Source organism: Erpetoichthys calabaricus, chromosome 2 (assembly GCF_900747795.2).
Source record: "Erpetoichthys calabaricus chromosome 2, fErpCal1.3, whole genome shotgun sequence".
In the NCBI taxonomy this organism is placed as follows: Eukaryota; Metazoa; Chordata; class Cladistia; order Polypteriformes; family Polypteridae; genus Erpetoichthys; species Erpetoichthys calabaricus.
In genome coordinates, this window is record NC_041395.2 from 278692127 (window position 1) to 278764215 (window position 72089).

The 72089-nt window shown below is 38.4% G+C and overlaps 3 protein-coding genes across 4 annotated transcripts in view; 1 reads left to right on the forward strand and 2 right to left on the reverse strand.

Annotated features, from left to right (window-relative positions):
- Window positions 1–2085: 2085 nt before the first annotated feature.
- echs1 (enoyl CoA hydratase, short chain, 1, mitochondrial) lies at window positions 2086–36443 on the reverse strand. Its single transcript, XM_028795601.2, has 8 exons — window positions 36252–36443; window positions 31253–31450; window positions 25119–25246; window positions 17942–18041; window positions 14874–14978; window positions 4097–4216; window positions 2477–2544; window positions 2086–2388 (listed from the first exon to the last, which is right to left on the reverse strand). The coding sequence occupies exons 1-8, from the start codon at window positions 36343–36345 to the stop codon at window positions 2323–2325; spliced, it is 879 nt and encodes a 292-aa protein (XP_028651434.2). The 5' UTR covers window positions 36346–36443; the 3' UTR covers window positions 2086–2322.
- Window positions 36444–46613: 10170 nt separating this feature from the next.
- Window positions 46614–60547, forward strand: sprn (shadow of prion protein). Its single transcript, XM_028795602.2, has 2 exons — window positions 46614–47285; window positions 59688–60547. Exons 1-2 carry the CDS (start codon window positions 47236–47238, stop codon window positions 60127–60129), a joined length of 492 nt encoding a protein of 163 aa, XP_028651435.1. The 5' UTR covers window positions 46614–47235; the 3' UTR covers window positions 60130–60547.
- Window positions 60548–63627: 3080 nt separating this feature from the next.
- mtg1 (mitochondrial ribosome-associated GTPase 1) overlaps window positions 63628–72089 on the reverse strand; it is a 17418-nt gene continuing 8956 nt past the window's right edge. Inside the window, exons 9-12 of one of the 2 annotated variants that reach the window (XM_051923862.1) lie at window positions 67405–67486; window positions 66616–66728; window positions 64374–64508; window positions 63633–63941 (exon numbers count right to left, since the gene is read on the reverse strand). In XM_051923862.1, the coding sequence (XP_051779822.1) occupies window positions 64411–64508; window positions 66616–66728; window positions 67405–67486 (293 nt within the window). In that variant the 3' untranslated portion in view covers window positions 63633–63941; window positions 64374–64410. Of the gene's footprint in view, window positions 64509–66615; window positions 66729–67404; window positions 67487–72089 lie in introns of both variants that reach the window. The other variant, XM_051923861.1, reaches the window with a different exon arrangement.

Consider the following 72089-nt stretch of genomic DNA (forward strand, 5'->3'; position numbering starts at 1 on the left):
ATTGTATAAACACTCTATACTTAATAATTCTAAAGCTTGTATATCATTCAAATCAGCTAATTGCATGCATTGGTAATTCACACTGTCTGCACTATGTTTTCTGCCAGTATCGTGCTTTAGTTCTCATAGCTGCACAAGAAATGTTTGAAATGGAAGTGTGTTATAAAAATTGCACAAACATTTTTAAAAGTTTGGTTCTAGACTTTAAATGCACTCTCCTGATAATTATCAACGAGCTCCTCCAGGACTACAAGTTTTTTTTGAAGGACTCAAGTGCTGGCTCCCAAATGACAGTTGCAGGATTTTGTACGTGATATTGCTCTCACTAACACTTGGGCACACTGAGGCATTCGCCACTCAGTGATCTGCCTGTGCCAGTGAGCGCTGACTGCAGCACTTGACCAAGTTGACTTGCTGCTGCCTCATCAGACAGCCTCGGATTGGATGCTGACAGAGCATGTAAGTTTAAAAGGAGTTGTGGAGGAAAAGTGAGAGTTGTCATCCCACAATATCTTCTGTTTCATTCGAATCTGCCTTGTTTCACCATTTCTCATCTGGAATAAATGTTTTTTTTTTCTTACTTACTTTGTTGGATTCCCTGAAAAAAAACATAGGATGTAACATGTCTCATCTGGGCATCTAAAATTACTTCCACTCCAGCATCTCTTCCAAAACCAACTTTATTGCTATTGAAAACTGTAGAACTGAACTGGTTTTCCTAAGGAGTATCATTTTGTAAACATTGCTAGGACTATATCTGAATCAGACTCATCCATTTGTCTTTTATTATATTAAATATTTACAGACATACATAATCTGTCAATAGCATGGGAGGTGCAGTGGAGTGTAGTTGTCATATATGTTGCTAATTACCGTCTGCCTATAGTCTGGTTCATGCCATATGGCATTACGTGGAGTTGATCAAGCATTTATCATACAATCACAAAGATGACTTTGAGGATTTTATCTCTACTCACCACCATGGCACAATTTTCAAGATCAGCATGTTGTTCAACATTGATAGACTTATTCATAAAAATTCTGTTTTCCACCGACTGTTAATCAGCAAAATTACACTGAATTACTGAGGCGTCTACGGGAGAAGTGGTGCACCTTGGCACTATGACAATGCATCTGCACTCACTGCACTGCCACTTAAGAGTTTTTGAACAAAAACAATGTTGTTGTTCCTTTGCACCCCCCAGATTCGCTAGATGTTGCTACCTGTGATTTCTTTTTGTTCCAACTAAAGCCGAGATTAAAGGAAAGGTTTGCTACTGTGGAAAAAATCACGGTAACAAAAGAAGAGTACAGGAAATGTTTCCAGGAATGGGAGAAGCACTGGAACAAATGTATTGCATCTGATAAGAGTATTTTAAAGGTGACTAAAAATTTTTTTTTTTTTTTTTTTTTTAAAGATTCTGGGAATTTGTTTACTTTTCTAATACACAATCTTGTTTATTCAGTTGATTTGCCATTTATTTGTGTCTCTGGGGGACAATATGCACAAGCTAGGGGTGTTCCTGGATAAAAACTAAAAAGTAAATAAATCCCAGCAATATGTTGTGAGAATCTAGACTGGATGGACCAGGATTTTGTCATTGCTACATGAGTTCAGCAGCACTCCAATTGTCACTTTTTCTGATAGTTCAAAAACTTTTCTTGACAGAATCGGAGTCAGCAATAATACACAAATACCTTCTGCAGAGTGCTTTAGAAGACAGCAATGGCCAGTATTTAATCTCATGCTGTTAGGAAAATGAATGTCTGAAATGCAGGAGTTTCAGTTTGTCCTGCAGTCTTTGCTGCCATCTAGTAATTTTACTTAGCAGGTGTTGCTATTCAAAGAAACGTGTAAAACATCTGTAATCAGTTAATTTTCATTATCTTTGGCTTGCTGCAGTAGATGATAAACTGTTCTTGCATAAAACTGCAGTAAATTGAATCAGGAATCTAAGGTTAAAAAGTAACTTTTCAAGGTACTAGATATTTGTTAAAAAATGTGTTCTTACTCAAGCGGTACTTTTCTATTGTATCTTTCTGTCTGAGCTCAAGACACAACCTCTCAAAAAGCACTGAAATGAAAAAGTTACAATGACAGCTTTATTATTTACAATACAAATTATACAGTGTATATGGATTTGCAGCTCATTGCAGTTATCTTTAAATGGACCAGAATTTGCTTTCTTTAACATCATGTTTTACAAATTTTTCTAAGAATTTATTTGAAGTGGCTGTTAAAGATCCCTTCATTCTACAAAAAAGTGAAAGCTGGCAGTGTAACATTCTGAATGCAAACTATTTAGATAGTGTTTGATTAATTTAATTATCCTTGAAATTGGCTTTTCTCTTTTCTACAAATGCTGTCATCCCCTCTTTTCGATCATCCTAGAGAGGGAAAAAAGCAAAAGAAACAAAAATGTATTCCCCAAAAGACAAATACTGTGAATATATATATAAATAAAAACACACTTACTGTTGCAAATGTTGCATGGAATATTCTCTTTTCAAATCTACTTCCTTCTGTTAGTGTCAGCTCAAAAGCTGCAATATAAATGAATTTATTTTAAAGAATATGGTTAATGACTCACACACAGTGTTAGGTTTACAGACTATACAAATCTCATAAATTACACATAAACCTATGGTATCAATGAATTGCAAATATTAGATAAAATGAAATGTAACCTACAAAAAGTTTCATTTTGATTTCTTTTTGTTTTTCCTAACTAAACAATACTGCTGACTAATGTAAAGTATTTCTATTTACATCATTTGATCATAAGTGAATTCCATAAAGTATCAAAATTTTAGGAATCAACATTTTGGACTGTTTGTAATACAGTAATCATCTCACTAATTCTAATATCTTTATGTGATTGGTATTCATAAATTTCTACTGTGGCTGCTTCAGGTGTTACATATAGACCACTCATTACACAAAACAAATACTGTTTTATTCTGTAATATAGTTGCTAATCCAATTTTAAGAATACTTTGTACAGGTTCCTTTCATCATGAAGGAGGTTGGTCAATATGGCATAGGCTCTATGGAAACTTAATTTTTGTACAGTAGTTCAAACTGATACAATGTTTTCATAAAATGGGAAAGTATGGCTGACATAAACCTAGAATGAGCATTAATTGGCAGGCATTGTGGCTGAGTGGCTAAATCCTTGAAACTTAGTACATAAGCTTGAGGGTTCAAACTTTGCCTCATAATCAGTCTGTGACCTTGATTTTGTCACTTAACCAGCTTGTTTATTATCTGAATGCAAAACAAAGTTACTGTATCTGTTAAGAGGTTTTCTTTAATCATAAAGTAGCTAATCAAATATAGGCCAGTAGATACAAAATTAGAAACAAAATTATATATACATTATGGCATAGTGGCTAAGTCTTGAACTTCAATCCCTGAGGTCTATTTGTAAAAACAAAAAGGAAACATAACCAGTTGCATATCAAATGTTGTAAGTTGCCTTGAATTTACTATTTATAATGTTAATTTACTAAAAGTGCTTTTTTATACTTTTTTTTTTTACCGTTTTGTTATTTTGTTAATTATTCTAAATAACAAAATCATAGTAAAAAGAAGAAAGCACTTTCAGTAGCTATAATTAGTAAGTGGCATCTTTCTATTTCTTTTAACACAGAGAAATAATGTTTTCAAGACCTGACACAATTATCTTTCCAATCTGATGGATCAATACAGTCAGCACCGTCTGGCAAATTTTCAATGAATTCATATACAAATTTAGAATTCAGAAGCAGTTCACATTCTAATTAGCCAAATTAACAAACAGATATTTCAAGGGATGCCTTTGGTTAAAACTTTAGTTACAGCACTAAATAGGTTATCCACAAATGTAGCTCTGCAATAAAGATAATCTGTTCTAATATCCCCAAGAGCACAATGCAGAATGCTCACTTTGTTAACAGAAACATGCCTAATGCTATTATAAAATGCAGTAAAACATGCATTTTAAAGGATTTATATTGGTTTTGCAACACTGTAAAAATTCTGCTTTCACCAAAAACACATTTGTGCAGGTCAAACTGTTGTGTAAATACAAGACGTTGTTATAATTGCACTAACCAGCATTGACTGCTTCCTTTGCCATTGCACATACAAGTTTAGAGTTGTTTGCAATTTTCTCGCCACATCTGAGTGCTTCTTCTACCAACTGTTCCACAGGAAAGATTTTACTTACAAGGCCTGGGATAGACCAAAAAACAAAACAAAAAACACAAAAGTGGTGACTATAAAAACCCAGGAAATAACTATCATTACTGTCACTTATCTGTCAATATTCAAACACAAAAGAAGAGGACCACACACTTGAAAGGCTAGCATTTTGTTGCAGTCTTCTTTCATTTTATTATTCTAGTGATGTTTTTAAGCTGTAATGTCAATAAAAAATAGGATTAACCTTTGCTTAAGGCTACATCCACAGTACTACATTTTCATTTAAAAACACTGATAATTAGTATTTTGGACTTTTATCTACAGTACCTCGCCATTTTTAATGGTCAAAAAGTGAGACTTCTGTAAATACTTCCAAGAGCCATATACTATATCTCTGAAAAAATTTCAGGATGGATGGGTGAAAATGGAATTTTGAAAATGCAGACTCAGGTCCTTCTCCTGGTTGGATCCAGGTCATTACAATATATCAATATACAGTGCATCCGGAAAGTATTCACAGTGCATCACTTTTTCCACATTTTGTTATGCTACAGCCTTATTCCAAAATGGATTAAATTAATTTTTTCCTCAGAATTCTACATTCAACACCCCATAATGACAATGTGAAAAAAGTTTGAGGTTTTTGCACATTTATTAAAAATAAAAAAATTGAGAAAGCACATGTACATAAGTATTCACAGCCTTTGCCATAAAGCTCAAAATTGAGCTCAGGTGCATTCTGTTTCCCCTGATCATCCTTGAGATGTTTCTGCAGCTTAACAGGAGTCCACCTGTGGTAAATTCAGTTGATTGGACATGATTTGGAAAGGCACACACCTGTCTAGATAAGGTCCCACAGTTGACAGTTCATGTCAGAGCACAAACCAAGCATGAAGTCAAAAGGAATTTTCTGTAGACCTCCGAGACAGAATTGTCTCGATGCACATATCTGGGGAAGGTTACAGAAAAATTTCTGCTGCTTTGAAGGTCCCAATGAACACAGTGTCCTCCATCATCCGTAAGTGGAAGAAGGACTCTTCCTAGAGCTGGCCGGCCATCTAAACTGAGTGATCGGGGGAGAAGGGCCTTAGTCAGGGAGGTGACCAAGAACCCAATGGTCACTCTGTCAGAGCTCCAGAGGTCCTCTGTGGATAGAGGAGAACCTTCCAGAAGGACAACCATCTCTGCAGCAATCCACCAATCAGGCCTGTATGGTAGAGTGGCCAGACGGAAGCCAGTCCTTAGTAAAAGGCACATGGCAGCCTGCCTGGAGTTTGCCAAAAGGCACCTGAAGGACTCTCAGACCATGAGAAAGAAAATTCTCTGGTCTGATGAGACAAAGATTGAACTCTTTGGTGTGAATGCCAGGCGTCACGTTTGGAGGAAACCAGGCACCGCTCATCACCAGGCCAATACTATCCCTACAGTGAAGCATGGTGGTGGCAGCATCATGCTGTGGGGATGTTTTTCAGCGACAGGGACTGGGAGACTAGTCAGGATAAAGGGAAAGATGACTGCAGCAATGTACAGAGACATCCTGGATGAAAACCTGCTCCAGAGACGCTCTTGACCTCAGACTGAGGCGATGGTTCCTCTTTCAGCAGGACAACAACCTTAAGTACACAGCCAAGATATCAAAGGAGTGGCTTCAGGACAACTCTGTGAATGTCCTTCAGTGGCCCAGCCAGAACCCAGACTTGAATCCGATTGAACATCTCTGGAGAGATCTTAAAATGGCTGTGCACCAACGCTACCCATCCAACCTGATGGAGCTTGAGAGGTGCTGCAAAGAGGAATGGGCAAAACTGGCCAAGGATAGGTGTGCCAAGCTTGTGGCATCGTATTCAAAAAGACTTGAGACTGTAATTGCTGTCAAAGGTACATCGACAAAGTATTGAGCAAAGGCTGTGAATACTTATGTACATGGGATTTCTCAGTTTTTTTATTTTTAATAAATTTGCAAAAACCTCAAGTAAACGGTTTTCACGTTGTCATTATGGGGTGTTGTGTGTAGACTTCTAAGAAAAAAAATGAATTTAATCCATTTTGGAATAAGGCTGTAACATAACAAAATGTGGAAAAAGTGATGCGCTGTGAATACTTTCCGGATGCACTGTATCATATACTGGTCACCCTACTTGGAAGAAAACCATATTCCAACATAGCAGACATAAAGGAGTTGCTTTTCATGGCACTTATTGCATTGCTTACCTGTATGAATCTAAACTGCATTTTCTTCAGTACAAATGTTGCATACAGGCACAAAAGACAATTTATCTATTGCTACAGTTATAATAATTAATAATTTTTTGCATTTATATAGCGCTTTTCTCACTACTCAAAGCGCTTAGCAATTGCAGGTTAAGGGCCTTGCTTAAGGGCCCAACAGAGCAGAGTCCCTTTTGGCATTTACGGGATTCGAACCGGCAACCTTCTGATTGCCAGTGCAGATCCCTAGCCTCAGAGCCACCACTCCGCCTTTTGCGATTAATCCCATGGCTGGTGACGTAACTTTCCCTTCAAGGAGGACACTTCCTCTTCCTGTTTCTACCAATGCTCACATGACCAGTGTGGACAAACAGCAACGTCATAGGTTTTCAGTAGTTTTAGTGTAGGAGGAACAATGTTTTGTTTGTTTTTTTTTATTATATACAAGACCTTTTTTGTTTAAAAAGCACCATTTTTGTATGAAAACATACTGTAGTACTGTGGATGTAGCCTGAGCCTTGGCAGAAAAATAAAACAAGCACTTTATTATACTAGCAATTTTTTCACATTTTACACTATTTGACCTTTCCTTCTTGTTGGGCCACAACCACTCATTACTTAATGTACCCATTACTTAAGTAACAGATATCCATTACATAATGTATTAATGAAGAAGAAAAAAAAAAGCTTTTCACTTGTTAATGGCCTCATATATTCTACAAGTAGAAATAGGGATGTGAATAAAAAACATTTAAAATGTTTAAGCCAATCTGAGGTTGAAAACCGCTTTGTAAAATAAAAAAAAAAAAACATTTAGTACTTCAGCCCCTCTACCCTCCTACCTTTACCCTAATAGCATTGTGCTTTACAGAGAAAACTACACTTCAACATGCTTCCTTGTCAAACTGCAAGTCACTTGATTGTATAAATCACATTTGCACAACTGAATCAAATCAAGTGTAATAATAAAGTGACCTCTCACAGACTAGATAAAATGGTTCTGGAGCACATCCACAATGGTCTTAATCATTTTGTGTTCCTCAATGATGTGCACAATTGGAATTTAATAATGCAATAAGTGCATTATTAAAGTGTTCCCTTTGTTTGTACTGGAGCAATGATATAGTCGTGGCTTTCTGTCTGTAAGTATCCTGAAACCCATGACTGCTTTATGAGTCCTTCCTTACATGGTAGTGTGGTATAGCGGGTCCACAGCTCACGACAAAAAGGCCACTTTTTAAATAAATAATCGCTGCCTTCGCAGCTTAGAGAGGGGGCGTGGTACTGTGGCGGATCAGTTCCCGGGGAATTCATGATGCAGGCGATCCTCGCTTAACACTAGAATTACCAGAGTCTACGAAAAAACTCGTAGATCCGGCCCACCTTAAATCGCTTCTTAAATCCGTTCACACCTCTCCGCCAGCATCTTTTGTCCTCTAAATGTGCTGATAAAAGACAAGCTGCCAGCAGCCGGCTATTCCATTCCCCCTCCGACTTAGAACGTGAACGCACTTTTCCCAGCTCATGTCTTGATTGATTGTCTGGGAGTGAAGTGGAGTTTTAGAATGGAAATAATAGATCGTTATTTGGAACACACGCATTTCATGTGTGTACCGTTTCTACAGTAATCTGTGTAAACACATTGTTAAAGCAGAAACTTTTTCATATTTTAGTAATAAATGTTACAAAATATAGGCAGAAACTATAGAATGTGTAAAGCCCGAGTTCCAAAGATCAAATAAACACTTTCACAAAAGCTTCAAGGATAATGCAACAGTTTCCGTGGCGTAGCGCGCTAAGATTCGCCTTTCAGAGTGAGTAGCTTTGCTGTTCCTCACAGACATGAGTTCAATTCCCCGCTAGGGACAAAGTGTTACTTCTTTTTTTCTTTTTAATCTCAAACGGACATAAAATTTATAAATTGGTATGCACTGTCAGTTAATGAGATCGTTATATTTTCATATGGGATGCTCCTTTTAAAATATTTTTTTTTACAATTGAGACTGCAATTAACATGAACAACTGTCCTTATAACTTATTTTTTCAAGATCCATAACACACAGACAGACAGAGCACTGCGTAATAGAGAGACAAGTACAGACACAAACCAAGTGTAATCAAGAGTCCCGGTTCGATCCCCACTCACTCCTATATTTGCCGTTTTCAGTAGTAAGCTGGTCTTTTTGTTAATATTATACAGTACACACATGCAATTGGTTTGTGTCTGTACTTGTGCTGTTACTTAGAGAGTCAGATGGGGGAAGGGGTGATGTTAGAGCGCATGAGCTTATTCAGTGCTGCAGGAACAACGCACATGTACTGAAAGAAAAAAAAGATCAACATGTTGCCTTCCCTGTTTGTTTGTATATCTCTGCCTGTCTGTCTCTCTACTACGCAGTGCTCTGTCTGTCTGTGTGTTATGGATCTTGAAAAAATAAGTTATAAGGACAGTTATTCATGTTAATTGCAGTCTCAATTGTAAAAAAAATATTTTAAAAGGAGCATCCCACATGAAAATATAATGATCTCATTAATTGACAGTGCATACCAATTAATAAATTTTATGTCCGTTTGAGGTTAAAAAGAAGTAACACTTTGTCCCCAGTGGGGAATTGAACTCATGTCTGTGAAGCACAGCAAAGCTACTCACTCTGAAAGGCGAATCTTAGCGCGATACGCCACAGAAACTGTTGTATTATCCTTGAAGCTTTTGTGAAAGTGTTTATTTGATCTTTGGAACTCGGGCTTTATACATTCTATAGTTTCTGCCTACATGTTGTAACATTTATTACTAAAATATGAAAAACTTTCTATTTTAACAATGCGTTTACACAGATTACTGTAGAAACGGTACACACATGAAATGCATGTGTTCCAAATAACGATCTATTATTTTGTTCCAAATAACGATCTATTATTTCCATTCTAAAACTCCACTTCACTACAAGATAATCAATCAAGGCATGAGCTGGGAAAAGTGCGTTCACGTTCTAAGTCGGAGGGGGGATGGAATAGCCAGCTGCTGGCAGCTTGTCTTTTATCAGCACATTTAGAGGACAAAAGACACTGGCGGAGAAGTGTGAACGGATTTAAGACGCGATTTAAGGTGGGCCGGATCTACGTGTTTTTTCACAGACTCTGGTAATTCTAGTGTTAATGTGCACAGGTGAGGAGTCGTCTGCATCCGTAATTGTTCCCGGGAGCTGCCGATTACCACAGCTGATCCACAATCTCATAATAAATAGAAGCACGAGGCGGCTAGGAGGAAAAGAAGAAAAAAACAGATGGAAGTTGCAGGAGAGGAAGGCGGCTGGAAGCAGGTAGAGGAAAGCTGGTGCAGGAGAGAAGGAGAGAGAGCAAGCACAGGCTCGCGCTGTATGCAGGCAGCTGGGAGAGGCGAGCCCGAGTGGGGTGTTTGGCCGGCACCCGAGGGCCAATGGTAGTGGTTGCTCCTGCTCAGCGCTTCTTGGGAGCAGGAGTGACCAGGAGAAGGTTGGCTCGCTGCAGCGAAGGCAGCGGGAGTCGGAGATTTGGAGTAGAATCCCCAGCGTGAGCGTCCTGGCTGTTGGGGGAAGCCAAGTCTAGGTCTGGTAGGGGCTGAACTAAGCCAGGGATCGGGAGTCCACCAGACCAGTCGAGCAGAAGAAGGTCAGCTGCATGTAGGGTGACTCCCCTGGTGCATAGCCTGGATGGCAGAAGCAGGGGAGTCACCAGTAGAAAGGCACCGGGTTGATTTTAAAAAGACATCTTCTAGTCATTGTTGTAACCTTGTTTTTTTTTTTTTTTTTTTTTAAAGATTTTTTTTCTACTGGATTTTAACCTCCACGATTTCACCTCTGTTTTAATGGATTACTTATTTAATAACTTATTTTGATACATTGCACTTTATTTAATTGGGACACTTTGTTTGTTGATTTTTAATAAAAGCACTTTGCACTTTTTGCACTATCCCTTTGCTTCATTTTTGTGCTTCACTGCTTAGAGCTCATCCGTGACATTACCAACGGTGTCGGGTTCAAGGGCTCCCAGAAACTGAATAGAATGGAGTAGAACCCGCATCATCACAGGGAGTTTTCTGTATGGGAGGTGAGCATATAAACTAACAGCAGTCATGCTCTGCATTAAGTAAATAGATCTTATCTAAAACCGAATAAAGTTTAACCCATCTGCCATTTAAACTCCTTGTTACTTTATTATTCTATCTGCGCATTGAATTGAAATGGATCAAAAAAACAAACAAACAAAAAAGAGGGAGTATCAACAGCATGTGATAAACTATCCCACTGTGTGGATGCACTAAATAGACGGATCGATGGACACAAAGAGAGCGCAAGCGAGATGGCAAGAGAACACATGCTGCTGATCTGATATGCATCTCCCATTAAGTAATAAACCATCCCCACAAGCATAAAACACAGAACAAACCTTTGTGTTGTAATAGTAGACATGTAAGAGGCACCATGTGATCCACATGAACTTCCAGTGCTTAGTTGAATTCGCCAAAAATAAGACGAAACATTAAATCTTCCTATTTTAAGTTGCCATAATTTCCATTTAAACATTTACATGCTACCAATTCTTTATGTAAAATGATTACCAGATTTCTTGAATTTTCACACCCTTACTAGAAACCACAATTGTTCTAATATATAAATACTTAGGGAGTTTTCCAGGCTTGAGTAAAGAACCAGCAGCCCTATATGCAAATCAAAAAGAAATGTGTCTCCCAATGACACTACACTATTAGAATTTTTCTTTTTAATTTTTTTTTTTTGTGAGGGTGCAAGGCATCTCCATAGGGTGAGTTGAGCAACAGAGGTGAAGGATAGTTCTTTTGTACCAACATGACTGAACATTTTCACACACTTATTCCGTTTGCTTTGTTCTGAATTGGAAGATGGTTAGTTACTTTTTCTCAATGTCCAGTTAGATTGGTTAGATTCCCACTGCAAACTTTTATGCAAGTACATATATTAATAAATGCCCCATAAGTGTATCATGCATATTTTTCATTGGGCAGAATGATTTTTTCCCCAGGTAAAATATGATTGAGAGTCGAAAACAGTTGTGTTTGCGCACTGTTATATTTTCCATAGCTACTTGGTTTAAACCATTTACCAAATACAGACTTACAAGCAAAACAGCTATTATTGGACAGCAGTAAAACTACCTGAAAGTTATGGTGCTACACATGGTACAATAAAGACGCGACAAAAAGGCAAGCGTACTAAAGAAGGCTCTGCAGTTTCATTCAACTATTTTGTTGCGTACTTACTCTGAAGTAACCACCATATGAACATAATAACCACAGTTGAGTTGACCTCATATGGCTACTGTCATAACTCTTAAAAATGTTTGTTGATGTCAAAATGTATTATTTATGTATATGTATGTATATCATATACGTGCAGGGTGTCACGCTTGGGTCACAGAACTGCACAGAAACACAGGAGATTGTAGAGACAGGACCTTTATTCAAACACTTCAAACAAACATGTCTCTTTCAGAAGTAAAACGAGCTCAGTATGCAGTTAGTTCTCGATTAAAGAATAGACAAACATCTTAAGGGAGCACAACGGGAGCAGGACCCCCAACAGGAGCAGGGAATGTCTGGGGGAGGAGAGAGAGAAACAAAGCAATCAGCCAAAAAGGACAGGTGCTGTTCAGGCTTTTAAGTAAGCGTAGCGTCACGCGAAAAGCATATCACGCAACAGAGCAGCCGCAAGTAAGCCCAGCAAGTAAGGGAGCAATGTGAAGGTAGTCTATCAGCGTTTTTTAAGAGGGTTTTTTTGAGGAGCGTCCGTGTCTTCTAGGGGTGCGTTCAGCCCCCCTGCTCACAAGGGGCTGGCAGTGGTCATAAGCTGGCTACTCAACGAATGTACGGCACTGACTGATCACCTCCTGTGTGCTTGCAAATGGCACTGGGAAATGACTATAGCCGGTTGTGGTGGTTTAAGAGGAACAAAACAGAAAACACAAGAACACTCAGCTGGAGATGCATTACAGTCAATCAGCAGCAAGGAGAAAGGAACGCTGTAGCAGTCCAGTGCCGCTAAGATTCACACTATCCATGGTGATTTGTTTATTTTTATGGTGGAGATTCCAGGGACGCACCCAGCCTTGGCCCGACCCGCACGCACTCACAAACAGACAAAAACAAAGCAAACCGGTAATCAAACAGCAAATAAAGAATGTAATGAAAACAAATGAAATAAATGAAAACAACGATACCACCTCTGTTCCCCTTAAGGCAATTACACATTAAATACAACAAAGCACAAACAAAACACACAGTAAATCATGAAAAACGTTAATGAAAAATGGCAACAGATGAAATGTAATGATGAAAATAGATAGTCCACAGATCCGTATATTGAATGGGAATGTAAAGATAGTCCTACCGCTAGTTCCTGAAATGGTGAAGACGAGTGGGCGGGTTCAGGAGCACTCCTTTCTTTGCAGGATGGCCATGAATCCACTTACAGTCCTCATGTACACAGAAAGACGGCAGACAATCCAGACGCCAACCATGAAACGATCCAGGACAAAACGAACAAGTACAGGTAACCCAACAGAAGGCAGACAGACATGAACTTGAAACACAAATTACAAAAATCTTTTTTTTTTGATTTTGGTCACCGGCCCTCTTTTTAAAAGCCGCGTTGACACCCTTTGACCCCAACAGCCCCAGCATCCTCAGCAGAAAACCAATCAGAGCCACTGCAGGGACTGCTGGGAGTTGTAGTTTCAAATTCTATTGGCTACTTTCACCATCCCAAGCCACGTTTTCCTCTACAGTTGCATCCTGTTCTCTCTACAGTACAGTATTACCACAAAAAAAGCCATAAAAATTGCAGAGGATATTTGTGGTTTCCACTAACAATTATTAGATAGTCATTCACGGATTTTTCCTTAGAACCTGAGGCCGCAAACTCAGAACCACAACTTCGCAGGGGTCTACTGTATGTCAAATCAAGCATTTCTTGAATTTTGCCCCCATCTTTACAAAGCATGAGGTAATATGCATATACATTCCCCCATGACGCCACATAAGATAATGTTAAAGTAGGCTGCATTCATGCAAATTGGCATGCACATAAAGATTATTGACACAAGTGTGGATGGCATGAAAACTGTACATGAATCACAGACAATATCAAATTACATGTGGTCATGGGTGTAAACTGTGCTTTAGTAGCCAGCATATTGCCATGAAGATAGACAAGGCTGGACTGATGAGTGACACCAACCGGTCATACAGGTATGCTGAGCTTTGTATTCCACGAACCCCTGGAACATTACCATTACATTTGACAAGTTCAGGAAAGTTCAAGGAGGCAGGTGGAAACTCCTGGGGCAATGTTTAAACAGAGCCATGCAGATGATCATAGGAGATCACAGAAAGAGACACAGCATTGCACAATGGAAAACAATCGGGACAGTGGATGAGTGAACATTGACTGCAGAAATTGTGCAAGAATAGCTGTGGTTAGTTTCAGTAAACTGTAACTTTACAAGGTTTTTTTTTTTTGTTGGAGTAACAGCGGGAGGGTGATTCACCTAAAAGTACAGTTGTGGATCACCCATCCATACATTTTCTAAACCCATTTGACCCTGAGCAGTGTTGTGGGGAGGATGGAGCCTAACCCAGCAAGCACAGTGTGCAAGACAGGAACAGTCCCTGGAGCACTCATTTTTAAATAAGCATGCCCGTTACTGGGCTTTACTCTCACTCAGAGTGTGCGTCCATCATTTTCCATTGGAAAATGTCTTTGCATATAAGGTAATATGAAGACCATTGACCAAAAAGGTGATTTAACACAAATACCTGTAGGTCTATTTAACTTTACCAAGCTAAGTGAATTACATTTAAAAGCTTAAATGCATATAAGCGGATTGCTGTGAAGAGAATTTTCACATTCTAATGGCTACAGGTTTAGGCAGATTTGGTGGATACCATAATTAGCTAACACTACAGGTTTTGTTTTTTTAAACTTTTATAATAAAAGTGATTATGGTCTATTAACAAAATGGTAATTATTTTGTTAATCATACAATGCATTTAAATTTGATTCTTTTGTAACTTAATTGTAACATAGCAAATGGTGATATTAGTCTTTGCTTCTGAAAACAGCCTGTAGTCACAAATGTTCAAAAGTAGACATAGACAAAAACTGCGTACTTCATCTTGTGAAAGGCTAAATTACTGCAAAGCAAGCTAAAAAGATCCCAAAAACCATGTTACTTGGTCACACTCTGAAACTTACACTCTCCATATAATAAAACTAACAATTTATTTGCAGATATTATTTGGAGATTAACTGTTCACTTTGAATAAACACTGACAATTTCATATAATGAAATTGGGTGGGGTAGGGAGGGGGTGATGAAAGTACCAAACATGACACTAAGACATTATATTCTCAAAATAACTGATAATAGAATTACTAACACATCTTTTATGTAGCAAAAGCTATACCAGATTCTTTGGCTTCTTTGGCAGATATCCTGTCCCCAGTAAGAACCATTTCCATGGCCAGTGATTTGCCCACAGCTCTTGTCAGCCTCTGAGTTCCTCCTGCACCTATAAACACATAACCAGTCCTGTTAAAATGCAGGAAACTGTTAAGCAGTAATTAACAATCTGTGTAATCACATGCTCAAAATAGTAAAAATAAAGTCAATGACTTTTGAACAGTAAGTACAGGCTTATTTGTTAAAAAAAATGATGCTACTTTCAAAAAGTGTTATCAGTACTGTATATGCCAATATACTTCAAACTAAAGTAATAGATAATTTACTTTTACTTTGTAAATAATTGAGTAAATTTGTTTAATACAAATCAATACACAGTAAAATATGCTGTGCAACTAGAATCTTGAAAAGACACACACTACTTCTTTCAGACCATACACATACAACAGACAATACCTAAAGTGTCCGATTTCAAAAATCATTTTAAACCTTGTGTATTATGGATTGTAAAGCCCTAACATGGTGATTCATAAGCTATTTACTACTGTAAAACCTTCTGGCAAAGGTGCCATTAGGCTAATTACTAAAAAATTTGGATGCTCATTTACTGTGTATAATTTTGCACTTATGGCATTGCAGGTGTCAGTTCTTAATCTCTGTTGGAGAGAGATTTGTCTTATTACAGTAAAAATACTGCAGATGCAAAGATATTGTTCTTGGGCTTAGGTCGGATAGTTCCCTTGATAACTTAAACAATGCATATTTATCTTTTTAGTTCAATACCTATTTAATCATCAGCATACTGTAGGTTAAAACAGGTGAGCACCAACATTGATAATTGACTGTTTTTTGATGGAATTCAATTTTGTAGTTAATATACAGCATAACTGTGTATAGCTTTGGTTGCACAAAAATGTTTTTTAGTTTTTGACCTGTGAATTTTTTCCCTGTGTTTCTGTTTTATTTAATAACAGATTTGGTTGAACTAGACCAAAATCCTAAGCAAAAATGGAAAGAAATTCTGAACTTAGCAAAGTGGTTTAGTAAGTAAAAGGTATTTCTTTGATACTTAGATGATACATAAAAAGATTAATAAAAACAAAACTGAGAGTATAATAACTAGTCAAAGGTAACTTATTACGCCTTTGTTTGCCAAATGTTTTAGAAAGAGAGAGAGAGAATGTTTACTGTAAGAGTAGACTTTAAGCTAGAGAAAAACAAACATTGTTAACATTTGGAATTGGATTAATATTTAAAAACAATCGATTAGACAAACTCAAAAATTTGCCCTCTTGCCATGGCTTGATACTACATGGGTGTTGCTAAACACTCACCATTCTCTGCTATCCTGCAATCAAATATGTTTCTGAAGCAGAGTAGGAAAGAATTTTTTTAAGGGACAGTTTTCTGCTATACCTTGGCAGATTTTATGCAGTGTTTGTTTTTCAAGCACTGAATAAAAGGAGTCAGTGAAATATCGTGTGCATGGTCAGATAAATCTGGTACTCGATGATGATCATATTATTCTCTAAAACCCATACATTGAAATCTCCCTATAAAATCCCTCAAATTTGTTGATACAAAGGTGACACAAAAGTGTCAATATTTACTAGTGAAACTGGAGGGTACTACTGACACAAATTTTCCAGTGAAACATACAGGTGACAGCAGTGCCTAAAAGCTATGGAAAATAGTTATTCGTGATAAGGGTGATGCATAAATCTTTGCGGGTGGTAGTTCACTCACCCCTTTGAACTGAGACTCAGTAGAATATTTTATTCTAAAGGAACTGGTGCATTAAAATATGTAGTTTAATTGTGGCAAAAAGTTATTCCTCACTCACATGCCAGCGTCGGGGCGTATCTTACATCCGTTTAAGCTAGTGAACGAGAGAACTACTTAATGGATTTAGATCAGGTTTTTTTCTAGAATTTGCTTGAACATTCCAGTTGATTTTGCGACTTCTCTCATCGTGCTAAGAATCATAGTTCGCTTGCAGAAGCGATATATTCGCACCAATCCGAGACAGTGGCTGTGGGCCGAGGGCAAGGGAAAGCGTGACATCAGGAGTAGGGAGCCCTCCTCGCTGTCCTGTTTTACTTCAATGTGGACGAAGCCGCAGGAGACGGCTAGTAACGCATAAATAAAATTTTCTGGTGCAATGTATCCATTAATTATTTTCTCTGCTATTATGTAATGTCTTCCTTTTAACAATTAATAGTTATTAATAAGATTATAAAATGTGATCAAAATTTGCTTCCCTAAGTACCAACAAATTATACCAAATAAAGCAGAAAGCAGTCTGTGGTTATCAGTTGATATGAAAGTGACTCACAGCTCACATGCACTCCAACAGGAGTGTGTGAAGCAGATTGCTGATAGAAGACTTCACCTTGTATTAGTGGAGATTTAGTCAAGTTTAATTTAACAAATGTTATTTTCATTTGACAATGTTATTTTGCAGACCATTAAAAGCAGGGTGATTTAGATAACTGCAAGCCGGGCTTTGGTTCCTTTATAAGAATACATATTCATAAATAATGAAACCACATTTCACAAAATGAAGGTAGTAGGCCATATGAGGAGAAGAAACAAAAATTCCCATTTCTGGCTAAAGGCAAACTTGGAAAATAAATGCCCAAAATCATAGCTTGTGAGCATAAAAGTAATCAACAATGTGTCCTTTACTAATTTATCAGCATTTTGGCAAGTCTAAATGGGCTGTTTATATATTATGTTATTTAAGGAGTGCTCGACACTTGTAAGGTATGTTTTAATTACTGCAAAAATGCTGCATTTAGACATCTTTATTTGCTTTGTCCTAAAAAAACTGAAAATTGTTAGTATTTTTATTTTTAAAAATAGCAACAAAAATCCAGATTATTAAAGAAAGACTACTTTTTATCCATGCAACTAAAACAAAACAAACAAACAAAATGCAATTCTTACACTAAACTAGTCGCAGCTTCAATATATCATGAACAAAATAAAGCTTAATCTAACTTGCAAAATAAGCAAGTGAAATTAAAGGTCAAAGCACAAAATGCACCAGTAAACTGTAAAGTCACTTACCTGGAACTGTCCCAAGAAGAATTTCAGGTTGTCCAAACTGTGCCTTCTCTCCAGCATAAATAATATCACACATCATAGCCAACTCACAGCCACCACCAAGCTACAAGTGAAAACGTACCATTAGGCATCTAGCAATTTAAACAAAATAATACTGTAAATAGAAAACTGACAGAAACTTTTACTAGAGATCCTGAAGATTCATCTACTATGAAAATGACTAAAGAAATAATGAAATCTATGATAAAAATATCACAGAGTATAAGACAAGGAAGTTTAGTTTCTGATGTCTATAAACAAAAAGGTACATTAAAAAAAAAAAAAAAAAAAAAAATTATATATATATATTGTGGGAAGCAGCCCGGACACAGACAGACGGACATCGTTTTAAAGTCCCCGCACACGTTTATTCACAAATATTAAAGTGCACAACCCAGTGCCGCAGCACCAATCACCCCACAAGTCCAAGCCAACACACACTGCCTTTCCTCTCTTCAGGCCACCTCTTTCCTCTCCCAGACCTCATCTTCTTCCACCCGACTCCAGCCCTGAATGAAGGGAGACGGCCCCTATTATTGTCCCCCGGATGTGCTCCAGGTGTGCTCTGGCAATCTTCCACCGACACACCCCAGTGTGGTGGAAGTGCCGGCTGCATCCCCGGAAGCACTCCGGGTGTCCCTGCTCCTCTTCCCCCAGCACATCCTGGTGTGGCGGAAGTGCTGAGGTCCAGGGCTCTCCAGGCATTGGGGTGCCCCCTGGCGGTGACCACGGGCCCCTACAGGGTTGAGCTTCAAAGCTCTGTACCCGTGGTCCCCACAGCAACCAGGGCGGTCACCCCCTCGTTGGAGGAGGCGTGAGCCCTCCTCCGGTCCTCTTGGGCGTCCCGGCTGGGTTCCACAATATAAATTATTTTATATATATGTATATATATATGGGCGGCACGGTGGCGCAGTGGGTAGCGCTGTTGCCTCGCAGTTGGGAGACCTGGGTTCGCTTCCCGGGTCCTCCCTGCGTGGAGTTTGCATGTTCTCCCCGTGTCTGCGCGGGTTTCCTCCGGGCACTCTGGTTTCCTCCCACAGTCCAAATACATGCTGGTTAGGTGGATTGGCAATTCTAAATTGGCCCTAGTGTGTGCTTGGTGTGTGGGTGTGTTTGTGTGTGTCCTGCGGTGGGTTGGGCACCCTGCCCGGGATTGGTTCCTGCCTTGTGCCCTGTGTTGGCTGGGATAGGCTCCAGCAAAACCCCCGTGACCCTGTGTTCGGATTCAGCGGGTTGAAAAAATGGATGGATGGATGTGTGTGTGTGTGTATATATATATATATAATATATATATATATATATATATATATATATATATATATATATATATACGCACACACAAAAGCACATTTTACCTAATTGGAATACTGAAAGTGACTCATTATCATTACTAGCAGAATTTTTTTAAATTAAGAAATGCATATATTCAATTTCCTTTTTGTATTAAAAATATAAAAATAAACAATACTTTGATTTATGCAAAAGAAAACATGTTTCAATGAAAATTGTGAAAAGTACTAAATTCTAATCTAATGTTTGCAGGACTTGCATTTCAATTCGTAATTTCAACCACTGATCAATTATAAGCCCTCTGCCATGAGATGGGAGTGGAAAAGGCAAACTGGAAATAGAAAAATTTAACAATATTGCTACTTTAACAACTCCCAATTACTGGTTTAATTTCTTAACAGTCCTCTTACCAGTTACTTGAGTATATGAAGTACATCAACTTTACACCAAGTCAACATTTCAAAGCATTAAATAAAACCTACAAAACTAGCTACACCTGCCTTAGGGCAAAGTCAGATGGAGACATCTATGTATGAATTAGATGTATTAAGTTTGAAAATTGCATTAATGCATAACCAACAGAGTACACCAATGGATCTCATATTTTTGTATACTGCTTGTGCACTTCATTCTGGCTGAAACATGCATATGCAGTTAAGTATTACAGAGATCCGTTTGTAACAATCATTTTAAGCTGTACACAGATGCAATAAATGTTCAGGGAAAATATCCATAAAACAATCATTATCACAGGCCAGGTAAATTATAAATTATAATATTCATAACCAATATGGAATCTGAAATTACTGTATAAATTACAGAGAAGAGAGTGTCTACTCCATGTAGGAGTCTGCTGTCATGACTAAAAAGGTTTGGAAACATGAGAAAATACTGATTAAAAAAAATTCTTTCTCATGGGAAATGACTGTCAGTCAGTCATTATCCAATCTGCTATATCCTAACACAGGGTCACTGAGGTCTGCTGGAGCCAATCTCAGCCAACTCAGGGCGCAAAACAGGAACAAATCCTGGGCAGGGTGCTAGCTCACCGCAGGGCAAACACACACATACACTAAGCACACACTAGGGACAATTTAAGATCGCCAATGCACCTAACCTGCATGTCTTTGGACTGTGTCCCGGTTTTCTATGGTGGCGACCTGCGCCACCGCCACCTAATCAAAGCACCGTGATGTTCCTGTATTGATGGATTGGAAGCCAGAGGTCTACATGACCATCATCATCAAGTCCTTCCATGAGAACCCTAAATACAAAGTGGATGGTTTCATTTATGTTAGGTAGAATGCCCAGAGGGGGCTGGGTGGTCTCATGGCCTGGAACCCCTACAGATTTTATTTTTTTCTCTCCAGCCGTCTGGAGTTTTTTTTTTGTTTTGTTTTTTCTGTCCTCCCTGGCCATCAAACCTTACTCTTAATTCTATGTTAATTAGTGTTTTCTTATTCTAATTCTTACTTTGTCTTCTATTTCTCTTTTCTTCATTATGTAAAGGACTTTGAGCTACATTATTTGTATGAAAATGTGCTATATAAATAAACGTTGTTGTTGTGGGAGGAAACCAGAGCACCCGGAGGAAACCCACGCGGACATGGGGAGAACATGCAAACTCCATGCAGGGAGGACCCGGGAAGCAAACCCAGGTCTCCTTACTGCGAGGCAGCAGCGCTTCCACTGCGCCACCATGCCGCCCGGAAATGACTATTTGCCAGCATTTCAGTTTGCACTGGATTGATTTAACCTGTTGTTTATTTTACATAGCAGAAGTTAAAAGATGTGTTAATCTTTACAGACAAAGAAAAGGAGTAGCAACTCATTAATATTATTGAATTATAGGAGACCAAAAAAAAAAAAAAAACAGATACTTTTGCATTACCGCACTTCCCCATGAAAGCCTTAGACTGCTATCCCAACAGGGCTTTAAAAGACAGTTGGGAATAAATATACCCATTGCTTTCATCACTATTTGTTGTATTACAACAATCACTCTGTCACTTATTTAATTAGTGGCAAACTATCTGCATTTTTACTCTCCTTTCTTCCATAGCAAGCAGCATTGGGTACTGCTGAAAATGGTGCACACAAATTAACATAATGTGTAAGGGTGTTTAATAACATTAGACATAGTATCTCCCAATCATGTTAAAAGGCTTAACATATCCTACAACTAGTGTGCTTTTCTACATTTTTATTAAAACACATCCATACTTAAGATCTCTTCTGTTTATACCTTGAGGCACTCTTGTCTAACTTCTCATTATGTTGTAACACAAACAGACCCAAGTACCCAAAACAACAAAAGTAATTGAAAAATAAAAACTAAGAATTAATAGCAGAAATTGGCAAAGATAATGCACTTGATCCATACATTTAAGCAAAATTGAACTGCTTTGTTCTCAATTTCCAACACTAGGCCCACGTCACCAACTAAATGGAACTAAAGAATTACAATGGCAAGAGATATGCTCTCTGTAGACTGACTTCAATGGAAATTTATAGAGATTCATGTGGTGACCCATGAACTCTCAACTGACAGGGACAGAGTTTGGAAAAGTGTTGAGGAAAAGAAAGAGAGTGGGGGCAATAACAAGTGATCAGAAAGTAACATGTATTATGTTAGTAGTAAACATGATGGGCAACATCCTGGCTGTTTTAAATTGTTCTGATAGGTCAGTCTGTTACATGTTGAGGTATTTATTTAAAAGTTAACTTTGCCCTGATACAATGACTGTCATCTTGTGGACCATAATTTCAAAACTACTGACAAAAGAATCAGACCTGTTTGTAAATGTAACGTTGTAGCCGGTCTGTTTGCTACCTAATTAAACCCATTCATCATATGTCAATCATCAATGTATTTTTTACGTTTTCACTGCCCTTTTATGAAATCTCTAGCAACACTGGTCTTACTGTAAAGGAAATCTTGGCAGACTTTGCAGTATATACAATGTATTTCATCAGCATACACTTCTACTTGTTATCAATAGCTGGTATACTGACCCTTTAAATAGTTATCATTGTGTTCTTGGACATGTTACTGCTTCATGTTTGCAGCAGGTGTCACAGTAGTTGGTCATACAAATATTTGGTCTATTTCAAAAAAATAAAATGTTCAATATACGGAACTAAAGTGTCAAAGCCGATTTCAAGTGCAATAGTGCCAGTAAAATATTATAGCAGCACTGACAAGATGTGTCAGCCTGGGGATGGCTTCAGTAACAGCATGACCAAACATTACATATTCAAATGAGAAGTTTCAGTATCTGCTACAATGGAGCCTATAAAAATGGCAAGCTTTCCACGGCTGTATGATTTTCAACTTGTGCAACTAAAGCGAGCCATGTATATAAGGCCAGCAAGCTAACTAAAAGAGCGTGAACCATGGTTTCAGAGAAATGGGATAAGTAGAAAACTTAGTCTGACTCAACAAAGTACCAAATGCCAAGGAGACCAAAAATAAACTTTCTCGGTTCTGAAGAGTTGCAGCAGTGTAAGGCGGAGATGGCAGTGGAATTGCACAAACAGGGGATTAGGCAGATTATGTAGGCAGTACAGAGCTGCAGAGAAGGGAGAGTTTTGAATCTGAGATCCACAACCTAGAATGCTGGTTGCAGTGTCAGTTTTGAAAGTAAGACTTCCAAGAGACTGCAACATCAGCAGATCCATACAAAGAAGCTCCTCTTCCCACATGTAATGGACAGATCACTGCCGCATTAAACACCAATGCTGTACCACATGACAGCTCCAGACTCAACATCTCTGCTGCACAACACAACAGCACAATGCTTAACATCCTTTCTGATGTGTCTTTGTCACAAACTGCACAACTGCAGTGAAAGAGCAGACTGGCCCTGCATTTCCAAGAGTGTACGTGTGGCTACAGAGACTTGGAAATGACTGCTGGGACAAGGAATTTTAAAAAGATGGCAATGCAATTATAGCCTTGATAAGTTGTGTTACCCGGGGGATAGCACCAGCTAAGAGTCTCAAACTGCCCCCAGTGCCAACCACAGGGAGCCTATGCATATTGCAAGTCTTCCACAGTCATACAATTTCCTACTAGTGAAATGTCCCTCTAAGGGCAGCAAGCTACTTAAGAGTGATGCAGCAATGAATTACGTCGACACTGGCAAGCATCACACAGTGCTACAATATGTTAAATTATTACTAAAATTCCATGCAATTTTGAAAAGATCACAACATAATTACTTATACCACGTGTACAAACAGCATATTAAAGTTATTTTTTTTATTCTCCAACACTCCCTAACAAATATTCAGATGGCAAGATGCAAAGATTAAAAAAATATATATTTTTGGGGTTGGGGGGGGGGGGGGGAAAGATTAGTCTTAGATTGACATTCTCTTATGGAATAGATGGGTTGACAACATTAGGTAAATTACACAACATAAAAATACTTAACTCAAACAGGGCCAATTTAGAATAATCTATCAACCTAACTTAACATCTTTGGGATGTAGGAGGAAACAGGAGTACATGGAGAAATTACTGGGGGGGGGGGGGACACGCTGAGAATATTCAGCTCCCACACAGATAGTGACTGGGCAGAGAATCAAAAATATGTACAAATTTTAAAGTACAGTACTTTGCTTAAAGGGACTTATCTTAAGGTTATGTTCTAGTTAAAGGGATTATATAAATTTCATTGATATATGAACCCCCATAGCTGTTTAATTTAATTCAGAAGGACTTTCCCATTATATTTTAAGGTCTCATTTTACAAAAGGAACAATGTGAAATGTCTGCTATGGTACCATATACTGACTCATAATGTCACGTCTACTGTGACAATACAATGCTGCACCCACCAAAGATTACAGAAGACTATAGAATATCACAACCATTTTCAAAAAAACATAAGATTAAAATAATTTACAATAACATGCACAAAATACTAGTCTACTAACTGAAGAAAAGAATGACTAAATAAGAACAACATATAAAGATCATCCCTGCAGGCTTAAAGGACAAGTTTGGTATTTTTCAAGTTGAAGTTATTTCTTCACAACCATATTATATCTTAATATGACATAAAATTGCATTCTAAAGTTGTAAAGCATATTAAAAAAAACAGCCCCGCTCTTACATTTTTATAATGGAGCTTGTGGTTACCTGGGTCCCTTTCTGAAGAAGCTTTAAAATTTACAGAAAACATCCACTTTAAAGTAGCAAAGGTTTCAATTTAAGAAAAATATCGCATCTCTTAGTGTATTAGGTCTGGGATCATCATAAATCGGGCTCCCCCTGCCTGTGATTTAGCTAGAACTCCTAACTATCTGTTTGATTTTGATATGTGGGCATGTCTAGCGGCTCTTCTGGAACTCTCATTTCTGCATCTCATTATCTAGAGGGTACTGGAGCAGAGATTGTTAGAGCTAAGTGCCTTCCTGACATTAGGTTACCTTTTGCAAAAAGCAAGAAGGACAACAACCTTATTCTAACCTCAGGTCACAAGACTAGCAGGGATGGCTTTTACAACTGCTTTTAGGTAGCAGATTAACCTGACAAAGTTTGCTTTACAAATTCGTAAGCAATTCTCATCATGCCAACAAACCATAAAACCATACAATACATCCTAACAGTTCAATTATTATTCCATGAGACATGGTGTTCTCTAATGCATAACAACTTTGCTCTTTTAGCCCAAACAATAGAATTAAAGATAAAATAGGCAAATCAGAAGCAAGTGTAAAAGGCAGTACTATGAAGTACAAGCTGTGTTATACATAAAGAGCAATCAACAACCTGTACTTATTACTATATAAGAAAAATATATTTCAAATACGGTATTTCATATTTCAAAAATTAACTTACGGCAAATCCATTTACAGCTGCTATAATAGGCTTCCTTACAGTAGACACTCTGTTCCAATGAGAAAGGAAGTTTCCACCATAACACTCCTGAAATGTTCTGTTTTGCATCTCTTTAATATCTGCACCAGCTAGAAATACAAAAAGGCTATATGAAAACTACACCAATGCAGTCTCTGCTACAAAAGATATACTACAAAAAATAAATATACTGTATTTTCAATTATTTGTAAACGTCCACAGGTTAACATACAATAGAAATTACATAAATCACCTAATTTGTCATCCATGTTAGATCCTGCTCACATTTATTACTAGGAGCCACTGAAATCCACAAAGCAAGGAAAAATAAACACTTGCAATTTTTTTTTTTGTTTTTTCTGTTTTCATTACAAAAATTATACAGAATCAAAACCTCTGGCAAGAGTAAAACTAGAATGGAAGGCCACACTTCTACACAGCACTGTTGCCAATGTCATACAGAGTCAATTAACTTGACACGTTATGCTTTAGATGTGAGGAAAAGAAATTGGCAACCCTGAGAAAAGCTCCGTAAACACAGGAAAAACATGCAAAACTCACAATAATAGTGACCCATATGGAAATTAAACTCTAGTTTCTATAAAATAGGAAAATAAATGTGTATTTTTAGACATTTTTTGTGTAAAAGCCACAATGTAAAAGTAAAGACTATTATTGCTAATAAATGCCGATTGTCAATATTTTTGAAACTTAGTACGTTTTATAACGAATGATGTTACAAAGTCTAAAATTCAGAACAAAATCAAAATAAAAATGAAACAAACCATTATTTGGTTTGGGTTTAAAACCCAAAGATTTAGGCTGCCACTTCTCACATAAGTTTAGTTCGTTGTTGTTTCTGCAGATCTGAGAATCTTAAGGGATGTGGCACTTTATTCTAATGTCATCTATTATTTCTGTCCTATTGACTTTTTTTTCATTATTCTTTTGGTATCCTTCCCTCCATGCCCAAAATGTACAAGCTCTCCAGGTCATTCTCCTTTTTTCTTTAAACATGTCCAGCTTGTTTCTGTTCATTGTACATTTTAACAGTTTCATACTAATTCTTTCTTTTGACCTTGCCACTGTATTTTTCCTCATTGTAGCTTAGAACATGATCATTTTAATAGTACACCTTCCCAATATACCCCATGTTCTGCCATTATTGGCCAAGTCCTGATTATATACACAATACAGTGTCACATAATGCTTGCATAAACTTACCTCAAGTCCAAAAAAGGCTCTCCTACGAGTAACAGTCATCAAGCAAATCCCAGAAATTCTCCTAAACAAATTTTGCAACCAGCATCAACATAATTTCACTCTAAAAATTAAGTATCATACTTAAAAAGCTGTGGACAGAGGGGAGAGGGAAACATGACGTCAGGAGTGGGGAGCAGAGCAGGGCCCTTCTCACTCATGCACCAGCCTCGGTTCGATTCGGTCTAACTCAGGCCACGTTTTGGAACGTACCGGTTTATTTATTCATTTTTAAAGTATGGCCTGTTTCACTGCTACACAGGAGTATGTATATTATTAGCATTTAAGAATCCCATCATATTCTGTCCACTACATCTCAGGCTACAAAGCCCCTGTCTTCACAATCCTGAACAGAACTGTACTCAAACCAGATCTTTGGCAAGTCTACATTCACCTTAAAACTTTCACTGCCCACAGTATGCACTTTCAGATACTTTAACATTACTGCAGCCAACTATTCTTCTGCATCTACTTTTTCACTGACTATATCTTTCAATTCTTACCAATAACCTTTCACACATTTTCCATATTTAACATATTCAATGAACTCTTTGTTAACAAAACGACACATTTTTTTTTTGTGTACACATTGTCTTAGCCAATAGTCACCAAATAATGAGAAAAGAATATACCAAAAAAATTGAAAAAATTAAAAAGTACTACCAATAAAAGTGCCAATCCCTTAATATTACCTAGCATGAAACATTGTACAGCCAACCATAGAATACTTAACAAGCAGTTATCTATGCACCGTCTACCAACACAGGCAGCAGGGCTTCAAGGTAAACAACCTTTATAGCAAGTGAATAAACTGTAGGTACAGGAAGCTGGAAAGCCAGATGCATTGCTTTAAGATAAAGATTAGCTTTGAGGGCTGGGGATGACCTGATATGACATCAAAACAAGGGTAAACTTTTGTTTTGATTGGACTAAAACCAGTCAGTCAGTTAGTTATTTTCTAACCACTCCCTCATAACACATCAAATCTTCTTGTAACTTACAGTTAACAGTATGAAAATAGTATGACGACAGTAAAGCCACTTCAAGCACACAGTGAGCTTCAGCTTAAAACGTTCATTATAACAGTGACTTGAATATGAACCTGTACACATAAGGCACTCATCAGTCCATCACAGCCCTTGTAGAAAAGAAAGGATTCTGTGATCTTTACAGACACATGAATGCAGAATATTCTCAGCTGGGCAGACTTTTTTTAAGATAGGGTACTACTTAAAACAATAAATATGGAAACACCGGTTAAAATATTTAATTTTTCTATTCCAAACTGTGAATGGAAAAGCTTTAAAGTTACAGGTTTTATTCCCATATTTGATACTTGTAGATGTGACGAGTACCAAAAATTGGTCAACAGATCAAGCAGCTTTTGAATAAACTGAATGGACCGACAGATAGAGAGGCATCCAGTCTGAACTGGTTGTATAAGTAAAATCCCTATTGGTGCATTTGTAATACTAACTCTAAAAGCTTTTCATTGTAACTAATGATTAAACTTTACCTAAGTGAGTGGAGTATTAGATAAATTTCTTGCAACATTTAATTGACAAGATTTCTAATAATAAGTATACAGTTAGGTCCATAAATATTTGGACAGAGACAACTTTTTTCCAATTTTGGTTCTGTACGTTACCACAATGAATTTTATATGAAACAACTCAGATGCAGTTGAAGTGAGTGCAGATTTTCAGCTTTAATTCAGTGGGGTGAACAAAACGATTGCATAAAAATGTGAGGCAACTAAAGCATTTTTTTAACACAATCCCTTCATTTCAGGGGCTCAAAAGTAATTGGACAATTGACTCAAAGGCTATTTCAGGGCAGGTGTGGGCAAGTCCGTCGTTATGTCATTATCAATTAAGCAGATAAAAGGCCTGGAGTGGATTTGAGGTGTGGTGCTTGCATGTGGAAGATTTTGCTGTGAATAGACAACATGCAGTCAAAGGAGCTATCCATGCAGGTGAAAGAAGCCATCCTTAAGCTGCAAAAACAGAAAAAACCCATCCGAGAAATTGCTACAATATTACGAGTGGCAAAATCTACAGTTTGGTACATCCTGAGAAAGAAAGCAAGCACTGCTGAACTCAGCAACGCAAAAGACCTGGACTTCCACGGAAGACAACAGTGGTGGATGATCGCAGAATCATTTCCATGGTGAAGAGAAACCCCTTCACAACAGCCAACCAAGTGAACAACACTCTCCAGGGGGTAGACGTATCGATATCCAAGTCTACCATAAAGAGAAGACTGCATGAAAGTAAATACAGAGGGTGCACTGCAAGATGCAAGCCACTGATAAGCCTCAAGAATAGAAAGGCTAGGTTGGACTTTGCTAAAGAACATCTAAAAAAGCCAGCACAGTTCTGGAAAAACATTCTTTGGGCAGATGAAACCAAGATCAACCTCTACCAGAATGATGGCAAGAAAAAAGTATGGAGAAGGCGTGGAACAGCTCATTATCCAAAGTATACCACATCATCTGTAAAACACGGTGGAGGCAGTGTGATGGCTTGGGCGTGCATGGCTGCCAGTGGCACTGGGACACTAGTGTTTATTGATAATGTGACACAGGACAGAAGCAGCCGAATGAATTCTGAGGTGTTCAGAGACATACTGTCTGCTCAAATCCAGCTAAATGCAGTCAAATTGATTGGGCGGCGTTTCACGATACAGATGGACAATGACCCAAAACATACAGCCAAAGCAACCCAGGAGTTTATTAAAGCAAAGAAGTGGAAAATTCTTGAATGGTCAAGTCAGTCACCTGATCTTAACCCAATTGAGCATGCATTTCACTTGTTGAAGACTAAACTTCAGACAGAAAGGCCCACAAACAAAGAGCAACTGAAAGCTGCTGCAGTAAAGGCCTGGCAGAGCATTAAAAAGGAGGAAAGCCAGCATCTGGTGATGTCCATGAGTTCAAGACTTCAGGCTGTCATTGCCAGCAAAGGGTTTTCAACCAAGTATTAGAAATGAACATTTTATTTCCAGTTATTTAATTTGTCCAATTACTTTTTGAGCCCCTGAAATGAAGGGATTGTTTTAAAAAAAATGGTTTAGTTGCCTCATATTTTTATGCAATCGTTTTGTTCACCCCACTGAATTAAAGCTGAAAGTCTGCACTTCAACTGCATCTGAGTTGTTTCATTTAAAATTCATTGTGGTAATGTACAGAATCAAAATTAGAAAAAAGCTGTCTCTGTCCAAATATTTATGGACCTAACTGTATAAACAATCTCTGCCTGTAATCAAGCTGGAGAAAATCTTTACAAGTGACATGATCAGAGTCAGACTTTGAGCTAACAGTAGTTTACAGTTCAGATACCTTGATACAGTACTAGGCAATACTGCCATGACATTTCATTGAAAAGTGAAACAATTCATATTTAAAATGTTTTATGTCCATTACATTATAAATATTTTCACCTTAACCACAATGACTGATCTTTCATATTTCCTATAGCCAGCCTCCAAGATAAGGCTGTATCTAATGAGTTTGCATGCAGTTTGTGTTTGGAACTTGCAAACTTAGGTGCGACTGCTACTCCTAATGTGATGTGGGAGACCTTCCGTGACAAGACCCTGAAGGTTGCTGTGGGTTGTGCTGGTGTTGTCGGTGTCCCCAGAAGGAGGTGTTTCATCTCCAAGGGCACCCTGGATATCATCGAGAGGAGTCACAGCGCATGGCTTGATGGCAACTCAAGTCTGTTCCAGGAACTGAGAAGGATAGCTGTGAGGGCTCCGAAAGCAGATAAGCAGATGTTTGTTAGAGGAATATGTGAGCTAGTGACACATCACTTATGGTCTAGTGACTCATGCCCCATTTACAGAGGAATTGAAGCATTATGCCATCTGAATATGTTCCTCAGAGAGTCGCAGTCAGGGTAAGTGATGGAATGGTCCTTACAGATGATACTAAAAATTGTGATTAGCTGGGTTGGCAACTTTGAGCACCTGCTTAAATCTGATCCTCTGGCTAGGATCTCAGATATCTCTGGGTCCATGGTTCTTGAGGCTGATCCTCCAATTACCGGTGAACCACCCAGTCTCACTGAGATTGCACAGGTGGTGAACCCGCTGAGGATAGGCTGCAGAGATCTGAGGTATCCAGGGTGAACTTCTCCAGAATGATGGTAAGACTGTCCTGCTGGCATTGCAAGCCATCTTTGCTTCCATTTTGGAGATGGGTGTCATCCCAACTGACTAGAAAATGGGACTTGTCTTCCCTATCTGGAAAGGGAAGCGTGATTGCCTAGATTGTAGCAACTACAAGGCGATAACATTGCTCTTGGTGCAAGGTCCTTGCTAGGGTCATCCTCCATAGGATCCATGAACATTTGCTCACCAACCAGTGATCAGAGCAGTCTGGTTTTACAGCTAAGAAGTTTACCATTGAATGCATCCTGGCACAGTGGTTGCTCATGGAGCACAAACGTGAATATCAGCAGGGTTTCTTTGCAGCCTTTTTATTGCAAAAAGAAGCTTTGCAAACTGTGAATGCAAAGGCAATAATAAGTGATATAAAAAAGTCCATTAATAAGTTCTCTTTGAATTAATTTTAATCAATCATTTTGCTTAATCTCCACAAACACACAGAAATGCTTATTTCTTTTTATATTTTTTGAGAACATCCAGAAAAGTAAAACATTCCATGGCTTATTTATTTCTTTATAATAAATCACGCTAAAGGCATATAACACGAAAATCTTGTGCAAATGACAACTTAACAAACATTTTTTGTACCTGTAAATATTACCAGTCTAGTTAATAAACAGCTAATCTCTTCCAGACAAACTCAAAAATAACAGGGTAAAGACAGTCCTTAACAGTGTTTTACCTACCTGCAAATGACTTCTCATTGCCAGTGATAATAATGGCACCAACTTGTGCATCATTTTCAAAAGCATCCAATGCCTGATTCATCTCTTTCATCAACCCATCACAGAGGGCATTCAAGGCCTTAGGCCGATTTAACTGGATAAAACCAACATTTTTATTTTCTCCTCGCTTATCAACTATTAAATAATTGTACTGGGTACCTAAAAAACAAGAGCAAAGTTTCAGTGATCTAATTCTATGTTACAAATACATTTACATTTTCAAAGCTGAATTGTTCATTGGATTATGCTATTAGTGAATATATCACTCTTTACCAAACATGAACAAAATGTTATATACATATATTTTATAAAAGTTTGAAAAAACAAAACATCTTTTTGCACAGAAAACATATAAAATACAAGAAAATATTTGTCCTGACTCTGCCTTAAATAGATGAGCTTAAACCGAATCATACATTTATATGTATTAAATGACAATAGTGTGGATATAAAACTGTAAAATGTTGTCTTCCTGTATGTGCAGAGTACACAGATTTAAAATACTTCCTTAAAATTATTTACCAGTATAACTATCTTTACTTGTAATGTGACATATTCAAGCAGTTTAAGAAATAATAACACTGCTTCCCAAAAAAACTGCATCAAGAACAAGACTGCCATTATACCAAAAAAAAATTATATTTGACACATGCCAGCATGTCATTCAAAGCAACTGTATGTATGTGTTATTTTATGTTTAAACTTCTTTACCAGAAATTATAATTATTTGTGATAGTACAAATGTTAAATCTAACCGAGATGAATTACTGAAACGCAACTGTTACATACATAAATATTTTATAAAGCATTGTGTTAATGAACAAACCTGAAGTATACTTTATTTTGTACAGATAGTACAATTTGTTTCTTATGGCCTTTTGGGCCATTGCACAAAGTAAAATTTTACTTGGCATGAAATATGTCAATTTCCAAAAAAAAAAAAAAAAAAACTAATGCTGCCTCAAATCATCTGTTAATTAAATATCTGCATGACATTAGGGTCAGGACTCAATCTACAAACACGATGTACATCTATGTATCATCAAATTTGTGGACCTGTTTATTCTACTTCAGGATTATGCTGGGAAAACATGAACGGGAAAGGTGCTGTATAAATAAAATGTATTATTATTATTATAATTATTAAAAACCACACAGACAACAAAATAGGGCGGCACGGTGGCACAGTGGTAGCGTTGCTGCTTCGCAGTTAGGAGACCCGGGTTCGCTTCCCGGGTCCTCCCTGCGTGGAGTTTGCGTGTTCTCCCCATGTCTGCGTGGGTTTCCTCCCACAGTCCAAAGACATGCAGGTTGGGTGCATTGGCGATCCTAAATTGTCCCTAGTGTGTGCTTGGTGTGTGTGTGTGCCCTGCGGAGGGCTGGCGCCCTGCCCGGGGCTTGTTTCCTGCCTTGCGCCCTGTGTTGGGTGGGATTGACTCCAGCAGACCCCCCTTGACCCTGTAGTTAGGATAAAGCGTGTTGGATAATGAGAAACATCTTTTAAATTTTGGAGGATTGCCACTGTGCGATTAACGCAGCCACCCTGCAAACGTAGCAATCTAAACTGAAGTCCTGAACATAGTGTAAGTCTAAGTGGATTGTCCTTGTGGGTTCTTTTTGGGGTACATTGGTTATTCTTTACATTTTTAGTTTAAAAGATGATACTAAAGTGCCTCTGCATGAGTAGGGGTTTGTGCATTAGAGGGCCTTTAAATGGACAGGTGGCCCATCTAAGGTTGGTTCCTACTTTGCGCCCCAAGACTGTCAGGGTAGGCTGTGCTCCCCAATAACCATGAATTGACTTAAGCAGGCTTAGAATATTAAGTTAGTTGCACAAAGTTAGTAGAAGAAAGCAATTTAAAACCAACACAAAAAGTATAATAGGTATCCAAATCTATAGCCATATGACTTTAAAAAATTCAGTATGCAATAGAACATTAAAAATAAAAGAGTAGTAAGAGTCTAATAACAACATCTGGATAAATGTCTGCCTGAAAATTACAGCTCACAACAAATGCACTGCATCCTTCCGTTTTAAAATATGGAAAAGAAGTTTAGTTACCTAAATGTTTGAGCTGTGTAGCATTAATCAGTGATGGCAGTGCTTGAAATCAACTATATGAAAAGGTCCTGTACATAATCAATGCAAGAACAAAAACAACTTTGAACACTCTTTTGTCTAATTCAGTATCACTAAAAGCTTGCATTTGGATGGTAGACAAAATCAGATGCAGTAGCTAAACAGTAAACTATACCATAATGACAACAAAGAAACTTTTCTCACATACAGTCTCAGATTTTCTTAACACCATGGCAAAATAAATTTATTTTGTGATAGTTAGGGGGTATTACAAAGAGTTTATCAAAAAATGCATTGACCTCTGCTGAACAGCAGTAGCAATGCACATTACCTATGCTGACTAATCACTAATACAAGTTATGAATAAACAAAGGAAGAATATGAATTGCACCACAAACAAAAATGACAGCACCACTGACTCAGTGCATTGCACATAATGTTTTAATTTCTTTTATCTGTAACAACAGTAATGTACTGTATAATATATGTAGGCTGATATAAAATTAAGCACATGACAACTAGCTTGCAAAATATCCATAAAGAGACGATTTAAAAAGCTGGCCATTAAACCATGCACTTTGTCTATGTTGTCCCTCTCCATCCATGCAATAATGATAGCTTTCAACCATAAAGTTTTATACAGAATTGGCAACTGGCTTTCCTCAAGAACACTTCACCTCAGTGCACACACAACAAAAACATCTCAAAGTATCATGAAAGGTGACATTAACACCTTTATGAAGAATTTAAATCTTCTGTTTTGAAAAGAATGTTCAGGGTAGACAGATAACAAAAACGTATGAGAACAAAAACGTTATTAACATTTTCTGAGTAAAGATCATAAAATATATATTAGGAAATATATTTAGCTAAGCTGCTACTTTCATCTGTAATGCAGTATAAAAATTTGAAAACCTTTTTTCAAATTACTAATTTTTTGCCTAGATTATTGACTTCTAAAATCCAGAATAAAAAACTGAATGCTGACGTCTAGCTAATGAAGCAACAAGTAGCCCTTAGGAAAACAACATTTTACTAACAATTAGCAAGATTAACATTATGAATCATGAGTATTAACTATACTTTAGTAATATTTATGAGGTTTAATCTTTATAAATCATATCTGGTAAAGTACTTTCTCCGGTCCTGTTCAGCCTATATACATCGGCCTTCCAATACAACTCGGAGTCCTGCCACGTGCAAAAGTTCGCTGATGACACTGCTATCCTGGGCTGCATCAGAAGTGGGCAGTAGGAGGAGTATAGGAACCTAATCAAGGACTTTGTTAAATGGTGCGACTCAAACCATTTACACCTGAACACCTGCAAAACCAAGGAGCTGTTGGTGGATTTTAGGAGACCCAGGCCTCTCCTGGACCCCGTGCTTATCAGAGGTGACTGTGTGCAGACCTATAAATACCTGGGAGTGCAGCTGGATGATAAATTGGACTGGACTGCCAATATTGATGCTCTGTGCAAGAGAGGACAGAGTCGACTATACTTCCTTAGAAGGCTGGCGTCCTTCAACATCTGCAATAAGATGCTGCAGATGTTCTATCAGATGGTTGTGGCAAGAGCCCTCTTCTACACAGTGGTGTGCTGGGGAGGCAGCATAAAGAAAAAGGACGCTTCACGCCTGGACAAACTGGTGAGGAAGGCAGACTCTATTGTAGGCACGGAGCTGGACAGTTTGACATCTGTGGCAGAGCGACGGGCGCTGGGCAGGCTCCTGTCAATAATGGAGAATCCACTGCATCCACTAAACAGTGTCATCTCCAGACAGAGAAGCAGTTTCAGCAACAGACTGCTGTCACTGTCCAGCTCCACTGACAGACTGAGGAGATCGTTCCTCCCCCACACTATGCAACTCTTCAATTCCACCCGGGTTGTAAACGTTAACATTATTCAAAGTTATTCTCTGTTTTACCTGCATTTTTATCACTCTTTAATTTAATATTGTTTTTTATCAGTATGCTGCTGCTGGAGTACGTGAATTTCCCCTTGAGATTAATAAAGTATCTATCTAGAATCACCTTCGGAGTGACCAATTTCTGGAAATCGATTAGTCTATTAATTATAAAAAAAAAAGCTGCTTTTCAAACAGGTGCAAACTGCTGAATGGGTTTTTAAGCTCTAAAAGATGATGCTTTAAAATTATGCTCAAATAATTGTCAATTTCCATCGCATCACAGTAACACAGCATGTGCTGGAATCAAATATAACGCAATAGGCACTTATTACTGTCTATGAATGCTGCACTTGCTTTATTACACACAAAACGAGTTTAAGGGACAAGCGAAAAACAATTTGACTTATCCTAAAACAGAGTAATGTGGATACACATTCTAATTATCACTCAGGTGCATCTAAATACAACTTTAAATTGGAGATTAAAAAGAAACGGCTACTTCATTTTTTTCCCGATTACAGCATAAATAATTTGTATATCTGACTGGAAATAAAAACTGACACATTTTACGATTACTTCAAATGATCTTAGCCAGAGCTCTTCGACTGATCACCTATTTGAATATAAAGTGGCCTCCACCAGACCGCAGCTGACAAAAAGTCCATGAACCCAGCCATGTACAGCCAGCATCCCATCTCATCGTAATTTTATAAAGAATCTCCAGGGATACTAAGCCAAAAGCGTTTCTTTTTAGCTGAAAGGTATGCAGTTTCATTAAAAACAGCATTTACTGATGCAGTCATCGTTCACGCCTTTACTTAAAAAACAAATCTATATGAAAATACTGGTATTTATAACGAGGTGAGGAAACAGGGTACTGTATATATAGTGAACAGTTGAAGGTAAATGTCAATGCTGGACAAAAAGTAACGTGCGGCGTCGTATAGGCCAGCGTGCTATCGAACAGCTCACCTGCAGTACTACATTTTCTTGCAGCTGTTAAAACATAAGGCAAAGTTTTCGTAGTCTGGAACAGCACAACTGCTCTCCTGCAAAGCGCTGCCATTCTGTAATCCTTCTATATCCTGCAAAGGCAAATGACACTGGGCGACAACCCTCAAACTTCTCCTTGGGAACAGACAGACGGAGTTCACGCACCTTTTCAAAGTCTCGCGAGAACAACCGGGAATTCCGCGTAAGCATTGCGAAGGGGGGTTAGGAAATAACAAGAAAGCGGGGCTGCTTGTCTGTCATTCCATTTATGACATTTCTAAAGCACAAAATTAGCTTATCGAATCTACCAAATGCCAATAACATTATTTATCTGCTGAATGGCAATTATTTTATTCCAAAGAGTACAAGCAGCTGCAGGTCTTCCTTACCATTAATTTTAATCAGAAGGTCTGTTTGACAGTATATGATGCCATTACCAGAGGGATTTTAAAGTCAATTTGTGGTATGTTCATTAGCAGACTTATATTTTTAAAGGCAAGATTGGTTGATACCAATGAAAATCGTCATGCTGTTCACTGCAGATACATAGGTTCAGCAAAAACAAGGTTCCTGAGAAATAACTGTTAAAATGCCTTCCAAATAACTGCCTCAACCCCATTTAATCCAAGTCGGGTTTGTAGAAGATCAGGATTAGTCCAGCAGCAATTGATACAAGGTAGTAGAATGGAGTACCAGTCCTTTACTGGGCCCATACACATATATACTATACTGGACAATAGTCCTAGGCACCTGAGGGGAAAAAAACAGTAAAGCATGAATAAATCAAAAATAATGCCATGAATAGTTTATGGAAAGTATTTTAAAAAATCAATATTTGGTGTGACCACCCTTTCTCTTAAAAACAGCAGTAATTCTCTTAAGTCATGCACTTTCTGAAGGTACCTTTAAGTATCACTTCTCCTTTTGCCATAGTTTCACTGCATTCTTCACTTCAGTGGTCAGTGTCTTCAGTGTCATTCTCTGCAATTAATCCCAGACTGGCTTGATAATGCAGACATCGCTATGGGCAACACAGAGCCCTGTCTGTAGCATGTTCCTATGATTCTGGTTGCTTGTTTGGGGTCATTGCCTTGATGCAACATGAAGATTGGACTGATCAGATATCTTGCTGCTGGCATTGTGAATTTCCCATTGGGATTAATAAAGTATCTATCTATCTATCTATCTATCTATCTATCTATCTATCTATCTATCTATCTATCTATCTATCTATCTATCTATCTATCTATCTATCTATCTATCTATCTATCTATCTATTGCATGATAGATAAGGTAATCTGTGTGTACTTCCCAGCAATGAGGGGTCCATTGATTATGATCACTTGACCCACTCCTTTAACCGCCACCTTATCGTGGTGGAGGGGTTTGCGTGTCCCAATGATCCTAGGAGCTCTGTTGTCCGGGGCTTTATGCCCCTAGTAGGGTCACCCAAGGCAAACTGGTCCTAGGTGAGGGATGAGACAAAGAGCGGTTAAACAAACCTCCTATGATGAATGAAAACTTTGTATGGCGTTTTCCTTTGCCCGGACGCGGATCACTGGGGCCCCACTCTGGAGCCAGGCCTGGAGGCAGGGCTCGATGGCGAGCGCCTGGTGGCCGGGCCTGCACCCATGGAGCTCAGCCGGGCACAGCTCGAAGAGGCAACATGGGTCCCCCTTCCCATGGGCTCACCACCTATGGGAGGGGCCAAGGAGGTCGGGTGCAGTGTGAGTTGGGTGGTGGCCGAAGGCGGGGACCTTGGCGGTCCGATCCTCGGCTACAGAAGCTGGCTCTTGGGACGTGGAATGTCACCTCTCTGAAGGGGAAGGAGCCTGAGCTAGTGTGCGAGGTTGAGAGGTTCCGGCTAGATATAGTCGGACTCACCTCGACGCACAGCTTGGACTCTGGAACCAATCTCCTTGAGAGGGGCTGGACTCTCTACCACTCTGGAGTTGCCCCCCATGAGAGGTGCCGAGCGGGTGTGGGTATACTTATTGCCCCCCAACTTGTAGCCTGTTTATTGGGGTTTACCCTGGTGGACGAGAGGGTCACCTCCCTCCGCCTTCGGGTGGGGGGACGGGTCCTAACTGTTGTTTGTGAGTATGCACTGAATGGCAGTTCGGAGTACCCACCCTTTTTGGAGTCCCTGGAGAGGGTGCTGGAGGGCATACCTTCTGGGACTCCCTCGTTCTGCTGGGAGACTTCAATGCTCAAGTGGGCAATGACAGTGAGACCTGGAAGGGCGTGATTGGGAGGAATGGCCCCCCCAATCTGAACCCGAGCGGTGTTTTGTTATTGGACTTCTGTGCTCATCACGGATTGTCCATAATGAACACCATGTTCAAGCATAGGGGTGTTCATATGTGCACTTGGCACCAGGACACCCTAGGCCTCAGTTCGATGATCGACTTTGTGGTCGTGTCGTCAGACTTGCGGCCACATGTCTTGGGACACTCGGGTGAAGAGACACTTGGACACTTGGGTTTTGTCCTGTGGGACTCTGGAGGCAGCTGAAAGGTACCGGCAGGCCAAGCGGAATGCGGCTTTGGTGGTTGCTGAGGCAAAAACTCAGGCATGGGAGGAGTTTGGGGAGGCCATGGAGAACGACTTTCGGATGGCTTCGAGGAGATTCTGGTCCACCATCCGGCGTCTCAGGAAGGGGAAGCAGTGCAGTGTCAACACTGTATATGGTGGGGGATGGTGCGCTTCTGACCTTGACTCGGGACGTTGTAGGTCGGTGGGGGAGTACTTCGAAGACCTCCTCAATCCCACTAACATGCCTTCCAATGAGGAAGCAGAGCCTGGGGATTCAGAGGTGGGCTCCCCCATCTCTGGGACTGAGGTCACCGAGTTGGTCAAAAAACTCCTTGGTGGCAGGGCCCCGGGGGTGGATGAGATACGCCTGGAGTTCCTCAAGGCTCTGGATGTTGTAGGACTGTCTTGGTTGACACGCCTCTGCAACATCGCATGGACATCAGGGACAGTGCCTCTGGATTGGCAGGCCGGGGTGGTGGTCCCCCTCTTTAAGAAAGGGGACCAGAGGGTGTGTTCCAACGACAGAGGGATCACACTCCTCAGCCTCCCTGGAAAAGTCTATTTGGGGGTCCTGGAGAGGAGGATTCATCAGACAGTCGAGCCTCAGATTCAGGAGGAACAGTGTGGTTTTCGTCCTGGACACGGAACAGTGGACCAGCTGTACACCCTTAGCAGAGTCCTGGAGGGTGCATGGGAGTTCGCCCAACCAGTCTACATGTGTTTTGTGGACTTGGAAAAGCATTCTACCGTGTCCCTCGGGGAATCCTGTGGGGGGTACTCCTAGAGTATGGGGTACCGGACCCCCTGATAAGGGCTATTCGGTCCCTGTACGATCGGTGCCAGAGCTTGGTCCGCATTGCCGGCAGTAAGTAGAACCCGTTTCCAGTGAGAGTTGGACTCCGCCAGGGCTGCCCTTTGTCACCGATTCTGTTCATAACTTTTATGGACAGAATTTCTAGGCACAGCCAGGGCGTTGAGGGGGTCCGGTTTCATGGACTCAGGATTGGGTCACTGCTTTTTGCAGATGATGTTGTCCTGTTTGCTTCATCAGGCCGTGATCTTCAGCTCTCTCTGGATCGGTTCGCAGCCGAGTGTGAAGCGGCTGAGATGGGAATCAGCACCTCCAAATCCGAGACCATGGTCCTCAGCCAGAAAAGGATGGAGTGCCCTCTCAGGGTTGGTAGCGAGATCCTGCTCCAAGTGGAGGAGTTCAAGTATCTCGGGGTCTTGTTCACGAGTGAGGGAAGAATGGAGCGTGAGATCGACAGGCGGATCAGTGTGGCATCTGCGGTAATGCGGGCTCTGCATCAGTCTGTCGTGGTGAAAAAGGAGCTGAGCCACAAGGCGAAGCTGTCAGTTTACCAGTCGATCTATGTTCCTACCCTCACATATGGTCATGAGCTATGGGTAGTGACCGAAAGAATGAGATCGCAAATACAAGTGGCTGAAATGAGTTTCCTCCGCAGGGTGTCTGGGATTTCCCTTAAAGATAGGGTGAGAAGCTCAGTCATCCGGGAGGGGCTCAGAGTAGAGCCGCTGCTCCTCCGCATCGAGAGGAGTCAGATGAGGTGGCTTGGGCATCTGATCAGGATGCCTCCTGGACGCCTCCCTGGTGAGGTGTTCCGGGCACATCTAACCGGGAGGAGGTCCCGGGGAAGACCCAGGACACGCTGGAGGGACTATGTCTCTCGGCTGGCCTGGGAACGCCTTGGGATTCTCCCAGAAGAGCTAGAAGAAGTGGCCGGGGAGAGGGAAGTCTGGGTATCTCTGCTCAAGCTGCTGCCCCCGCGACCCGACCTTGGATAAGCGGAAGAGGATGGATGGATGGATGGATGGATGGATGGATGGACCCACTCCTTTTACAGACATATAGCACAAAGCTGCAGTCAATATCCACCAGACTTCACTTTTGCCTGCATAATTCCTCCATGTACTGTTCTCCAGTCCTTCGCCAGTCATACTGCCTTCTTTTAGAGCCTGTTGCCATTGTTCTGCACCTCAGTCCTTATGTTTTCATATGTAGCTGACTTGTTTGACTTAATTTCTGCCTCTGAGCCTGAGGAATGGCTTTTTTGGGCACCTCTTTCATAAACACCACTTCTGATAACACATCTCTAGACTGTAGATGGGTGTACCAGGGGAGCAGTAGTTTTGCCAGTTCTGCACAGATAACAGTGCTGTGCATCTTCCAATATCAAGGGAAATTAAGCTTGATGTACAGTACTTCTTGTTTGCTGCATTCAAATTCTATGGCAGACTCCTACATTTTGTTTGTGCTTCTGCAGCAGAGATTGGATGGTATATCTGGAAACAACTTTCTGCCACGAAATTGCAGCTTGAGAGAGACCCTAATGATGCAGGATGGACCATTTGTGTTTTGTTGCTATGCTCAATTTGCCATTCTTTAAGATTTGCAGGCTAAAGATGCCATATCTACAACATCCTCAAATTTAGCATGGTTAACTTTGACCTAGTTTTAGAATATTTCCTCTCCATAGCTGTTCCCATTTCATTTAATCTGTTTGGTTCAACATACACATTATGTTATTAATTATTAGAACCTGTTTGTTATAATGTCTGCTTAATAAAGTTCTGGGCTAGATGCATACAAACACCTTATGTTTTTAACTGGAATGTGGTCCATTAATATGTCCTCACAGGTGGCGCAGTGGTAGTGCTGCTGCTTTGCAGTAAGGAGACTGTGGAAGATTGTGGGTGCCCTTCCCGGTTCCTCCCTGTGTGGATAGCGCTTTGAGTACTGAGAAAAGCGCTATATAAATGTAATGAATTATTATTATTATTATTATTATTATTATTATTATTATTATTATTATGTTAGTTTCCTTCTTTAAGGATACTCAAATATCTTTTTGTATTGCTTCATATTTGCCAAAGGTATGTTTGGAATACTAAAATACTATTTTCATATTGACACACTAAGAAGACATAAAATAACTAAGACAAATATGATCTATCTAAAGTATCTATGACTTTTGCACAAGTATACTGAGACCCACTCAACTGCACATCTTTGGAAATGTGGGAAGAAAACTCACAGACACATGGAGAACATGTACAATCTAGACCAGGTTAACAACCGGGTACAAGCATCAAATTCAGGATGTGGGATCTGTGAGGTAGCAGTACTAACCACTTTACCACCATAGTTGCTGTTACTATAAATACTACACTTCTTCACAGGGGTTTCCAAGATGTCCAGTGAATGGGAGCATCATGGGACCTACAGTTTAATGCGACTATTTAATTACTTTACAGCACCTCACAGTGATGAATGTAAAATAAACATTTTGAATATGCTATGATTTGGGTGTTTGAATGTTTTTTGGAGGTTTTATTTTACTGACCACACTTTATTAAGATCGTATTTTGGACACTGAATGAGAATGATAGGAAATTGAGTATGTGGGTTAGGATTGTTCCAAACAACATAAAAACATATCTGCTTTACACTTCGTTGCTGAAGTGTGTGTTATCACTATACCTAGACCAAAAGAGCTCTCTGAGGCCTTCACTAAGAAGGTTATAGATGACTATGAATCAGGGAAAGGGTGTAAAAAGATCTCAAAACAATTGGAAATTAACCATTCTATTGTTCAGAAGATCAGCTACAAGTGGAGAAGATTTCAAAAAAACTGTCAGCTTGTCCAGGCCAGTCCACCCAACAAGTTTAGCCTGAGAGTAGAATGCAAGAAGTCTTGTAGAACCCCAGACTTTTATCATGATAACCACCATTAGCTCTTGCTGCTTCTGATGTCAAAGTGAATGAGTCTACTATTACCAGAGACTACAAAAGATAAATCTACATGGGAGGAGTACCAGGAGGAAATTTTTGCTGTCCAGAAAGAACATCAGGGCAAGAATAAATTTTGCCCATGAACACCAGGACAAAGACCCAAACATCTGGAACAAGGCACTCTGGACAGATGAGGTAAAGATAGAGTTATATGTCCACAGTCCCTGAAGACACGTTTGGTGTAAACCACATGCAGCATTTGACCAGAAGACACTGATACTGAATGTAAACCATGGTGGTGCAGACGTTATGGTCAGGGAGTGGGCAGCACACCATCATTATGAACAGTTCATTGTACCAGAGGGTGCTTGAGGATAATACGAAATCATCTGTCAGAAGATTAAAGCTCAACCAAAAAAATGCACTTTGCAACATGAAAATGACTCTAAAAATGGCAGTAAATCCACCAGGGAATTGCTGCAAAGATAGAAATGGAATGTTCTGGAATGGCCAACTCAAGGCCTGGATCTGAATCCTATTGAGATGTTGTGGGGGGCAGGGGTGTGGGGGGATTGTGCAAGCAAGACACCTCTCAAAAATAACATTCTGTATGGAGGAATGGGGAAAATCTTCTTCCACATGATGTTGGAGACTGGTAGAAATGTGTAGGACATGCCAGCTTAAAGGGGCAATACCAGCTATTAGAGCCAAGGGTGGACTTATTTCATCCACAGACAGACAGACAGACAGACAGACAGACAGACAGACAGACAGACAGACAGACAGACAGACAGACAGACAGATAGATAGATAGATAGATAGATAGATAGATAGATAGATAGATAGATAGATAGATAGATAGATAGATAGATACTTTTATTAATCCCAAGGGGAAATTCACATACTCCAGCAGCAGCATACTGACAAAAAAACAATATTAAAGAGTGATAAAAACGCAGGTACAACAGACAATAACTCTGTATAATGTTAACGTTTACCCCCACCGGGTGGAATTGAAGAGTTGCATAGTGTGGGAGAGGAATGACCTCCCTCAGTCTGTCAGCGGAGCAGGACAGTGACAGCAGTCTGTCGCTGAAGCTGCTCCTCTGTCTGGAGATGATACTGTTCAGTGGATGCAGTGGATTCTCCATAATTGATAGGAGCCTGCTTAGCGCCTGTCCGCTCCGCCACAGATGTCAAACTGTCCAGCTCCATGCCTACAATAGAGCCTGCCTTCCTCACCAGTTTGTCCAGGCGTGAGGCGTCCTTCTTCTTTATGCTGTCTCTCTAGCACACCACTGGGTAGAAAGAGGGCTCTTGCCACAACCATCTGATAGAACATCTGCAGCATCTTAATTGCAGATGTTGAAGGACCGCCAGCCTTCTAAGGAAGTATAGCTGGCTCTGTCCTCTCTTGCACAGAGCATCAGTATTGGCAGTCCAGTCCAATTTATCATCCAGCTGCACTCCCAGGTATTTATAGGTCTGCACCCTCTGCACACAGTCACCTCTGATGATCACGGGGTCCAGGAGGGGCCTGGGTCTCCTAAAATCCACCACCAGAAATAGCTTATCTATTCATTTTTTATTGAATAAAATATTGCAAAGTCAAATTTTCATTATTTTTTTTTCATTTCAGTCACCTTTATCTAAAGGTATTGTTTAAATGAAGATCAAATCTTGATATGTCCACAAATGTTAACAAAGGGTGTGCTTACTTCCTTACTTTTTCACATGCCTGTAGGTAGTCCTTTAACTGAAAGGTTGCTTGAATGTCAGAGTCTACTTGAGCAATATCAGTCCACGGATGGTATTCCATAGCAGAGTACACTTATATCAGGCTGTGAAGCAGGAACCAACCTAACAGAGTAAATATCTCACCTTACTTTTAAATCAGTGGTTTGTTCTGGCTAAACAGCAAATGTCCCCATAACAAATAAAAATTATTCAGCTTGGTACAAAATTTTATAATACAAGTAATGCCATGCTAACTTGTATATGGGAAGAAATATATATAAAGTTTCCATCTATTATCTGTATTCGCTTTGCCTATTGAAGAGAGGAGGGATAAGGCCTATGTCAAGAGCATTGGACACAAGGCAAAAACCAACCATGGATGTGACACCAATCCATTGCAAGTCACACAATGACACTGACTGTTACTGGGCCTATTTAATGTCACCAATAACTAGAACTCAAACAATGTGGAAGGGAAACCACCCTACCTGCAGAAATACTCCAGGGACAGCATGCAAACTCCACAGAGACAGTGATCAGGCTGGATTTGAGCATAGTCTCCAAGACCTGTGATGATGTCAGGGCTAGCAATGTTAAATCAGACAGTTATAGTTACTAATGATTATAGCTAGAGCTGGGCAGCATGGTTGGTGACCTTGGCTCTGTTTCCCAGTCCGAGAACACTTCTGCTTGTATTCCCTCCAGGGATTTTATTTTTCCTCTCCCATTCCTAAGACATTCAAGCTAATGCCCTGTGTTAGACTGGCATCGTAATCTGAAACGGGTTCATGCCTTGTGTCCATTGATGTGTTCTGGTTTCACTCTTCCCTGATCAAAACAACAGGATCCTACTCTTTCAGGGACAGTGAATATTAAACATCTAAGCAGTCTTGTCAGATTCTTTCATGTCACGGCACTCCTCGTTGTTTATACAGCTTTGGACACTAATGTGGTCTCCAAGGTTTGTTGCGGGCATAGGCCTGTTTTTATTAATCTGAATTCTTAATCTTAAGTAATTTAATTCCAAATCTATTTCTGTTTCCATTATCAAGCCAACTTAATTAAATTCACAGTCTTGGGGACCGAAGCAGCAACCCCTTGATAAGAAACTATTTTTTTCCCTATCCGATGTTCATTCATTTCTGGAGAACTATTTAGACATTAAGTATTGTTATTTCAATTTATTTCTGTACGCATGCCAGAGAAATTATATCTGAACCCACTCAATTTTTTTGAAAATTTTATTTTAAGCATTTAAAATCAAATTTTCTGTCCTCTAAGATAAATCATAAGGGAATTGCATCCTTAAAAATAAAAGTGCCAGGATGGTTCTTCAGAGTGATACCACAGAGGAACCATTTTTGGGTCCCAAAAGACCCTTCTACATGAAGGATTTCCACATGAACCTTTATTTAGATTAATAAGAGGCTCCTTGCAGTAAATAACCATGAACAGATTGTAACAGATTTGTGAAATACCAATGGCTCGTGATTTTAAAGGGACTCTTGTTGCATACAATACCACAGGCTAAGTCCAGGTTTTCTTATAATCTGTTAGTGTCCTGCTAGGCATTTTTTTTTTTACATATTAGAAGGTTCCCCAAAACAGAAAGAACCAACTTCATATGCAAAGAACCCTTCCCGGGATGAAGTGGTGCTTTGTCATGCAATTTAAGAACCACACAACACAGTAAAGAACCATAAAGTGCCATTAAAGAGCCATTATTTTTAAGAGTATGAACCCTAACCCAGCACCAATTGAATCAGGTACGAGTCAAAGCTAGTGGACAGACCATCAGTCCATCGCAGGGTATACTTCTTATTTATTCAAACTGTGTCTTAATTCATTGATTACTTAAGTTGCACATCTAGTTCAGGAATACAGGGAGGCGGCGCCCACCCCGCTCAGGAATCAGTCCTAAGCGGTCATATTCATGTAAACATATACTCACTCATTACTCATTCAGTGTTAGTACAGAGTCGACAATAATCCTCATCTGTACATCTGTGAGACGAAAACCCTTGCAGACTTGGCACAAACAGCGGGGTCCAAAGCGTGACTACGAAATACATGCCAGCAGCAGCAAATATGGCACCCGCCAATAGCGAAAGAGCCCAGCAGGGTGGCGCAGCAGTTAGCTGTGTTTCCTCACAAGGGCTGTGGCCAGGATTCGTTTCCCGGCCCCCATGTTCGCGTTGCTACTAAGTTATTGGGCAAAGAGGCAATCGATAAATGGGAGACACATTATCAAATAGGTAAATGTATCGAAGGGTTTAGACAAACGTCTGCCCGACATAAAATATCAAATCTGTTAAACGGTGCAGTCGTAAATTCCTTTTTTGCCATCTGCAGTTATTTTAAGCTTTAATGATTCTCATCTAGTATTCACCTGATTGCTGTTCATGTTATTCACAGAGTTTAGCAAGGTATGGCAGACAAAAGCTAGCGGTTGAAATCCTCGCTGAATTACTTCTAATTGCGATACGGTGCAAGCGATGAAGCTGAAAGATCGGCTCCTTCACACACATTTGTGTATGTTTTTGAGCATTTTTAAAGGACGATAACATACAGAATCGAACAGATCACTGCCGTTTTCGTTGTGGATTTGGCTTGAGACAGGTTCGGGGTATCCCAGTACTGTACTGTAATAAGTAGGTTACGCGATGATGCGCTGGCATTGGACTTGAGAAGAATCGAACACAGTGAACGCGCAACTCATTTTTACGCTTTTTGACCAATCCTCTCACGTGGGCTTTTTTGGTCGCATCAGTGGTTCTTAGAAGGGGTTAACGATTTTAGCTTTTCAGGTAGACCGACGTTTAGACGGTGTAACGCTGACATATTCATTGCTGCTTTTTATTACGTGTCAGTGTGAAGTGTACTCGCCCACTAAGAAAAAACTGAGAGAGAAGGGAAAAGGAAAGCGACTAATATCGCATGTGTCCAACGGTGAAGAGGCTCTGTTTGGACGTTTCATCTGCCGATCGGTGAGTAAATGTTTTACAGCGTCGGGCAGATTATAAAAAGGATATATTCAGTGTACAATCTGCATGAACTAATTTACGATTATTATAAATTACTCAATGGTTTCACCTCTAGATTTTGATTTTCACAAACTGTGATCCAAAATCCTTTCTAAAATGCTGTCAATGGCAGTGCAAAAATGGCGTATAAGATCTTGTCTTATATTTATGGAATATGCCTTTTTTTCAAGATTTTTATTTGCCTGGGGATTTTACATAACATGTTCAACGTATCTCATATACATTATTGGTGACCGAACAAGATATTTAAGTGTTCTGTTTTTCCTTCTTTTTAACAATCCATACTGGGTAAACGACATAATTGTGCTTTTTGAAATATAATTTTTGTCTGTCTCTGCCGCTATGACTTCAGAGCTATAATAAACAATCAGATGCTCTGTATTCACATTCCTCAAAAGGGCAACGTCTCATGGTACAAAATATCAAAATGGAGATGCTATGGTCTAGAGATTTAAGGTGGATAGCTTTTGTTTGATTCAAAGTAATATTCAGATTTGTACGTAGCGCTCATGGTCTAAAATCGTGTAAGACTAACGTGAAGACGTTTTCAAAAGAAGTAATGCGATGCTTTGTCTTCTTTACCATACGGAATAAGAAAGGTAATGTCAATGAGATTGTTTAACTATTTCTAAAAATAATTTCTAGAGCTCATCATGGTGATACATTTAAGATAAAGGTCGTGTATATCCTAATATTTGTGTATGTATGTGTGTGTGTGTTTTTTCCGTTGGGGGGTTATTTTACTGACCGCCTTTTTTTGAGATCTTATTTTGGACACTGGATGAGAAGACAACTTTGATAGAAAAACTGAGTATGTGGGTTAGGATTATTCAGTATGTCACAAAAACATATCTTTTTCTAAAGAAGAGGACCCGCCTGGCTGGTACCTTGGCAGAATCCCTTTAAATGAAACGAAAAGAAATAAATACAACATACACACAGAGATAAATACAACACTTTCACGGGTTAAACCGCTTATTCGTATCCCACTTTAAGTAATTACTAGTATCAAAATATTAATTTTTTTATCATGGAGTAAATAATTAATAAATTACATCATATTCATATTTCTGACACTCCTTTAAAATAGCAATTTACTTTGCCTGTTATACTCGAATACCGATGTTCTCTGTGATAAGATTTTAGTTCATTTTTGACAATTGAAGGGGTTTGTGTGTTATAGGTAAGTTCCTTCAAACTGAATGTATGCTTGACATGTACTGTTATAAATTTATAATATACACATTCATTTCTTGGCGCTTACCCAAGCAGCAGCTACATTCTAAGTACAAGACATCATCTACTTGTCTAATGACACTTCGTGCTGACCTGATTCTCACTCTTCATGTAAATGTAAAATGACTGCAATGTATATTTTGGCTTCATAAGGAATTTAGTCAGTGGGAATTCATCTCCAGGGTTAAATTTCATAGCAAGTGCCTTGCATCTTTCTGACATATTTGTTTCAATATTGCTTTATAATTAAATAAAATATATAGATTTGTTCTACCTGTTTAGTGAAGAGCAAATACTGGTACAATTTAACGTGAGTCACAATAAAAAGAGAAATTTATACATACTTATACAATGCGAATGAATTTATATATATATATATATATATATATATATATATATATATATATATATATATATATATATATATATATATATATATATATATATGCACATACATATATGTATTACACATATTTATGCACACACACATATATATTTATATATACAGTATATACATACACACATATATATCTCTTCTCAAAGATGGACATTTTAGGTTAATTGGCAACACTGAATTAGCCAAGGGATAGCTCCCACCTTGCAGCCAGTGTTGTCAAGTCAGGCTAAAACTCCATGTGACCCCAAACCCAGATAAGTGGATATGTCCAAATATTCATACATACATGATACATACACATGGGGAGCACAGTTGAAATTACTGCCTCACAACTCCACAGTTCCTGGCACCTGTATGTACATAATTTATATGTTCTTTGTTTATCCAAGTAGGTTTTTCCAGCTACTCTGGTACTCTAAAGATGTGCAGGTTTGGCTAACTGGCATCTCTAAATTGGCATAGTATGAGTGACTACATGCATGCATAAGTGTGCCCAGTGATGGCATTGCATCTAGTGCTGCTGGGATAGGCTCTGGCTCTCAATGACTTGGTACTGGATAAGCAGGTTAGAAACTGGATGGATGGATATATATACACATCGATGAGCCACAACATTAAAATCACATGCCTATATTGTGTAGGTTAAGCTCAGGCCATCAAAATGGTTCTGACCTGTCCAGATGGACTCCAAAACATCTCTGAAGGTGCCTTGTGGTATCTTGCACCAAGATGTTAGCAGCAGGTCCTTTAAGTCCTGTAAGTTGAAAGGTGGGACTTCTATGGATCATACTTGTTTTTCTATAGTACATCCCACAGATGCTCAATCAAAATGAGATCTGGGGAATTTGGAGGCAAAGTCAACTCCTCGAACTCTTTCCTCAAACAATTCCTGAACATTTTTTGCAGTGTGGCAGGGGGCATTCTCCTGCTGAGAGAGGCCACAGCCATCAGGGAATACCTTTGTCATGATGAGGTTAAACATTAACTTGAATACAAAAATGAAGCTGTGCATCTTTAAAACTTGGGTGAGTCACTCAAAGTCAACTCCTCGAACTCTTTGCCATGTTCCTCAAACCATTCCTGAACATGTATTGCAGTGTTTCAGGGGGCATTCTCCTGCTGAGAGAGTCCACAGCCATCAGGGAATACCTTTGGCATGATGAGGTGGATGTGGCCTGCAACAATCTTTAGGTAGGTGGTACTTGCCAAAGTAACTATCACCTGAATGCCAGAGCCCAAGGTTTTCCAGATCATCACACTGCCTCTGTTAGCTTACCTTCTTCTCACAGTGCAACCTACCACCATCTCTTCCCCAGATAAATGATGCATATGCACCCGGCTGTCCACATGATCTAAAAGAAAATGTGATTCATCACACCAGGCCACCTTCTTCATTGCTCCATGGGTTAGTCCTGGCACTCCCGTATCCTTTGTAAGCACTTTCGGTGATGTACAGAGGTCAGTATGGGCACCTAACAGGTCTGCATCTGTGCAGCAAGTTGCAATGCACTCTGTGTTCTGACACCAGTTGTTTCAGGACTTTGTTCGACGGGCTAGTCTTCCATCCCCATGTGCATCCTTGGGCACCTATGACCCTGTCTCTTGATTGTCCTTCCCTAGACCACTTTTAGTAGGTACTAACTATTGCATACCAGGAACACCCCACAAGGTGTGCTGTTTTGGAGATGACCCAGTCGTCTTGCCATTACAATTTGGCCCTCGTCACAGTTGCTCAGATCCTTACGCTTGCCCATTTTTTCTGCCTCCAACACATGACCTTCAAGAACCGACTGTTCACTAGCCACTTAATATATCCCACACTTTTGACAGGTGCCATTGTAATGAGATAATCAATGTTAATCACTTCACCTGTCAGTGGCTTTAATGTTGTGGCTGATTGTGTTGTGTGTAATAATAGTTTTGATTAAAAAAAAGCCATAACAGGAGAACCTTCTTTTTGTGTTTCACATGACAGACCCATGTAAGCCACAGATTAGGTAAAAAAAAGCAATAAGTTAGTGTAAGCGAGAATTTCAAATAAAATCAACAGTTTGCTTCTAGTTAAACATTAACTTGAATACAAAAATGAAGCTGTGCATCTTTAAAACTTGGGTGAGTCACTCAAATAAGAGAATTGGAATTAAATGTGTGCTTTTAGTGAAAGATACTGGGAAGGTACCCTATTGGAACTGTCACTTTTTCACAGATGCAGATTAGGTCAGAAAGTCATGTTCACTTCACCAGAACATTATAGACAATGAATGGCTTGAGTAACATTTTGTCAAAGGAGCAAGACCACCACATTAAATTCTTAATTTATGTAGTGATCACCTAATGCTCTGTGGAGTGTTAAGGTTGGTACTTTTTGCCCAATTAGTGTCTTAATTAGAGCTAAACCCATTCCTTTAAGTCAAGTCCCTGTTTCTGCTTACATTTTGCCAAACAAGGTTAACTTTAATGTGAAATTCAGGAAGACATGCATTTTATACAAGTCTATTGCCTCTGGGCGGAGTGGTGGCTCTGAGGCTAGGGATTTGCACTAGCAATTGGAAAGTTGCTGGTTCAAATCCCATAAACGCCGAAAGTGACTCCACTTCATTGGGTCCTTGAGCAAGGCCCTTAAACTGTAATTGCTCCGTCCCAGGTATGACGTTAATCTGCATCCAGCCCTGCATGTAGGCCCTCCAACCTGCAGGGAAAAACCTGGGCGTTGGTGGCAGAATTGGCACTCCAGCCACCATAAAAAAAACTCACACTGTTCCACTCCATCTGAACTAGTGTGGTGTTGAGGTGTCACCCATTGTATGGCTGCACTCGGGTCCTAATCTGGGATCCTGAGTTGGTTTGTCGTGTGGTGGGTGCGGCAATGCGCTGTATTCATTTTGTGATTATTTACTTTCTAATTCATTTTTAATTTGTTAGTCTGAAGTTTGCAGTTTTTCCAATGTTTATATGAGTGCTTAACGTTACTCCATTTTCACACCACACCACAATGACATGCACATAAATTAGATGGTAAATTTCAGGTGTATGCTTTCTGCTTGGCGTTAGTTCTTTATCTGTGTCTGAGGCTGCCGTGCTATGCAGGCCATTTATATAAACGTGCCTGCTAACAAAAGAAGATGTTGCTGCAGACAAAAAGTAACACAGAAAATAACTCATTTGCTTTATTTTAAACTTTGACACTCTTTTAACACGTCAGCAGCATAAAATGATATTCTAAAATAAATAAGAACATTGGCATAACTGCAAAAAAATAAAAAAATTAATTCACCTGAATTCAACAGAAATGAGTCAGCATAGTTTAATTCAATACTGCTGGCTTCTTTTCCCTCAGATTAGAAGAAACACCTCAGGCTTCCTTGGTGGCTTTTTCAGATCTAGTGCCATCAATCATTCCTCCTCAGTGATAGGGTTAAGGTCAAGATGCTGCTCAGCCCCTATCTGGATAGCATAAAATGTTGTACTCAAACATTCCTGATATTAATCTGCTTTCTTTTCTTTAATTTATTACTAGGGGGCTTTGCCCTCTGCTCACTTCGCTCGCCAACCCTTTTGACCTGTGCTACGTGCCAGCCACTTCGCATCTCTGCTGCTCACATATGTGGATTTCACTTTCACCAAACAAGAAGTCTTTTAATTCTCGCAGATACGCCTCTTCATTGGGAAGAAACACTACTTTTCCCTGATAGCAACACAAATTAGACGATCTACAAGTCTCCGACTTAAAGTTTAAATCCAAACAATATATTCAATCTCTTTTCGCAGTTCCGTTATTTCACTGAGTAATAATTTCCGTTTGTTTGCACTAATGCAATCTTTACTATAATTTTTTTTGAGACTTTCGAATTCTAGTACTTTCATTATTTCTAACCTGCTCTGCATGTATATTGCGCCAAAGTTTTTGAATTCTTTACAGTGTTCTACTTTGTCACCTACTCTTTGTCTTTTATTTCCGGCCCCGGGCATAGTTAAATCTCTTGGCACAAAGTCTCATCTCGCGGGACGTGAAAGTATCTCTCTGAAAAAGTCTTGTCTTGTCCCAGGATTATTTTATTATAATAGAGAGATGGCTACCTTTAAAGGAGCATATGGTACTAGACTTTAAATACCTCTTCACTGGTTTGAACTGCATAGAATTAACTGGCAAATGCTCAACAAAATAAATAATAAATGTGGTGGCCATTTTAATGCCAAGAATAAGGGGCCACAGTCTTCAAGCCCCAATGCTAAATGGGAAGGGTCAGATTGTACATGTGCACACACACCCAAGAATAACTGAGAACACTACAGGACCCATACAGCTAGCCCACCACAGCCAGAAACTTACATTAGGCTTGCATCACCCTGCACAAAGTCATACTCACATACTACAAAAAAACACACAAGATTTTCCTAGATAAGAGCATATGATGAAATATAGGAAAAAAAACAAATTGTTTAATACAACTAAGGGAAGGGTTGTTATATTGTATTATTAGATATATTACTGAGAGAAGCTTATTTATTTTGCACGACACTTGATGGGGCAGTTATTGCAGAAATTGCCACTGCCAGTTACACACACTAGATATGTATTTATTGATGGGAAATCTACTTATATGTGTTATTCTACTGTATAATATGCCATGTGATAGTGTTTGTTGTGAAAGAACTGCACAAAATATCCATCTTTCCCTGCTCAATGTATGTTTGAGGGGCTGGAGCTTGTCCCATTGGGCACAAAGCAAGGAACAGTTCTGAATGAGGCGCCATTCTACCACAGTGCTCATTCACATACACACCCAGACTTGTCCAATTTTGGGTTACCAATTAAGGCATCTTACCCCTTTTTGGGGATGTGAGAGGGTAACTTTTGCAGACATAACAGAATTTAAACCAAGGTGAGTTGGCAGTGCCTATACAATGCTGTCATACATCAAATAATAATTATTTACTAGAAAGAAATACAGGTAAAGGGATTAAGAGAATTAACAGATGAAACCTTGTGATCTTGTGGCTAAGATAACTGACTGTTGACCACAAGGGCACCATTTTAGATAGATAGATAGATAGATAGATAGATAGATAGATAGATAGATAGATAGATAGATAGATAGATAGATAGATAGATAGATAGATAGATAGATAGATAGATAGATACTTTATTAATCCATCCATCCATTTTCCAACCCGCTGAATCCGAACACAGGGTCACGGGGGTCTGCTGGAGCCAATCCCAGCCAACACAGGGCACAAGGCAGGAAACAATCCTGGGCAGGGTGCCAACCCACCGCAGTACTTTATTAATCCCAAGGGGAAATTCACATACTCCAGCAGCAGCATACTGATAAAGAAAATATTTAATTAAAGAGTGATAACAATGCAGGTATAGAGACAGACAATAACTTTGTATAATGTTAACGTTAACCCCCCCCCCCCCAGGTGGAATTGAAGAGTCACATAGTGTGGGGGAGGAATGATCTCCTCAGTCTGTCAGTGGAGCAGGACAGTGACAGCAGTCTGTCGCTGAAGCTGCTCCTCTGTCTGGAGATGATAGTGTTTAGTGGTTACAGTGGTTCTCCATTATTGACAGGAGCCTGCCCAGCGCCCGTCGCTCTGCCACAGATGTCAAACTGTCCAGCTCCATGCCTACAATAGAGCTTGCCTTCCTCACCAGTTTGTCCAGGCGTGAGGCATCCTTCTTCTTTATGCTGCCTACCCAGCACACCACCGCGTAGAAGAGGGCGCTTTTAGACCTCACTCGTGTCATACTGTTAGGGCTGCAACTCAAGATGCATTTTAATAATTGCATATGGAGTTTATTAGATCAGTTACGGTATGTTTGCAAATCTTAAACCAGTGGGTCTCTCCTGCGATCATGCAAGGTAATATATAGCAGTGTAGTTCATACATCATGGCCTAGATAGGATTTTCGGTTGGTGGGATGGCTTATTTTATGACCATTACAGTTAAGCTCTAATTCAAACTGAAGATATTTACAATGTGAATATATTTAGTTTATATTTGTCATCCCACAGTAGTAGAGTGTTGTACTGTGTTAGCCATTGACTGCTACAGGAGAAAGTAGGGTGAAATGACACTTTTTATTGGCTAACTAAATAGATTACAAATGCAAGCTTTCGAAGCAGCTAAGGGCCCTTCATCAGGTTACACCTTGCCTGATGAAGGTGCCTTAGCTGCCTTGAAAGCTTGCATTTGTAATCTATTTAGTTAGTATATTTAGTGTTACCAAAAAAACAATGAAACCACCCAGAAGAAGAAACTGAAACAGAATGTTACCTTGTTGAAATGCATGGAAGGAAATAACAAGAAGTAAAATCTTTGAAGGAATGTCACTGCTGAGACGATTCTAAATTATTCCAAAAGAGAATGTGTGAGATATATTTTGTACGATATAAAATTATATTTGTTCTACAAAGTTGAGCACTATAATTTAGAGAATAGTTGTTCATTTGCCTGTGTTAACTATAGGTATCATTTCAAAACAAATTAGAAAATAAAAAATAACTTTTTTTGCTTAGTAGAGACATGAAAGCAAACTAAACAGGAAAAATATGGAGTATTAGCAGAAATTACAAAATTAATATTTAAGTGCACAATTATTGGATTACATAGAAAAATGTAAAATGGTTTATTAAAGACAAGCTTCTATAAACCCAAATAATGTCAAGGAGTCAAACTTTGGCAAAAATGAAAAAGTTTATCAGAAATGGTTAATGAATACGACAGGTACAAAATAAAACCTCAAAACACAACAAACCCATAGCTACACTAGGCCTAACTACACAGATCTTTTCCCAGTCTCTCAGAAAGCATGGCTGGTCTACCTTTCTAAATTCTCATACCTTGTATTAGCCTCATTCTGCTCTTCCCTACTACATTCTTCTCTTTCCTCTGGCCTCTGTTTTTACTTTCAGTCACATGCTTGAAGTTCCTCCAACAGGTAGCTGAATGGAGCTTTTATACTTGAGCCTGCAACTACTGCCAAGGCCACAAGAGGGATCACTTTCGAGGTTAGGGTTTGACTATGAAACCCCTGGGGTCATTTTCTAGAGCTCCTTCTAGAAGTCTCAATTATCTTTGTCATCCTGGGCCAAAATTCCTGATGGAAGGGCCAAGGAAATGTGAGATCACCTGTAAAGTATAAATGGGAATCAAAGGACAGGTAGCATAAGGGGTTCTTTAGTTTCATCTATCATTCGGTAGGACACCTACTCCATAAGACTGTGCCCACCATTTCTCTTCTGCCTTTCAACTATTTCCATAAACAGATACAGCACAGTACATCGTCACAACAAGACCAAATAATTCACTGCCAGTGCACAAAATACTAGACATTCTTATGGTCCAACACTTCTGCATGTTTTATTACTTTATTCATCACCAAAGACAAATCTGACATTGGGACTTTAAAGTCTGCCAGCAGCACAATGCACTGTGCTGTCCCCAAAGAGAAGTTAAATGACCAGTTGGCCAGGGGCAGATGGACTCTATATTGACTGAAATTGTGTTTATTGTTTTTCAGTGCCAGCTGGTCTTACCTTAATATTGTAGATTAATATTTTTCATTACAATCATTACTATTTTAGTATATTTTGAATTGCATTTATTTAAAAAAAAACTCTGTTGTGTTTTGTTTTATACTATAGCTGTAAATATGGGCATGGCTTTGATTTAAAAATAGAAATGTGCAGTATAGAAACAAATTAAACTGAAGTATTAAGAAATACTTCATACTTCATACTGAATCATCATAAAAGATTATATGATGATTCATCTGTATTTTCAATTATGTTCATATTACAGTGGATACAGAATATTAAACGTTCAAATTCCATTATAAGTTCAGATTCTCAAGAAAGCTTAAAATCAATAGAAATCGGTCAATAGTTTGCAAAGCAAGGCTTATGCACCAATCTGCTGATTGTATACCAAAATAAAACTGGACTGGTACCTCAGCTTGAATTCGTCAGAGAATTGTGACAGAAGGATGCAATCCCTTATTGACTACAGTGTAGCTGGTAGTCAGTTTACTCCTACTAGCTCATCCATTCCATCCCAATGATACTCCATGAGATCTGATGGTCTTGGAGACCACTGTATTAAGATGAATACACTGGACTTTCCAAGTCTGGAGGCACAGATTGACAGCCTGTAGAAACTCCCATCTACAAATGTATGTACTATTACTGTAATGGGAGGTACATTGTTCAGATATCGTATGACATTCAAAATGCAAATGTTCTCCCATGGTTAGCCTTTGGTCAAAATCATTTAAATATTTACTTACAGTGGATTTAAAAAGTACTCAGACCCTTTCACTTTGTGCATGGTTTATTGAGTTGTAGATTAAATTTTAAATGAATCTATTTTCCATTTGTGCCCATCAATTTTCACTCAGTAATTCATAATAAATAAGGGAAAACATGGTTACAGAAAGATTTACAAATTTAATAAAAATCAAAAATTGAAATCATTCATGCAAGTATTCAGACCCTTTGCTGTAGCACACTAAATTGTGGCCAGGTGCATCCTGTTTGCTTGAATTATCTTTGAGATATGTCTAGAACTTGGAGTCCACCTGTCACAAATTTAATTGTTTGGACAGTTCACCAAAGCACACACCTTTGTATATAAGGTCCCTAAATTCATTGCTTGGTTCTTGTCCTAACATACTGTGTGAAGTCCAAGGAACTCTCAGTAAATCTTCACACACACGCACACATAATTCTAAAGTGTGCAATGGCCTTGATCATTGTGAAATGGAAGATGTCTGAAACCACCAGGGCTCTTGCAAGACTCTTGCAAGGCTCTTCTTGGCCCAACTGAATGACTGGGCAAGAAGAGCTTTGGTCAGGGAGGCAACCAAGAACCCAGATGGGAGAAACTGAGATGAAAGAAATTTTTAGAAGGACTACCATCTCAGCAGCACTCCTTCAATCAAGAGATTATGGTAGAATGGCTAGACAGAACCCATTCTGGAGTAAAAGGCATATGACAGCCCACTTGGACTTTGCCAAATGGCATTTAAAGGACTTTGACAGCATGAGGAAAAAGATTCTCCAGTCTGATTAGACAAAAATTTAACTCGTTGGTCAGAACTTCAAGCACTATTTTGGCAAAGACCAGCCACTGTTCATCATCTGCCTAATACCATCCCTACAGTGAAACATGGTGGTGGCAGTATTATCCTTGGGAGACTAGTCAGAATTGAGTTAAGGATAAATACAGCCAAATACAGAGAGTTCCTTAAAGAAAACCTGATTCAGAGCACACACAACCTCAGACTGGGGAGACAGTTCACCATTCAGCACAACAATGACCCGAAGCACACAGCCATGACAACACTGGAGTGGCTTTGGCATAAGTCCTTGAGTGGCCCTGCCAAAGTCCAGACTTACACCCCAAAGAACATCTGTGGAGAAACCAGAAGATGGCAGTTTACACTTCCCATCCAGTTTAACGGAGCATGTGAGGATCTACCAGGAAGAATGGGACAAACTGCTCATATCCAGGAGTGCAAAGCTTATAGAGACTTACAAAGACCCATAGCTCTGAATTCTACAAAGTACCGAATGAATGACAGATTTCAGTTTTTAATTTTTAATAAATTTGCTACCCTTTTTGTTTCCAAAAACATGTTTTCACTTTAACTTTATGGGTTACTGAGTGTAGACGGAGTGCATTATTGCCAAAAAGAGCAATTTTATCAATTTAAAATGAAATAATCTACAACACAATAAATAAAGTGTGATGTAAATGTAGGGTCTGAATACTTTCTGAATCTGGTGTAAAACCATGATAAGCCTTATTCTGAGCAAAACGTCCTGGACTTTTCTCTAGAAACACACCTGTAGGGAGGCATTAGTCTATTGTATAATTTAATTGTTTTTCCTGAGTTGCACAAAGCTGATCCAAATTTAACTTATTTTTCTATAAAGTGATAAGCATGGATGAACTGATGGTTATTTCCAGATTCAAAACCACTAAATCTAATTTGGTGTCAAGAGGGAGCTGTAGCCTATTCCAGGAACATCAGACACAAGACAGGATGCAGTCCTAGTTAAGGTGCCTGTCCATTGCAGAGCATGCTCTCACAGACACACTCACTCATACAAGACCAATTTATCAAGTGCCAATTAACCTACTGCATGTCTGAGATGTGGGAGGATAACCAGAGTACACATATCCAGCGTTCTTGATTTGAATCCCACATTATCCTAACGCCACTTGTGCACATTCTCCTCATGTCTGTTTGGGGTTTTCTTTGGGTGGAATGTAAAAACCCGATTAAAGTCATGTGTGATTGGCACTTCTAAATTACTGCTCTGCCAGTGTGGGTGATACTGCCTTGAACCCAAAGCTCCAGTCCCCCATGGCCCTAAACGGGTTTGAGAATACTGTTTGACTATCTACAGAATTGTATGTCATTCTTGCTGAATATGCAGATTTTTTTATTTGATCAAATTCAAGGTTTAAAGGAAAAGGTTTGTAATTTTGTCTGCTCCTTGAATATTATTAAAATACCACATTGCTGAATTATTTTTTGTAATATACAAAAAGAACTTTGATCTTTCATCTGTCTGTCAGGTGATTAAAGGACAGTTTGCAAAACAAAATATTCCTAGAATGCTGACTGATTTTATTTTATAAGTACATTTTTTGTCAATTAACAATGCATTATGTACTAACTTTTCTATTTATTTTAGTTTTTCCCAGTTTTTCATAATGAACAGAGCAATGGCAACCTGCTGGATGGTTATCCTCCTTGCAGCCTTCCTGAGTGAAACGGTCCTCTCAAAAGGTGGAAGAGGAGGAGCTAGAGGTGCGGCACGTGGAGCAGCTCGTGGTGCTCGAGCACGTGTAAAAGCTACAAGATATAGCTCATCTGGTTCACCCGTAAGAGTGGCAGCAGCAGCTGCGGCGGGGTCAGCAGCTGGAGTTGCTGCAGGAGGATGGATGTCCTCATCTCATTTTAATTCTGATGACAGCTCTGAGAATTTTGGGGATGACAGGCAGTATAGGAACAGAACTGATGGAGACTACAGCTATATGGCCCACACCTCATCCTCAGAGCAACACATCTACTCTTTTAAATCCATCTTCTCAGCCCTGCTTTTGATGAATATCTTGACATATGTGAGCATCTAAACATAGTATATAAAATGGAAGCCTTTATAGAAAAAGGCATGTTAGGTCTAGTCAATCATTTAGGATCTCATTAAATATCTTCTAGTGACTGAAAAATGTTTATACACCTTTTACAATTTTATATAAAGCAAGAAACAAGTTCTCATCTCTATAGTCCCAATATAATTCCTACTTTTTCATACCTAAATGTCTATTACCTCTTGAAGGAAACCTAAACTGCATCATATAATAAAAACCTAGCAGAGTCATGGGAAAGGCTGAAGATTTTTTTTTTGAGTAAATATTTAACCAATGTAGTGTTTAGTCTTGTGTTTTATAAAAATATCTTTACATCTTTTACCAATGAACAAGGCATTTTATAGCACAGTACTTAAGTGTTTGGCAAACAAGTTTTCTTTTTCAAATAATAAAAATATTTTTAAAGAAAATGGATGAATAAGTGACCTCAAAAGGTAAACATTTTGGGTCCTTGAACATGTCTGTCTTTTCCGGGGTTCCTTTTCCAGTTTACAATATCAATTCTCCCCATTTGCTGTGGATAATAGTTTTTAACATTGTTAAATTTCACTTAAATTGTCAATATCAGTAAAATCATATAAGCTCTACAAAAGTGGTGTTTGAGTTTGTAACTTATTGCATATTTATGTCTGTAAAGGTTGCACTTCATAACCTGACTAGCATAAACACCTGCAGATACAGTGGCTTTTTAACGGTACTGATTTATATTACAAGTTAGTAAAAGTATGGGTCTGGTATGATAAATGTACAATAAAAGTCAATTGCAATTTTGCATTTACAGAACCAAAATATCTTTTGGCACAACAGTGGAACATGGTAATGACAACTTATTTTATTTCAAAATTTGTTTGAACCATGTACAGTATATGGACATTTTCATATATACAATATATACATTGCATTACCAGGAATAATTTGTCTTTCTGCTTAAATATGAAGCTAAGAAATGAATTTTCCAGGAGGAAAACCCATTCAGATTTCATCAGATAGTGGGTGTTGAAAAAAATATGGAAAGTTGGAAATGTATGGTCTGTTTGTAATACTGTACAGCAATGTGCCAAGAGTATTATATTAAATGGCAAATCTATAATTATATAACCACAGGTTAAACAGAGAGTGATCTGAAAGATGATGTGTTCTAAATTACTTGCATAGGTATTCCTAATACTGTACTCAATGTATCATACTGATGCATACCAAGCACTCAGACAGTTTGTTACATTCAGGATGAGTTTCCTTCTTATGAACATTAATACTGGAACTGGCTTTAGCTCTGCTGTTAAATCAGCTAAAGATTAGGCAGGCATATGTAATAAATCTTGTATTTGAAACCATAGTACCTTAATCTAAAATCAAAATGTTTTCAGTTGCTATAAAAAAAAAGGCCATCATTTATGTTTAACAATGGATAGCCTATCGTTATGTTAATTTAAAGCAAATACAGGGAACTGCAGGATATTAAATGTTTAGACTAATGTACTTTGTTTTGTTATAAATTATCTGTGCAGATATTTAAAAAAAATGTCAAAAATGACTGTGTTATAGATAATATGTTGAATTTACTTGGTCCTGTGGGGAAACAAAACTGCAGCATACTGTTCTGTATTTTAGCAAATCAAAAGAGCCGCTACAGAACAGCTTTGTTTAAAATTGTTTAACATTTTAAGTAATATGGACTACATGAGAAACCTTACATCAAGATCTTGGAATTGAAACGTTTCTATGTCCATACACTAGCCACTTTAAAGTCAGTATACTGTAATTAATGGTATTTAATAAAATAAACTGCCTAAATATTGCCTAAATACAGAATCTGCGAGGTTAATGATGCCTATGCAGTAAAACTTTCAGGGTCTACAATAAAAACAATGGACAGTGCAATATTGTGCTCTCACTTTCAGGGTACTATATGTGAAAATAAACTGTGTTGCCTCTTGGTAATATAGCTTTCTAAGTTAAACAGAATGAAGCTTAGGTTTTATGTCCTGTTTTAATTCTCCAAGTACTGTAACTTCATTAAAAAAGTCCCCAACTGCTGAATCATAAAAGAAACATAGGCTAACTGAACATAATCTTGCAGATAAACCTGTTTTCTATAGCAATTAAATCAAAAATTTAAAACCTAAAGACAATAACAATGACATTTTTGGTGTGACCTTCACTTGAGATTTGCTTATTTATTACTGTAAATCAAAATGTAATTCTTAAATAAGATATGTATTTTGCTGAATATGACTACATTACTGTTAGAAGAAATAAAGTACTGTATTTCTACAAATGTATGCATCATTTCTTTGCTGGTTACATTTTAAAAACTGGTACTGAATTAAATTTTTATATTGAGAAGATAGGGAGTTGTTTCAGTGAGCACACAAAACACACAAAGGCACAGTCTACAGATATATTTACAGGTGTCAATACTGAACTTAGCATGTCTTTCAATAAATCTGAATTAAATGACAAATATTGTGCTATGTTGTATTATGTGTTGTATTACTTTTCCAATATAAAATTAAAAGTAGATAAAATATTTCTAAACAATTTGAAACAAAAGATTGCCAAGAAATTACTTAAAAATAAATTAATCAATATGTAACAAAAATTGCAACATTTTTACATTGTACACACACAGCCATAGGCACACATATGCTATACATCATCCACACCAATATCTAACTAGCCTAAACAGATATATTGTATAAAAACTAAGATTGTCTAACTGCTATGTTATTAAAATAATTATGGAAGAAAAAAATACAAACAAAATCCACTGTTTCATACAAAAAGTTATTATTTACACACAACACAAACTCTTGGCCTGATAAGTACAAAATAACATTTGTTTCAACAAAACATAAAATATATAATTTCTGACCACTGCATAAATAGCAATCCACATCAACTCAAATTGTTACAAGTTGCACAACTGAAAGTCCTATTTTTACTTTTGTGTATTCCATTAATTTGACGCATAAATTGTGAACTTACATTTGTTATTTATATTTTAATTGTTCAAGACATAACTATGCATTGTAATTACGCATAGACTAGCTCTAGTAAATGTTTTTTGACAAGTTGGCATGCAATATTCTTTGGTACTCATATGGCACTGCATATGAGAAAGAAGGTTAACTGCTTGTTAGTCATTATCAAGTGTGGTACATATTAAATTAGTGAATGGTGCACTAGCAATTGTGACCACCACATACTGTGCATTGATTTACAAGCCAAGCACTGCAGACAAGAAAAGTGACCTTTGATATTTCTGATACATGAAAAACAAAGATCATGATGCTATAAGTAAACACATTTTGTTTCAATGTCAATTCACGATTACAGACTTACTGTATCTGAAAGTCTTTAAATATGATTTTTCATTTGATACACATTATTATATTAGTATATACACTGCACACTGGAAGTCAAAGAAGAAACTGCTACAAATACTATATAAATGTAATGAATTATTATTATTATTATACAAAAATTTCTTTCCAAAGTGGTAAGCACTGCAACCTCACAGATCCAATGACCTCAGTTGGAATCCTGCTCCTGGTGGTTGTGTGTTGGGCGTTATCATTTTCTCCCTTTGTATGCACAAGTTTTCCTCTGGGTAGTCTGGCTTCCCCTCCCACATCCGCAAAGACATGCACTTTAGGTTAACTATTAATTCTAAATTGTCCAAATGTGATTATGGCAGTGTGTGTGTATGACAGCTTGACTGGCATCCTATCCAGGTCTGTTTCCTACCTTGTACCCAGTGTTGCCGGGACAGACTCCAGTTTTCCATGACCCTAAATTAAATTAAGCAAGTTTAAGAATGTTTTGATGCATTTACATAAGAAATAGGAAAAACAACCGAGTCTCCATTCATTTATTAGGAAAACTCTGCTTTTTCCCAAAACTATTACAATTTTAAGGCACATATACTAAAATGTATGTTTTCTTAATGTATGCAGTAAACATCAGAACACATTAAAAGCTGTTAATACAATTTTGTTTTTTTAGAAATACTGTGCTTTATTTAAACTGAAAGCAATACATGATGTACACAATTCATTTTTCCAGCCAAATTTCACAGTGTCAGTAAGGTACATATTTTACAATTCAAAATGTTCACATATGCAAATTTACATTTTAACAAATACTGAACTAACAATAATTTACATAACATTTGAATCCGATTTGTAAAAATATTTACAATAAAGTCTGAAGTTATAACCTACTTCTGTCCATGGGACAATACTGAGTAGCCTTTACTCTTCAGTCCAATATCACTTTTCCAAGATCTCCTTTTCTAAAGGCTCTGACAAAATCAGCAGCTGCAGCATTATAATTTGGTACAGTGATTGTAATATTTCCTTAAAAACAAATTTATATAATTTATAATGATAAAACACATCCCCGGCACCATACTGTATATTTAGAAATTAAATAATATATGCATAAAGTAGATTTTTTTAGAGTTGATTAGTGCATACAGTGGTGTGAAAAACTATTTGCCCCCTTCCTGATTTCTTATTCTTTTGCATGTTTGTCACACAAAATGTTTCTGATCATCAAACACATTTAACCATTAGTCAAATATAACACAAGTAAACACAAAATGCAGTTTGTAAATGGTGGTTTTTATTATTTAGGGAGAAAAAAAAATCCAAACCTACATGGCCCTGTGTGAAAAAGTAATTGCCCCCTAAACCTAATAACTGGTTGGGCCACCCTTAGCAGCAATAACTGCAATCAAGCATTTGTGATAACTTGCAATGAGTCTTTTACAGCGCTCTGGAGGAATTTTGGCCCACTCATCTTTGCAAAATTGTTGTAATTCAGCTTTATTTGAGGGTTTTCTAGCATGAACCGCCTTTTTAAGGTCATGCCATAGCATCTCAATTGGATTCAGGTCAGGGCTTTGACTAGGCCACTCCAAAGTCTTCATTTTGTTTTTCTTCAGCCATTCAGAGGTGGATTTGCTGGTGTGTTTTGGGTCATTGTCCTGTTGCAGCACCCAAGATCGCTTCAGCTTGAGTTGACGAACAGATGGCCGGACATTCTCCTTCAGGATTTTTTTGGTAGACAGTAGAATTCATGGTTCCATCTATCACAGCAAGCCTTCCAGGTCCTGAAGCAGCAAATCAACCCCAGACCATCACACTACCAACACCATATTTTACTGTTGGTATGATGTTCTTTTTCTGAAATGCTGTGTTCCTTTTATGCCAGATGTAACGGGACATTTGCCTTCCAAAAAGTTCAACTTTTGACTCATCAGTCCACAAGGTATTTTCCCAAAAGTCTTGGCAATCATTGAGATGTTTCTTAGCAAAATTGAGACGAGCCCTAATGTTCTTTTTGCTTAACAGTGGTTTGCGTCTTGGAAATCTGCCATGCAGGCCGTTTTGCCCAGTCTCTTTCTTATGGTGGAGTCGTGAGCACTGACCTTAATTGAGGCAAGTGAGGCCTGCAGTTCTTTAGACGTTGTCCTGGGGTCTTTTGTGACCTCTCGGATGAGTCGTCTCTGCGCTATTGGGGTAGTTTTGGTCGGCCGGCCACTCCTGGGAAGGTTCACCACTGTTCCATGTTTTTGCCATTTGTGGATAATGGCTCTCACTGTGGTTCGCTGGAGTCCCAAAGCTTTAGAAATGGCTTTATAACCTTTACCAGACTGATAGATCTCAATTACTTCTGTTCTCATTTGTTCCTGAATTTCTTTGGATCTTGGCATGATGTCTAGCTTTTGAGGTGCTTTTGGTCTACTTCTCTATGTCAGGCAGCTCCTATTTAAGTGATTTCTTGATTGAAACAGGTGTGGCAGTAATCAGGCCTGGGGGTGGCTACGGAAATTGAACTCAGGTGTGATACACCACAGTTAGGTTATTTTTTAACAAGGGGGCAATTACTTTTTCACACAGGGCCATGTAGGTTTGGATTTTTTTTCTCCCTAAATAATAAACACCATCATTGAAAAACTGCATTTTGTGTTTACTTGTGTTATATTTGACTAATGGTTAAATGTGTTTGATGATCAGAAACATTTTGTGTGACAAACATGCAAAAGAATAAGAAATCAGGAAGGGGGCAAATAGTTTTTCACACCACTGTATATGTATGAGTGGGTCTGATTTATTTGTTACAATATATAATTTTTCTTTTATTAATGATAGGATAAATCTGAAGCAGCACATAAAACAACAATTAGACAAAATCAAAATTAATCTTTAGTTATTTTAAATCTGCAAAACAGAGTCTTGGCATGAATAATCAAAGAATTAAAAATAATTAAATAAAATTTTTAAAAAGTACTTGTGGAATTGCAACTTTTACTTTAAATGGTTAACCAGACTAAAATAATTTAAACTTCAAATATATTAACTTTCATCCAAAATATACTGAGTTTTATAATTCTAGATAAAGTAAAATACTAGTAGAATTAAACTGAAAAAAGCACACACAAAAAAGAAAATCACTCACCAACTCCAGTAATGGCTTTCACTTTTTGGAATTTTCCATGCATAATAGCTACCTTTTTTAGGACTTCCTGAATTTTATCACAGGGTTCTGTTAATTTATATTTTTCAACATAACTAGGAGGTGAACACATATTTATAGGTAAACACTGATGCATACTATTCATATACTTTGTTGGAGATAATGTATCATTATTTATTATGAAAATATTAATAATAAAAAGTAATTAATTCAATGAAATTATTTTTTCGGTTTTTCCTCTTACTTTAAACCAAAACAAAATCTGACAGTGTACTTAAGCTCTTATGAAAAAAACACATTTATTCTTAAAACACCGTAAGACACTGCTACAAAACTCATGCACCCAAAACCCTGCACATTTCTTCACAGTGTATTACCATATGTATTACCACTTGCAATAGATAATATTATCTTATAAATTATAGATTAGCTTATTTTTTATCCAAATGTAATGTTAGCACTACCATTCTGTGTTCCTTTTATCTCATCCTTGACATTCAAATTTAATATGCACCTATTCTTCACCAAACTAGAAATTAACACTTGCATAATAAACCTGAATTATTTATTTCAACCATATTCTGAGCCATATCTCTACTTGTTAACAAAATGTGCTGTTGATTTTTTGTTACTGGCTGCATCTATTCTCATATGCATACAGTTTTTCACAGAACTGCTTGCATTTCTTGTCAATAATTACTATACTTAAAGAACAAATACAATTGACTGGACTAACTATACAAAAAAATCAGCAATCAAATCAATACATACCTAAAGTTTTCAAGACGATTCAACATGAAAAGGAGATAATCGGCTATTACATCTTCACCAACTAAATGATCTAAAATAGTTCCTACAATTAAAATAAACAAACAAATAAATACAATAAATAAATAAACAAAACTAGCTAATTGACAAATGCTCATTTATAGATGTGTCCATCACTTAATCTATTATGTCTTCTAAATAATCCTTCTTTTTCAAACCATGTATATTATCTAGGGCTGTGTAGATTCTCATTCCAAGTGACCACTCCTTAGCCTTTCCACATCTGCTGTACAAATTAAGCATGCGACTATAACTTTAATTCTGCTAGCTGTTTGTATTTTATTTTTTTGGATGAGGAAACAGGGGCTATATGCAAGTTCTGATGTGAGACCAAGACATTTATATAAATAAAAAAAACAAGTAATAGTAGAATAGACAATACAGAATTCATTTCATTTTTATATCTTTCCTAAAACATTCTGATATACTGTAAATAGGGGTCTTTTGCCATTAATATGGAGACAGTTACTCTCTCTATAAACTTTTTGTGGTGTTAGTTTGACAATAATAATAGGAAAAACAACAAAGTGGTTAAATAAAAAATAACAATACATTGAAACATTTCAGTATGGTTAGTCAAAGTAACAGTAGAAAATCAAATTTTGCAAAAAATACATAACCTTAACATGCTTTCTTGAATTGCAATGTAAATTATAAACTGACAATAACAAAAATGACACACACTTAAACAATAAATAGACATTAGCAGATTACACTTTATATTCTGGGTTTTATACTTTTTTTCTAAAACACATACAGTATAGTATACTGTACATTCCTGTTTAACATTTTACAAAAGCTTTTTCACAGATAAAAATAGTCATTTTGTTTGTCTCTAACTGAATCCTTTCACACTAACTTTATAATCCTGGTCGTAGTCCACTTTGTTTTTCTATTTTAAAGACCAAATAAGAGTTAACAGCTCTTTAGCAACTTAGCTAGAATGTCTGAATCATTATTAAGATCACTCATAGAGGTTCACGAGCCCTGAACAAGTTAGCTACCTTTCTCAATGACGTCAGTACTTGGAATTCCACTTACTTTATGTAACTTGGTACTGATAAAACATTTTTTTTCTTTTTGTGGTATGTCCAAACTAGCCAAAGAATCACGAATCTTCCTCAGTTAATTTTTATTCCTGCCTATGCATCTTACTATCCACTGTGACGCACAATGAATTCTTGACACCACTGAATTTCTCATGAGAGAACAGTGACTATAAAAACTATGCCCTGCACTATCCATAAATATGTTCACCCTCACTGAGGCAATAAAGAAGTGAAGACATGATGAAATGTATAACATACTAAGAATTTAGCAAATCTACTTCTACTTATAGAAAGGAAGTATATAGCAGTATTAAATGTTTTTACCAAGGTTTTCTGCAATACACTGATCCCCCACTATATCGCGGTTCAGCTATCGCGCCCCCGCTACATCGCGGATTTATTAATACTATTATTATTATTACTAGGGGGCTTTGCCCCCTGCTCGCTTCTCTTGCCCTCCCCCGGGTTTGGTTTACCGTATAAACAATTTAAAGAGATTGTTATTTTCATGGGAATTGTTACATATGCATTATTTTCATTTTCAGTTTAAAACCTTTGTAAAAACAATAATTGTCCTTTATTTCGCCCCGGGTGTGGTTAAATCTCTTTCTCGCTGCACTTATAAAGCTGCTCGCGTTGTGAAGGGGGGGGTCTGAATGCACGCTAATGAGATGCGATCGGTTCAGCTGGTGTCTTGCTGCTGCCGCTGGCCAGGTGTGTTGTGCTTGTCGCGCTTTGCGTCAATCACTTAAAAGCCTGTACAGCAGCTGTCCTTTTGCCACTTCGTGTCTCTGCCACTAGCTTTGTGGGAGCTGAACGCACGCTAAGCAGAAGTGGACAGATCAGCTACTGGCTTTGCGCTACTTCTACCAAGTTGCCTGTTCTGCTTGTTGCTCTGTGCGTTCTGAAGGGAGGGGGAGGGGGTGGAGGTGATGGCTGAACACACGCTAAGAAGTGCTCGGATCATTTGCTGGGTTTCTGCAGCTGTTGCTGGCAAGCTGCGTGTTCTGCTTGTCGTTGTTTTAAGAGCTGGGAGCACATGAAGTTTGTCTGCCAAAAGCAGTTCAACAACTGCTAGGTTAGATGTTAGTGAACTTCTTTTAAATTGTATGTAAGCAGCGCGTGTCGTCAAAGTGTCTGTCCGAGATAATCTGGTCTCGATCGCTTTGCTCAACCCAAGCCCCCCCCCGCCCAACCTCCCCCACCCCCATCCGTGCTATGCTCCTGCCACTTCGCGTTGTGAAGGGGGGGAGCTGAATGCACACCAAGGAGAAGTGGACTTTGTGCTGCTTCTGCCAAGATGCTTGTTCTGCTTGTCGCTCTGTGTGTCAATCATTTAAAAGCCTGTACAGCAGCTGTCCTTCAGTCTCACTGCCTTGTCTTGCATGACGTTAAATGTTTTATAATAGAGAGATGTTACTCATATCCTTAGCCTGACATCCACATATCATATGTGTTTACAAAGTGTGTTTTAATAAGTTTACATGTGTTTAAAGCATGTGGGTGGGGTATTTTAAGGCTTAAACTATAAAAAAAAAAAGTTTATTTATATGGTCTTTCTATATAACGGATTTTCACCTATCACTGATGGGTCTGGAATGTAACTTCTGCGATTGGCAGGGGATCACTGTAATTCTTTTTATATGTAAGATTCACATATGTATAACAGTTATCCACATATTTCAGGTTACATAAAACCAAAGAATTGACTTTTAAATATTGAAAAGGTTATGACCACTTAACAACTTAAAGTGATGCAAAATAAAAAAATAAATATGTAAGGAAAAAAAACAAATTTAAAAACTAAGCAACTGACATCATTGGAACTCTGTGTGTGCCACTTTTTAGTCACTAACAAGCTGGTTAAATTTGTAAATAACACAAATGTGGAGCAGATACCAAAGGGTCAACAATATTACAAAAAGAGCTGGACTGACTTTAGCAAACACACTTTTTATTTATTTAAAGAATAGTAAGTTTAAAAACTTTTCTTCAACCTTGTATTTTCATGTTTTTGATAGTATGAATGCCATAAGGGATAGATTGGTGTCCCGAACAGGATGAAGGATGGTTCCCTGCATGGATGGGAAGAAGAACAGGCTTCCCAACCAGGACAGAAACTGGTCCCTTGACAGGAACGGAGACCGCAATGGAAGGACGAAGATGGAATGACATCCCGAATGGGATGGGTGTTGGTTCCTTACCAGAATGGGAGGTCTGCTCAGAAGGACAGCAGGAAGCTGTTCCCTGGGGCAATGTTCTTCCTCCATGCACACTATGGCAGCATCCCATTGGTGGAACTCCCATATAGATACCTACAAGGCAGGCTGTGAATCACAGTCCCATAGGACAGCCCTGTTGGGGTTCTTGGGTGCCACCAGAAGGTGCTGCAGGAGAACATTATACTTTATTTGAAGGGCTTCCTCTGACCTGTAAGTGCTTCCAATGTGCAAGGCTGTGCAACCGGGGGTACATCCAGGTCCGGCATAAAAGAAGTCGGTTCTGCTGCAATGGAAGTCAGAGTCAGTAGGAGGTGGATGAGACTATGTGAGAGGTGTGGAAGGAAGAAAAGGACTGTGCTGTCTAGTTGTGTCTTGTGGTCTGCGGTGCTGTTATGCCCCCTGGTGGTCACAATAGAAAGTATTATTGTATTTTTTAAATCACGGTATCTGATTTAAAAGTTTAGCCAAGGCACTACTACCGAAGCAATTAATGCTGGAAATGTCAGATTTGTTGTTTATTATTCACACATGACTGCAAAAACCCAGTCAGCAACTATTACTCCAGTGACCTAATGGCAATTCTCTTAGCTCATTCGTAATTAACCACCTTTAGATGCTAAGTGGTAATTAGAGAAACATTTGTAACATGTTATGCTGAAACATATTATTCTGTCAAAACAGAACAGCTTTAGCAAAAAAAAAAACAAAAAAACTGTCCATTGTTGTTTTGTGAAATGAAGGCTATCACACACAACAGGTTGTCAAGAAACTAAAGATTTCATACAAAGTCATCTACTATTGTTTTGAGAAAAGAGGGCAAACTGGATTTAACCAGGGTAGAAATAGAAGCAGAAGGCCCAGACACATGACTGCACATGAGAATAAATACATCAAAGTCTGCCGTTTGAGAAACAGATTCCTTGTAGGTCCTCATTTGACTGCTCCTGTAAAACCCCAACATTTCTGGGAGATTCCAAACTTTAGAAGCCATTGTATATGGTAGATAAAGAGAATAAGAATAAATATTATGTTTTACATGTATCATGTAAAAATATTAGATATAATTACTCAACGGGATAAGGAGTGTGAAACTTAAAATTACAATTTATAAGTACTTTTATTTTGTTTGCACGCAGAAAAGATAACAGTGCAAAAGAATAATCCAAAGAAAAGCTACCAGACTAACTCCAGGACTATGTAGTATGATATAAGTGAATCAAGTGAAGATTTAGATAAATAGATAAAGGTGATGGGAATTCTAGATGTTTCTTAAAAAGTTTGAAAATTACAACATGACACAGATGGTTGCAGATTAAGGGTTAATTTTGCACAAATATTGCTAATTTTTTCATCGTGC

Excerpts from the sequence above, each read along its gene's own strand:
- echs1 (XM_028795601.2), bottom strand. The coding sequence starts at position 36,345 with ATGGCAGCGCTTTGCAGGAGAGCAGTTGTGCTGTTCCAGACTACGAAA. Across the intron at positions 31,451-36,251 it reads AAGAAAATGTAGTACTGCAG|GTACCCAGTACAATTATTTA; the intron begins GTGAGCTGTTCG and ends CTTGTTTTTTAG. Across the intron at positions 14,979-17,941 it reads TCTTCTTGGGACAGTTCCAG|GTGCAGGAGGAACTCAGAGG; the intron begins GTAAGTGACTTT and ends ATGTGTTTATAG.
- sprn (XM_028795602.2), top strand. The coding sequence starts at position 47,236 with ATGTGTCCAACGGTGAAGAGGCTCTGTTTGGACGTTTCATCTGCCGAT. Across the intron at positions 47,286-59,687 it reads GACGTTTCATCTGCCGATCG|TTTTTCCCAGTTTTTCATAA; the intron begins GTGAGTAAATGT and ends TATTTATTTTAG.